The 72089-nt window shown below is 37.7% G+C and overlaps 3 protein-coding genes and 1 non-coding gene across 6 annotated transcripts; 1 reads left to right on the top strand and 3 right to left on the bottom strand.

Moving 5' to 3' along the window:
* Positions 1 to 28900: 28900 nt before the first annotated feature.
* Positions 28901 to 29030, top strand: LOC150040503 (small nucleolar RNA SNORA40). The gene has a single exon (XR_016533963.1). It is a non-coding gene; the product is annotated as a small nucleolar RNA SNORA40 (small nucleolar RNA).
* A 12878-nt stretch (positions 29031 to 41908) lies between these two features.
* Positions 41909 to 48705, bottom strand: LOC150040502 (melanoma-associated antigen B10-like). The gene is made up of 3 exons (XM_090326041.1): positions 48624 to 48705; positions 47953 to 48028; positions 41909 to 43336 (listed from the first exon to the last, which is right to left on the bottom strand). Exon 3 carries the CDS (start codon positions 43304 to 43306, stop codon positions 42236 to 42238), a length of 1071 nt encoding a protein of 356 aa, XP_090182167.1. The 5' UTR covers positions 43307 to 43336; positions 47953 to 48028; positions 48624 to 48705; the 3' UTR covers positions 41909 to 42235.
* Positions 48706 to 56787: 8082 nt separating this feature from the next.
* LOC150040501 (melanoma-associated antigen B10-like) lies at positions 56788 to 59356 on the bottom strand. Of its 2 annotated transcripts, none has more exons than XM_090325709.1 (2): positions 59109 to 59356; positions 56788 to 57978 (listed from the first exon to the last, which is right to left on the bottom strand). In XM_090325709.1, the coding sequence occupies exon 2, from the start codon at positions 57929 to 57931 to the stop codon at positions 56894 to 56896; it is 1038 nt and encodes a 345-aa protein (XP_090181835.1). In that variant the 5' UTR covers positions 57932 to 57978; positions 59109 to 59356; the 3' UTR covers positions 56788 to 56893. The 2 variants fall into 2 exon arrangements, with proteins under 2 accessions (XP_090181835.1, XP_090181834.1); XM_090325708.1 differs by having other exon boundaries at positions 59192 to 59356.
* Positions 59357 to 67758: 8402 nt separating this feature from the next.
* On the bottom strand, positions 67759 to 71469 carry LOC150040500 (melanoma-associated antigen B10-like). Of its 2 annotated transcripts, none has more exons than XM_090326008.1 (3): positions 71370 to 71469; positions 70369 to 70419; positions 67759 to 69220 (listed from the first exon to the last, which is right to left on the bottom strand). In XM_090326008.1, exon 3 carries the CDS (start codon positions 69157 to 69159, stop codon positions 68116 to 68118), a length of 1044 nt encoding a protein of 347 aa, XP_090182134.1. In that variant the 5' UTR covers positions 69160 to 69220; positions 70369 to 70419; positions 71370 to 71469; the 3' UTR covers positions 67759 to 68115. The 2 variants fall into 2 exon arrangements, with proteins under 2 accessions (XP_090182134.1, XP_090182135.1); XM_090326009.1 differs by having other exon boundaries at positions 67759 to 69166.
* Positions 71470 to 72089: the final 620 nt, after the last annotated feature.

Raw genomic sequence — 72089 nt, 5'->3', positions numbered from 1 at the left:
CTCTCTGGTCCTTTGAGATGTAATTTGTTATAGGTTAAGAATATCTTTATGTGAGACTTGGGAGTTATTCTTTGAAATGTAATCATTAGGAAAGTTTGGGACATAGACTGTCAGAATGAGTGAAAGGGAAGGATCCTAGATAAGCACAGTTTAGTAAACACTAATGGCTCTCTGGTAGGACAAACCTACCCTGCCCTAGGGTACATTCCTCTAACCTTAGCTCTCCTCAGCTTTTAAAATCCTCCTGCCTTTTTTTGCCTTTTTTTTCCTTGTTTTATTTTTGGCCAGTCCTGGGGCTTGAACTCAGGGCCTGAGCAAGGTCCTTGGGCTTTTCTTCTCAAGGCTAGAGATCTGCCACTTGAGCTACAGCACCACTTATGGCTTTTTTTATGTATGTAGTACCGAGGAATTGAACCTGAGACTTCGTGCATGCTAGGTAAGCACTCTACCATTAGGCCAAACTCCAAGACCGCTCCTGCCTATTTATAATAGAGTTTAATTTCTCCATCATATTGCAATAACTCTGAGTAAATTCTTCATTTCTTGTTTAAATAGTTCAGTACAATTTTTCCTACAAAACAAACGAACCATTCTTTAATGCCCTTCTTTAATGGAATATGGTCAGTTACTGGAGCCATAATATAATTGAAGAACCATAACATAATTAAAGTTAAAGATATAAAAATGGGGCTGGGAGTTTGGCCTAGCGGTAGAGTGCTTGCCTAGCATGCACGAAGACCCGGGTTCAATTCCTCGGTACCACATGCATAGAAAAAAGCCAATAGTGGTGCTGTGGCTCAAGTGGTAGAGTTCTAGCCTTGAGAAAGTCCAAGGACAGTGCTCAGGCCCTGAGCTCAAGGCCCAGGACTGGCAAAAAAAAGATATAAAAATGTTACAATGTTTTCCATCCAAAGGAAATACTATAATTATAATTTATTCATGGAAAACCCAACATGATGTACACAATCAGAGTTGCAGATTTCACTGGGTGGTGTCTAAATAGCTGTTGACTCTAAAATCTCCAGAATTGTTTGGGGTTCATTCAGTATTATTTAATTAGCATCTCAACTGATCTCCTGAGAATGAAATGGAAACAGATGTCCAAAATCATTGGTATTTCCTGATGACCGGCTCCATTACTCAGTGCATGCTGAATTATATTTACTTTAAATTCTAGAGTCTAGCCTCATTCTCAAGAAAGTTTAATTTTGATTAAATTATTTTAGTTATCTTGTTCCCTTTCTCTTTAATTACTTGATTTTTAAAGTAGTACACATTTGTGATTCAAGCGAGCTTCCTTGTGATATTTCCATATATTTACATAGTATACTTTGAAAAAATTTCATCCCCCTTCACCATAACTCCGTTAGATATTCTTATAGGTTCGAAACTGATCATAATCATTACAAATAAAGTATATGAAGGTAGTGGGTGACTGTACTCCGAGCTATGTGAAAGGCAGACGTAAGAGGATCAATGTTTGAGAATGATCCTATTTATGCAGGAAATGTGAGGCCTTACGTGTAAAAAGTATTGAAGGCATGGCTCACATGGTAAAACAACTGCCTAGCAAATTCAGAGCCTTCAGTTCAAACCCCAGTATTATCTATCTGTCTGTCTAACTATCTATCTATCTACATTACGTATATATATATATATATACATATACATATAGCCACATGTATATATAGTATATACAATTAATATACACAATACATGTATATATTATATACAATTAACATAAAATATGAAAAAGAATGACAAGAACATAAAAAGATGGTAAATACATGAAGAACTCATCATCCTTAGCCATAAAGGAAATGCAAATGAAAACAACACTGAGATACACTTTTACTCCAGTCAGAATAATAATCATAAAGAATAAATGCTGATGAGTATGCAGAGAACAAGGAAGCCTCTCATACTACTGGTAGGAATGGAAACTCATACAACCACTATGGAAATTGGTATGGAGATGCTTCAAAATGAAAAGTAGACCTATCCTATGACTTTGCCTATGACTCTTGGGCACATGTTCAGGAGAGTATACATTAATATACAAGAAATATACTGCATACCATATTAAAAACAATTTCTTACTTTCCTCTCCAGGCTGGCTTCAATTATGGTTCTCAGGTGTCAGCTTCCTTAGTAGCTCAGATTACAGGAGTGAACCATTGGCACCTGGAATGCTTTTGCTATTTTTGAGATAGATTATCCCATTTATGCTCAGACTGGTCCAGACCAAGATCCTTCTATTTTTTTTTGCCATTCCTGGGGCTTGAACTCAGGGCCTGAGCACTGCCCTTGAGTTTTCTCAAGGCTAGCACTCTACCTCTTGAGCTGCAGCACCACTTTCAGCCTTTTCTCTTTATGTGATACTAAGGAATCGAACCTAGGTCTTCGTGCATGCTACCTAAGCACTCTACCACTAGGCCACACTCCCAGTCCCAGGATCCTTCTATTTATGGTTCGTCTGTAGCTACGATAACAGGCACCTCTGTTCAGGTTTTATCGGGCTTGAGCTCAGGGCCTGAGCACTGTCCTTGGACTTTTTCAAGGTTAGAGCTCTTGAGCCTAAGCACCACTTCTGGCTTTTTTCTATGTTTGTGGTACCGAGGAATCAAACTCCGGTCTTCGTGCATGCTAAGTAAGCACTCTATCACTAGGCCAAACTCCCGGCTCGAGGTCCTCCAGGTTTCATTGGTTAAGATGAGGTCTCACTAATTATTGCCTGTGCTAGCCTGCCAATTTAATACTCCCAAAGTCCACTTGTCAAGTAGCTGGGACTACAAGAGTGAGCCGCCATGCTTAGTTTACTATTTAAAACACAATTAAAAGGTATTTGATAATTGCTGGGATTGAATTATTTCATCTTTATTATCACAGTCTAAGTCTATCCTGTACAAACCATAGTAGCATTTGCTACAATAAATAAAAATAATTACAACACAATGTGTGGTTCAGTCATTAGTAAACATATGCTGTTTTTTTAACAAAAGTTTAAAAACTTGTATTAATAACCATCAAGGACCTATTTCAGTTTTTAAAAAAATGAAAAGAAAGGTGACACAGGCATAGTAATACATTGTGTTAGTGTCATATTTCTTTTCATTTTTAGTTCTGGTTTGGTGAGTGGAGCAATTTTTTCAGATAAACGAAAACTATTTTACAGAAAGTGAGTATTTACTAGATCCTCTGAAAAGCATTGGTATTTATTACATTATAGGCCTTCATTATGAATATAACTAAAAGTCATTTGAGACTAAACTACATCAACAAGCTTCCAAAGAGCTTGCAATTGTTTAGTTTTGTTTATAATATTGGGAATACTCATCATATTTCATTTTATTCTCAATACTAAGTCAAAGATGATAGACCCAGACAGAGTTTTTCCTTTATAAAATTAAATGAGAGAAAATGCAAGCTGAAGGAGTATAATTGCTACAAATTACAAGATTTAGTATGCCAGTCAAGACTATAACTTACATATTCCGAGTCCAGACATTCCCCATTCAGAGCTTATATATGAGTACTGCTAGTAGCAGTTTTTGGTCAGTCCAGTGGCTTGAACTCTGGGCCCAGGTGCTGTCCCTGAGTTCTTCAGCTCAAGGCTAGTGCTCTACCACTTGAGCCACAGCCCCACTTTCAGTTTTCTGATGATTAATTGGAGTTAAGGTTCTCAAACACTTTCTCGTGCCCTGGGCTGGCTTTGAACTGCAATAATCACATCTGAGCCTCCTGAGTCGCTAGGATTACAGACGGGATGCAATGGCACCCAGCTTGCTAGTAGCATTTTTTTGTATCCAACACTACATGTATAGACAAGGCCTTTCTCTCCCTCAATAGCTGATACCATACACATCTCTGCTTCACTTGAACTAAGTTAATTTGAGGTTGTAAATATGACTCTGACCTTAAACAGATTTAGAACAGATTTTTATATCTATTCTTATCACACAGGGGTGAGATTTAGGAATGCTATTTAAATACTTGTTAAATTAAATGTGCCAAAATAGTATGAAGTTAGAAACTCTCTAAGTGGATGGTAACTCCAAATAAACTCATAAGGAAACATAGGCCAAATCATATTTCAAAGTCAAAAGTGCAAGAACTCTAAAAGTATGAATGAAAACTCCCAGCCCATATATTTGTATTTTTAAATCATTAGAAACAAAACTGAGCAGGAGAGCTTGGCCTGTTGTTTCCCTACTGCAATTAAGTGTTTTACTGCCTTGATTAAGTGCACTATTATGAGGCACACACAAATTAAGAATGTTAATAAACAAAGTCAAAGTTAATATTTATTTGCATTACAAGAATTTAGAAATCTTAATGTCTAAATAATATGATGAAATAATATAAACTCATTAAAATGTATCTACAATGGAATAGAATCCCCAAATTCCAAGACTGACATTATTAAGACTAATTTATCTATTTGCATGATGATTTTGTGCTAATAAGATGTTTAGAAATTCTTTCTTACCTGGGCATGGTGGCCTTTTCCTGTAATCTCAGCTACTTGAGAAGCAGAGGAAGGAGGAACATCTTCAAAAGTCCAGCCCAAGCAAAACCTGAGACCATATATGAAAAATAAACTAAAATTTAAAGCCCTTGAGGCATAGCAAGATTGAGGCCCATGTTCAACCATCAGTTCTATGAGAGACAGAGACAGAGACACAGACTGAGACAGATAGACAGAGACAGAGGCACAGACTGAGACAGATAGACAGACAGACAGAGAAAGAGACAGAGAAACAGAGATAAACAGAAACAGAGAGAGACAGAGAAAAATTAATTTTAGTCCCAGGGTAACAAAAAAAGAGTCCTGAGAAAGTAAGTTACTTGAATTGCTGCAATTTAATAGAAGAGCTTTTATTAAAACATTAAGGGGACTTTTGATGACTTTTTGCATTAATCAATTTGAAGTTTGTGCTTTACAGGGAATAGAAGTCAAAACAAAATTGCACACTGTAACAGAATAAATGACAGAATTTTTGTGTGATGTGTCTGGAGGAGTATTTGTGGGATAAACAACTGACTTCTATTGCATATTTACTTTTTATCAGAAATTATAGAAACCAATCACGTAAGTTGCTTTACTTAAACTTGTGATGCATAACTGACTTTTGTCTTGAACTTGATATAAAATAAAATGCTATCTCCTGTGTCATCCAGGTACTTCTCCTTCTTGTCTTCAACTCCTCATATGAAGTCTGGCTCTCTAGTCATTATACCCCGTTTTTGTGGCACATATGACCTTGTGTTTGGTGGCCTTTTTTACGTCAGCAGATCTTATCTGAAAGCATAAAAAATGGTTTATAATAACAATTAGTCTCCAATGGCATGTTGCAAGAATTTCAGCCTTACAGAGTCCATATACTCAAAACATACTAGAAGCATATGTAGAAATGTCAGTATAAATATATAAATATATGCCAATTTTGAAAATATTTTTTTAAATCAGCCAGTAGCAGTGTTCATGGCTGTAATACAGTATACTAGAGAGACCAAGATAATTATTCAAGGATAGCCCAGGCAAAAATCTATCAAAATCCCATTAACCTATAAAGTTTGGGAAGCATGTTATACCAGTCATGGCAGGAAGGAAAAACAACAACCATGATTTAGGCCATCCCAGCAAAAACCTGGGACTCTCATTTGAAAAATAAGAAGAAAATACTGTGGTATGGCTCAAATGGTAGTATGTATGCTTAACAAGTATCTATCCCTGACTTCAAATGCCATAAATACAAACACCAACAACAAAAAATCGATGTTTCCATCTCATGTTTCTCATTAGCTCTTAAGCACATTTATTCATCCTCTTACCAATAAACAGTATATATTACCAAGGAAGAGTGACAGAATTTTTCTTTGATAAGCTAATCTACATTAAAGATAAAATTGTCTTTCTAGGTTACAAATACCTCCATTTTAATATTTACAAAATTGACAAGAAGCCTGTCTGATGAATATGAAAGCAAAAAAAGAAAGGAAGAGGAGAATTCAAATGTGAAATTTGAAATTAAACTACATGATCAATGAATGAATGAAATCATGAATGCAATTTAACATTATAAAAAAGAAAATTATGGTAGAATCCACAAAGTATTGTACATATTTAAAGGGAAGCATTTTTTGCCAGTCCCAGGGCTTGAATTCAGGGCCTAGTCACTATCCTGTGGTTTTCTCAAGGCTAGAGCTCAAGCACTTGAGCCACAGCACCATTTCTGGCTTTTTCTATATATGTGGTACCAAGGAATCAAACCTGGATCTTCATGCATGCTAGGCAAACACTCTACTACTAGGCCAAACTCCCAGCCCCCAAAGGCAGCATTTTTTTGTTTTTTGTTTTTGTTGTTGTTTTTTATATATTTTTTATTGTAATTAATAGAAGGGTTACATGATATTTGCCAGATAAATGGTACATTAATTCCCATACATTGATACCCTTTCACATGTCTTGGTCCCCATTTCCCTTCCCCTCTCCCCCACCCCTCATCTTGTTTTCCCCCATTCCCTATCCAATTTCAGATAACCAAATACAAATATATCCGATATATCAGGTAACAAAGTGAGATAGTGTAGCAATATGAGATAACCAAGGGACAGTAGAAGTGATGAGAGATAACATAGTACCTTAATAACAACAATCATTAATTATATGGCTTAAGTTTACATCATATTTTAAATGACAAGTTTAACAAACAATTGTTCAAGGAGGGAATCTCTAATTACATTCTCTGGGACTTAGTATTTAGAACTTAATCAATATTAGGCTAATGGTTTGTATGTCATAGAAACATATCAATTTATGAAATAAAACATTATGATTATAGAGTCATAGGTTTTTTTGTCTATATAGTTATGTTTGTATTTCCATTACCATGTCCATAGCTTTGGGTATGCAGTTATTGAGTCCTTGCTCTTGTACACTTTGGATTTAATAACCGCATATTAAGGATACCATGCGCCAAAGGCAGCATTTTTAAAACATTTTAAAAGCATTTTAAATGTTGGGGCTACTAAAGCAAATAAATTCTACTACAATATAAATAAGTATGTCAACAATGATTTTACAATATAAGAAATTTTAACATAAAAATACACTTTTTAAGAAGTTCAGAAAGTACTAATTAATGCAGCCAGATATTATTTCATTCCTCTGAGGTTTTGTCAAGGAAAAAAATCATAGAATGTGTAAAAGTCTTAGTATTGGGTAATAATAGTCACAGAATATTGGTGAGTATGCATATTGATGGAACCACTTTGATTATTGAAGTGCTTTTTTGTATTAACATAATTTTCTTTTTTTTATTTCAATGTATAGTTACATTCACCAGATAGAGGGTGCATTATTTCTCATACATTGATATCCCTTCTTACGTTTTTGTCCCCATTTCCCTCCCCGTACCCCCTCCCCTAGCTTTTTTTGCCAATCCAGTGCTTGAGCTCAAGGCCTGAGCACTGTCCCTGGATTTTTTTCTCAAGGCTAGAGCTCTACCACTTGAGCCTCAGCATCATTCCGGGTTTTTTCTATGTATGTGGTAGTAGGAAACAAACCTGGGTCTTCATGCATGCTAGGCAAGCACCCTACCACTAGACCAATCTCCCAGCCCCTAAAGTGCTTTTTTTTTACAATTACTTTCGTTCAAAATATTTTGACCGTAGTAAAAGACTTTTACTTGCAGGGTAACTCTTTTTCAAATGGAAAATTGTGCAAATATGTGCAATTGTATTGAGTAATAATTTCTTTAAAAATAAACACAACTGCAAGTATTTAAGTGTCAATAAAATGGAAGAAAAAAAGTAAATGGTGGTGTGTTAATATAATTCAATACTATATAGCTATTTAGGTAGTCATCCTAGTGAAATACATATGAGAGTAATTATAAGATTCATAAAGTACACAATGAACTCCATAGGTATTTGGATATTATTTTAATGTGTGATGTTAAAATAAGTATGTTTCTTTAAAGAAGCTCTATGTGAGGAAGATTATGAAATGTGACTTGGTGCCAGTGGCTCATGCCTATAATCCTAGCTACTCAGAAGGCTGAGATCAAAAGATCATGATTTAAAAACACCAACCCATGTAGAAAAGTCCAGAAGCTCTATCTCCAAACAACTAGTAAAATTCCAGTCCAAAGGCATTTTTCCAATGGTACACTGCTAGCCTTGAGCAAGAAAGCTAAAGGGGAGCACAATGTGCCAAGTTCAAGTCCCAGTAGTGGCACAAGAAAAGGTTATAAAATGTGTTACTATTTGGTGGTTTAGCAATAACTACTTAAGTGGATTCTATTCAGTTTTTATTTAAATCATAGAAAGCTGAGTGATGCACATCCTAAGACTGTGAGATGGTTTAGATGAAGCAGGAATAAACCCATCACCTCCACACAATATTTATAATACTTTATAAAATACTAATGAAAGAAAACAGAAAAGACCCAAATAAATAGAAAAACATGCTGTGTTCATGCATTGAAAATCTGAACACTGCAATGCTAATTCTACTTAAATTGTTCTAAATATATACAGGTTTAATTTAATTAATGTAAAGCAAAACAGGAATTTTGATGGAGGAAAAAGCTTATTCTAAATTTTATTTGGAAAAGTAAAAGGCTTTGAATATCTCAAACAATTTTGCAAAAAAGTAAAGTGGAAGAAACAGTTCTACCAATTTTCCAATATAAATGTTGTAATAATGATTATGGTATTTGATGGAAGGGACAGAATAGGCAATGTTTATAAGCCAAAACTCATAAAATTAAAACCTTTGCTCCATTAAAGCTACATAACAGGGAACTACTACTAAAATATGTGAAGAACATCATTAACCAACAGTAATGTGCAATAGTTCAATGAAAAAATAAACGGAGACATTTCCTTGACAAAGATACATGAAAGGCAAGTAATTACATTAACAACAGCAACAAAAAAGATTGAACCACATTAGGCACTATGAAATGAATTTAAACTATAAGTTATCACTAAACATCAATTAAAATGACCAACATAAAAAAACAATATTGACAATGGCAAACTTTGGTGAGGATATGGAAACGTTGAAGATTGGTATATAAAATAGCCTGACAATTTTGGAAACAGTTTGAGTATGTTGTACAAAACTAAAATTCAGTTATTATACAATCCAGTGATTGCCTTTGGGAATTTATCCCAGAAATAGAGAAATTTATGTTCATATCCAAACTTGTATACCAAAGACTGCTCACTGCAGCTTTATTTGTAATACCCAAAATTGGAAACAACCAGATGTCCCTCAATGAATGAATGATTAAATACACTATGGTAAATTCCTAACATAGGATTATGCTATAAATAGCATTTTATATAAAAATATAAATTATAAAAATAGCAATGAATCTAGTGATTATCAAGGGATAAGGAGACAGGCATGTTAGATACAAAGGGAGACAAAACAAGAATCTTTATGATGATAATAACATTGTTCTGTATCATGACAGCTTTAAAATTCAATATTCTAATTGACAGATAGGTATTACTTAACTTTAACAAGATGTCACTACTGAAGAAACTGGATAAAGAGCACATAGAATCCCTCTGTGTTGTTTTTTATCAATGCATGCAAATATACATGTATTGCAAAAGAAAAAAGTACAAATTCAGTGTAACTAATTATAATTCCAGGCTTTAGTAACAGGCTACCTGGTTCCAAATCCTGACTACAAACTGCTAAAATTGCCATCTTGGTGAAGTTTATATTTCTCTATTTGCTTTAATTTCCTCATCTTTAAAGTAGGAATAATAGAATAAGCTTAGGAATAAAATTAAATCTCATTGCACTGTGGGCTGGAAGTTTGGTTCATTCAGTCATAGAACATTTGTCTACAATGCTTAAGGCCTAGATTTTAGGCATCAGCAACAAAAGAAAAATAAATTAATGCTTATAAAATTAGAACAGTTTTTCGCAGATTTATGTTCATTAAATATCAGCTAATTTGCTATGATTGCATGCATTGTTAATGCTTACAAAAATTCTGTGAAAGCATGGCAGCAACAATTTGAAATCTAATTTAATCGTACATATATTTAAAAATAATATCACCAAAAATATTTAAAGTAGAATATTTAATATTTAAAGAAAAATACAATCTTAACTACTCAGGAGGTTTAAACCTTGAGGATCAAGGTTTCAAGCCAGCAAAGGGCAGAAAAGGCCATGAAACTCCTGTGCAAATAATCATAAAAATGGCTCCTGATTTAGATCACAAAAGTCAATAATGAAATAAATATCCAGGAAGTGGAAAACAGAAGGGCTTTTAAGAAAAGGAAACAGAAGAAATTGTGATGTATATGAAGCTGCTATGTATTAAGATCCAAAATCTGCCAACATTTAGTCGCACATAATGAGTGCCAAGTGGTAGCAAGAAAAAAATTAAACAGAAAAGTAAACATAAATTTTCAGGTTACCTAAGACCTTTGACACTAAGTATGGAAAATATTTTGCTTTTACGTGATTGAAGAATTATTGAAGCTTTTTAAGTATGCACACTGTAGGTAGTTTGAAGTTTATAAAAATCACTTTGAGTGACAGACTTGAAAAGTACCATACTAAAAGAAAATATCATTTTGAGGGTCAGTTAAGGATAGATTCCAGAAATTTTGGGGCAATAATATTGACAGAACTTGGTGAAATAGGAAAGAAGTAAGAAACAAGAAAGACAGAGATGTTGAATTCGTTATAATCATATATTCCAAAAACTTAGCAACTAGACAGAAAACTAACAATTCTTACATAGTTTGTGTGGTTCTGGGTTCTAGAGCAGCCTACCAGGTTAGTCATGATGTTGGTCATGATTTCAGCTAGGGCTATATGTCACATGAATTGGGCAGGGTGCTACTAAGACGACACATACATATAACTGTTTGGACACTACAGTATATTTCTGACTGTAACAGAAGAAATATCTTTGCAAATGAACATCTCTATTGGCATGTTTGAGTATCCTCCTGAAATGGAAGCTGGCTTTTCCTGTAACAATTTATTCAAGAAAGGACTGAGATAAGTCATCACCCTTGTTATGAACTATCCTTTATGACCAATAGTTATTCATAGAATGTATTACTGATTATTTATACTAATATGAAATGACTATTCACAGACAAATTACAGAAGTCAAGACTCATTATAGACTAGGCACAGTGAGCAAAAATGACTTCTACAATTTCAGGGGTGGATTATTGTGAGATCCACATGATAATCAAAACAAGCAGAATTATTGTTACTGGTTGCTATATGTCTGTGTATTTCTGGAAAATGGAATACATTAAATTTTGGAATATTTTTTGCCAATCTGAGCTTGAGCTCAGGGCCTGAGCACTGTCTTTGGACTTTCCCAAGGCTAGAGCTCTACCACTTGAGCTGCAGCACCACTTCTGGCTTTTTATCTATGTACGTGGTACCGAGGAATCGAATCCGGGCCTTTCATGCATGCTAGGAAAGCACTCTACCACTAGGCCAAACTCCCGGCCGTAAATTTTGGAATATTTTTTAGAAATTTCTGGTTGGATACTTTAAGAGGCATAAGCATACATTTAGTTATAGAGAAATAGAGTGTAGGAACTATTAACATTTAATCATAGAAAATTTGTTCTTACAATCTTAAGATTGTGTCGGGTCAATGGAATTTTATGCTGCTGTCAGAAAGAACAACATCGCCCCATTTGTAAGGAAATGGAAAGACTTAGAAAAAATCATTAAGTGAAGTAAGCCAGACTCAAAGGAACATAGGCTCAATGGTTTCCCTCATTTGTCATAATCTGAAGAAACCTTGGGCTCCCCTAGCAGAGATTTACAATAGAACAAAGCTAGGTACGTAAGGCCCTATAGTAAGTTCTTTAGAATATAGAAACAAAAGCCATATAATGAGTGATGGTTGTCCTTAATGTACTATGTTATCTCGCATCTCTTTTGCTGTCCTCTGGTTATCTCATATTGTTACAATATTTCACCTTGTTATCTGATATATTTCATGTATGCTTAATTGGTTATTTGAAATTGGTTAGGGAAGGGGGGATATCAAGATGGGGGGAAGGGGGAGGGAAATGGGGACCATGACATGAGAAAGGGTATCAATGTTTGTGAAGTAATGCACCTTCTATCTGGTGAATATAATGTAACCCTTCTATTAATTACAATAAAAAATATATGGAAAAAAAGCTTATGTCCAGTGCCTTTGGTTCACATTTGTTATCCTAGTTGATCAGGAGGCTGAGATTTGAGGAACAAGGTTTAAAGCTAGCCCATACAGGAAAGTCTGAGACTCTTTGCTACAATTAACCAGTAAAAAAGGTGGAAGTGGAGCTGTGGATCAAGTGGTTCCTAGCCTTAAGCAAAATGTTCAGGAAGCATGCCCAGACCATGAGTTCAAGCCAAAGAACTAGCGCAAAGAAAAAAAAAACCAAAAACACTTAAGATTGATCGAATTCAGAAAAGAGATAAAGTGAAATGATTAGAGGTAAATACAGTAACAATCATATATTTAAAAAAATACAGGAGGGGCCTGGAATTTTGCTTAGTGTTAGAGTGCTTGCCTAGCATGCACCAAGGCCTGGGTTCAATTCCTCAGTACCACATACATAGAAAAAAGCTGAAAGTGGTGCTGTGGCTCTAGTGGTAGAGCTCTAGCCTAGAGAAAAGTCCAAGGACAGTGCTCAGGCCCTGAGTTCAAGCCCCACAACTGGCAAAAACTTTTCAAAATACAGGAAGGACATAATTTAAGAAAAATTGTAGCCAGTGAACTAAACACATCCATTAGATATGGCAATATTAATGCCACTAGTGGTACTGGCAGAGCAAATTCAAATGTGGGAGTATGAGAGTAGAAAACAACAAATAACAGATAGTTTAGGTATAGATAACCCATAAAATTATATGTAATTATATATCAGTTATGTTATTCTAGTCTCAAAAATACACGCTTTAGATTAAGACAGAGAGAATTTAATATATCAAGCTTATTACACAGGTGATGGAACTGCAGAAACTCCAAACAGGAAATAATTAGGTTGCAGAGGTAACTCTGAATGAAAGAAAACAGGGCAGGAGAAGCTACTGAAGCCCAGAAATCAGAATCTCCTGGTAGAAGTAGGAATAAGTAATTGTAGGATCTGGACCCACAAAGAAAAAAGCAAATGTTCTTGAATGTGTCCTATTGGCAGGCAGAGAGAGTGGAAAATAACTTTTTTTTCTGATATTATCTCCACTGATAGATGATCTTTGAAGCCAATGGAACCAGAAGTCTAAAAGCATACTTCTGGGGTCATTATCTATTGTGATATAAAACAAGGAGAGGAATGTATGTGAGAATAGAAAATGACTGATATAATAATATTCTTATCTTGCCAATTTAGTAAAGACCAACCAACTTGGAAACCTCATTCAAGAAACTTTGTAGAATTGTAATACATAATAAAAATTAATTTTAATTAAAATATTTTTAGGTGTAGGCATCTGCTGTATGTAAAATATCTATAAATGGAAGTTTTTATCTTAGCAGGTTTAATGTATAAAGATTTAGCTTGGCTTGAAATAATTGCAAATGATATTTTCTCTTACAATATAGAAAAGTATCAAGAGTATCAGAATATATTCCTTAAATATTTAGAACTCATTTTTTTATTAAAGAATTTATTGGGGGGTGGGAAATGGGGACCAAGACATGTGAAAGGGTATCAATGTATGGGAATTAATGCACCATCTATCTGGCAAATATCATGTAACCCTTCTATTAATTACAATAAAATATATGAAAAAAGAATTTATTAACATTGATTTTTACATCGTATTTTAAATGACAAGTTTAACAAACAAGTGTTCAAGGAGGGAATCTCTATTTACAATCACTGGGACTTAGTATTTAGAACTTAATCAAAATTAGGCTAAGGGTTTGTATGTCATAGAAACATATTAATTTATGAAATAAAACATTATGTCTATAGAGTCATAGGTTTTTGTGTCTGTATAGTTATGTTTATATTTCCATTACCATGTCCATAGCTTTGGGTATGCAGTTATTGAGTCCTTGCTCTTGTACTCTTTGGATTTAATAGCCACATATTAAGGATACCATGCACCTTTTGTTCCTTAGGTCTTGACTTGTCTCACTCAACATGATTCACTCTAGATTCATCCACTTGCCTGTGAATGCCATTATTTTATCTTGTCTGTTGGCTATGTAGAATTCCATTGTGTATATATACCACATTTTCTGTATCCATTCATCTGCAATAGGGCATCTGGATTGTTTCCATTGCCTGGCTATTGTGAATAGTGCAGAGATGAACATAGCTGAGCAGGTGTCCTTATAATATCTTGGGCCATGATGTTCAGGATAGATGCCCAGAAGTGGTATGGCAGGATTATAGGGAAGGTCTATTTTCAGTTCTTTAAGGAACCTCCACACTGCTTTCCAGAGTGGCTGAACTAGTCTACATTCCCAGCAGCAGTATATAGACATAAAAACCTATGACTCTATAGATATAATGTTTTATTTCATAAATTAATATGTATCTATGATATACAAACCCTTAGCCTAATTTTTATTATGTTCTAATATCTAAGTGCCAATGATTGTGTTTTTAATTTTTAAGGTATGAAATAGTACCAAAAAAGAGAGAGATGTATACAGACATGAATCACAGCCATAAGATATCATGTAAAATAACAATTTATCCCTTGAGTTACTGTCATTACAACTACACTACAAACTTAAAATATTATCCATCTTGTAAAGTATACAATAGCAATGAGCATTGTTGAAGGTATCACAATAAACCAACTCCTTCTCAAATCTGAGGTATAATCCTAGGTATATGGGAAGTGTCTGTAGGAAAATGACTGACTTTCCAAGGAAATAAACTCCATCTGAAAAATAAATCAAAGGAAAAAAGGGCTGTGTGTGGATCAAGTGATATTTTGGTTGCCTAGTAAACACTATGTCTTTTTCTTTACTTTTTTTTACTGTGTACATTTTTTTATTGTAATTAGTAAAAGGGTTACATGATATTTGCCAGATAGAAGGTGCATTAATTCACATACATTGATACCCTTTTACATGTCTTGGTTTCCCTCCCCCCACACCCCCCACCCGTCTTGGTTTTCCCCCCTTCCCTATCAAATTTCAAATATCCAAATACAAATAAATTCAATATATCAGATAACAAAGTGAGATACTATACCAATATGAGATAACCAAGGGACAGCAAAGGAGATGAGAGACAACATAGTACATTAAGGACAACAATCATTCATTATATGGCTTTTGTTTCAATATCTTGGAGGTCCTTTCAATTAGCTTCACATTATATGGCCTTATTAAACACTATGTCTTTAATTTAAACCTTAGTACCATCATTAAAAATCAAGAAAATGAAGGCAAATCATTGACTTATTCCACACTTGAACTCTGACCCAAAATTTCACTATCATAATGTAGTAAATAAAATTCTTTATTATGTAAGGCACTAAATACATGTATATATTAGTTTCAGACCTATAAATTCTATATATCTCATTTTAAATATGTGGATATTGTTTAAATATTTCAAAAGCTAAAAAAACATTATAGTGAACTGCTCTGCAACCAAGGTACAGTGAAGATCTTTTTTTCAATATGTAGCTCTGGAAAAGGTGAAATTTTCTATGTAAAAGAATGAATTTGGGGGCTACGAGTTTGGCCTAGTGATAGAGTGCTTGCCTAGCATGCGAGAAGACCCAGGTTCAGTTCCTCTGTACCATATACATAGAAAAAGCCAGAAATGGTGCTATGGCTCAAGTGGCAGACTGCTAGCCTTGAGGAAAAAGCCCAAGAACAGTGCTCAGGCCCTGAGTTCAAGCCCCAAGAGTGGCAAAAAAAAAGAACGAATTTGGGCCCATACATTACTGAATGTTAAGACATCCATTCAAAATATATTAAAATTTTAAGTATAAAACCTGTGAGACTTGTAGAAGAAAACATCAGAGGAAAGGCTGTTGACGTTGGTCTTGACAAAGATATTTTAGACATAATTTCAAAGCAACAAAAACAAAATTAGATAAATGACTTTGCAACAAACTGAAAAGGTTACAAAAAAAGACAACAAGAAAAGCCATGAACAGAAACCATCTATGAACTGTGAAAAACATAAAGAATTTAAATTCTCCATTAGTAAGATGTCAGTGAACAAGTAAGTTTGAATATCTGCCTTAAAAACCAACACATCAACTTTACAATACCCTCAGTTTGTTAATATAGAAAAATATATGCAGAACTGATTAATCATTCATTAAATAAGAAATCAAGACTACCTTCATAAAGATAAATCTAAAACAATCAACTTCTTACACTTCAATTCTAAATTCAAGAATTACCTTTGTGTGTGTAGGGGGGTTCATGGGGCTTGAACTCTGGGCCTGGGCAGTGTCTCTGAGCTATTCAGCTCAAAGCTACCGCCCTATCCCTGGGCCTGGGCACAGTCCCTCAACTCTTCAGCTCAAGGCTACTGCCCTACCCCTTGAGGCACAGCCCCACTTCCCATTTTCTAGTGATAATTGGAGATAAGAGGCTCACTGACATTAGTGCCTGGACTGACTTTGAACCACGATCCTCAGATCTCAGCCTCCTAAGTAGCTAGGAATATAGGCATGAGCCCCTGTGCCTGGCCTCAAAAAAATAATCTTTTATTCATTAAAAAATATTGAAGAAAGGAACTGGTGGCTCACCTGTAATCCTAGTCACTCAGAAGGCAGAAATCTGAGGATCCCATTTCAAAGCCAACCAGACACAAAAATTTACTTACAAAAAGCCCAAAGTTGTGCTGTCATCAATTGATAGAGCATTTGCCTTCAGCAAAAGAAACTCAAGAACAGTGCCCAGTCGCTGAGTTCAGGCTCCAAGACAGACACAAAAATATAAAAAATGTATGTTGGATGGGCACTTAAGTCACTGATTTTATATTTGGAGGATTTGCTTGAAAGAAATGTCCCAATAGTTATGTATCTGTGCATCCACCATTCCATTTTTAAAGCCTACTTTTTATAGAGTTCAGGTATGGATACTCTTTTACCATTTGATACTTACTTGACATTCATGCAGCAAATATTTCAAATAGGACATTATATCTGGAAAGGAAAGATAGCTATAAAAGTGTATGCAATCCTCTTCTGTTCACAGTAACACAATTTGGCCTTTGATCTGACCTGAGACTCTTTATCCTTCTCTACAACACAGTGGGAGGAGGGTTCAGCTTTTGGAATTCAGTAGGCAAAGTGTCATGTGATAGTAATAGGTACTTCCATTTCTCCTAATGCAGAAACTTTAGATACCAAGTGTTTGGTAAAGAGATATTATAATATATCTAATTTGAATTTTATCTCTATTTTTGCTGACAGTTAGCATATTATTTTTTCTTTAAATGCTCTAAAAGTCTCATGTCAGTGAGCAGGAACAGAATATTTTGAAGAAAAAAAATTTAAAAGAGATTCTTTTTGGTAAAGATGCATCCCTAGTGATGAAGGGTTTGTGCTGAGAATGATAAGGGTAGTTTCCCTATTGTTCGCACAGCAGGTTGTCATCCTTTTCTTCTTAATAGGGAAAGGTCTAATCCTCAGCAATGCTGCACGAGCTTTTCAGTTACTTGGCAACAATAGTAAAAAACACACAAGCAATAAAGGGCTCGTCATCAACATCATGACAAATAGTAGTGTCTCAGCTGGTTTTAATGGCCATATGGAAGCATTAAATTCCTTGCTTTCAAGAATTATACCCAGTTCATATGAACAGAATAAGCCATGGCATGTATAGCAGTTTGAAACACTTAACTGCTGTACGTAAATTATGCATAGAAAAAGTGAATACATTTGAGGCACTCACCACAGTAAACAAAGCAACTGGGCGGGCGGGGGGGGGGAAACGTTCCTAGCCTCATAACTTTTGGAAAACATCAAGGTAAAGTAGATGTTATAAGGATGAAGACAAAAATACATAAATGTGACCTGATTGGTAAATAAGTTTTTCACAGGGATATTGGTAAGATTCTCAAACTAGTTAATATGTATATAAGACTTGAGCAAATACACAAATACATTGTAGATAATGAAAACAGGTTTCTTACTGTTAGAGAACACATTTGCAAATAAAGGAAAGGGAAAGACTAAATTAATCCCTGTGGTACTGAATTGGAATCTGAGGTGTCAGTAAAAGCTCATCATATGTCTACACAGGCACATATAAAAATAGATATATGTATACACAGCTAATATAAAATATTTTATAATCTTGTCTTCTGAGATGTCAAAGAAGCAGTTAATTACCATTCCTTAACCAGTGTTCTTGATTTCTCATCTCTGGGGACCAGGGAGAAGTGAATTCATTTCAAGGCAGAGGCAGGAAAATCCAAGAGGAATATGAGAAACTATACAAACAGAAGTTTAAAAAAACCTGAGAGGAAATTGTTGAAAAGCACAGAAGCCAACCAGAGGGAGCTTCACAGGGCAAATCTTAGAGGAATAAGATAGTGATTAGTATTGAATTACGACCCCCAAATAAAATAACTGTTCCTGAGTTTATAGCAATATAATAAATATTTGATTAGATGTACTGTGTCAGCTCCTCTTTGTAATCGAATAGCAATTAGTAAAAAGTAAAGAAGGAAATAGAAATTATCATATAGCAAATACCACAGGGGTGAGCATTGTATATATGCCCTATTGATAGATAGTAAAATCAATGGGCAAGGGGTTGAAGAAAGAAAATACCTGCACAATACCACAGTATCTCCATTAAGATACTTTGCATGCACTTTAAAGGAAATGATCAAAATTTTACAGTAGAGATGCCAGAAAGGTAACTGTGTTAGCTTTATCAAGGTCAATGACGGGGCCGGGAGTTTGGCCTAGTGGTAGAGTGCTTGCCTAGCATGCATGAAGACCCGGGTTCGATTCCTCAGTACCACATACATAGCAAAAAGCCGGAAGTGGTGCTGAGGCTCAAGTGGTAGAGTGCTAGCCTTGAGAAAATCCAAGGACAGTACTCAAGCCCTGAGCCCAAGCCCAGGACTGGCAAAAAAAAATACTATCAAGGTCAATGTCAACAGCAGTAAGATACATTGATATCCCAAATTCTGTGTCATGGAGTACTGAAAGGACACAGAACCATGTTTATGGTTTTCTTTACAAAAAGTAGTAGCTAAGACTAAAGATGTAAAGATACCAAATAGTCACAAATTGATGCACATTCAGAAAATAACTAAACCATAATCTTCATGGCTTTCAATTTTGTGAAAAAAAAGAAAATCTGAGGAACTGTTGCTGATTGTAAGAATTCAAGTGGAAATAAAATGCAACTTAGAACTCAGTATTCTTCTTTTTGCAGGCCATGGGAGTTTAACCCAGGGCCTGGTGGACACTGTCCTTGGGCTTTCTGATGACTATCACTCTACCACTTGAGTCACAGCACCACTTCTGGCTTTTTCTGTGAATGTGGTACTGAGGAATTGAACACATGGCTTCATGCATGCTAGGCAAACACTCTATCACTAGGTTATTCTCCTTGCCCTAGTATTTTTTTTAAATATATTTCATTGTAGAGGTGATGTAAGGGTTAGAATTACATAAATCAAATAATGAGTACATTTCTTTTTTTTTTTTGCCAGTCCTGGGCTTCAGCTCAGGGCCTGAGCACTGTCCTTGGACTTTCTCAAGGTTAGAGCTCTACCACTTGAGCCTCAGCACCACTTCTGGCTTTTTTTTCTATGTATGTGGTACCGAGGAATCGAACCTGGGTCTTCGTGCATGCTAGGCAAGCACTTTAACCACTAGGCCAAACTCCCGGCCTGAGTACATTTCTTTTTTAACAATGTTGCTCCTTCCCCTTCTCTCTCTCCTAGTTTTTCTTTTCCATCTCCATCCACAAGTTGTACAATTCATTTCCTACCTAATGTCTAGTGAGCATCACTTCTGCATTTGTTCACCATTTGTCCCACATTTTATGTGTCCCCCTTAGCCTCCCAAAGACATGTGAACTAACAAACAAAAGTAAAAAACAAAAACAGCAATAAAAACAAATAATACCACACTAAAGCTACTAGAGGTACAACCATGTTCATTGCAGTATTGTTTGTCATAGCCAAGATATGGAATCAACCCAGACTTCCTTCAGTAGATCAAGCAAATATAGCACACACACACACACACACACACACACACACACACACACACACACACAGAAATTCTACTCTTCCATCAGAAAGTAAATGGAAAGACTTGCAAAAAATTATATTAAGCTAAGTCAACCAGAGCCAAATAAACATAAGTTACATGCTTTCTTTCATTTATGAAACCTAGATTGTGCCTACATATCTACAGAGAGGAGACAGGAGTTTGGCTTAGTGGTAGAGTGCTTGCCTAGCATGAACGAAGACTCAGGTTTGATTCCCTGGTACCCACATACATAAAAAAGCCAGAAACGGCGCTGTGGCTTAAGTGGTAGAGCTCTAGCCTTGAGAAAGCCCAAGGGCAGCAGTCAGTTCCTGAGTGGCAAAAAATAAATAAATAAAATAAATCCACGGGTAAACACATTGGATGGTAAAAACAAAAATACACTGGGACTTGATAAATTATACAGGTCTCTTAACAGTCACACAGTGAGCCAAAGGAAAACATTCATAGGAGTGGATCACAAAGCCTCAATAACTATGTGCATATGATCATATAAAATAATGAACAGAATCAATTCTAAGAAATGGAAACAAGGTGGGATTTTATTAGGGTCTTTGGAGAGATGGTATACTTATTAGGATATTTAGTAGAAAGTGGTGATATTATCTAAAGATAATTCAGTTAATGTTATTATGACAGTATATATTGCCTGGTTATGATAATTAAACTACCATATCTAAGATGTTAACATTGGAATAAGATCAATGAGGGCTATATTTAAGCTATATACATTTTTTGTAACTGCTGTATAAATTTAACAGTTTATCTTTAAAATGAGCTACTGTATAGCCAGACACTGGTAGCTCATGACTGTAATCCAAACTACTTAGGAGGCTAAAATCTGAGAATTGTGATTCAAAATCAGCTTAGGCAGAAAGGTCTGTGAGACTCTTATTTCCAATAAACTATTCAGAAAAGGCCAGAAGTGGTGCTGTGTCTCAAGTGGTAGAGCAGTATCTCTGAGCACAGAGTGGCTCAGAGACAGAGCCCAGGTCTTGATTTCAAGCCCCAGAACCAGCAAAAATGCAAAACAAAATAAATAAAAGAAAAGCAAATTAGCAGCTGGGTGCAATGGCTCACGCCTGTAATCCTAGCGACTCAGGAGGCTGAGCTCTGAGGATAATGGTTCAAAGCCACCAGGCACTAAAGTCAGTGAGACTCTTAGCTCCAATTAACCAGTAGAAAACCAGCAGAAAACCAGTAGAAAACCAGCAGAAAAGTGGCCCTGTGGCTCCAGGGGCAGGCAGAGTCCTTGAGCTGAAGAGTTCAGAGGCGGTTCCCAGGCCCAGAGTTCAAGCCCCACAACCGACAAAAATCAAATCAAAACAACAAAAAAATAACTAGTATAGAACAAGTCAGGAGAACTTCCACTTCTAGCTGTTATAAACAATTTCAACAATAAGTAAAATATATGATGCAGTTTTAAACTGTGAAAACTGCATAGACATGACCTCTAAAAAAAAAGAAAACTAACTTTTCAATTCATCCTAGATTTCTTTTTCTGTTGTTTTTTTTTTGTTTGATTTTTTTGCTAGTCCTGGTGCTTGAATTCAGGGCCTGAGCACTGTCCTTGGGCTTTTTCCTCAAGGCTAGTGCTCTACCACTTGAGCTAAAGCACTACTGCCAGCATTTCTATGTATGTGGTACCAGGGAATTGAACCAGGGTCTTCATGCACACTAGGCAAGCACTCTACCACTAGGCCAAACTCCCAGCCCCTCATCCTAGATTTCTTACGGGAGACAATATCTGGTGTGGTACACGAGGATAAATCAAAATAGCAGGCTGGATCTAGAACCAGAATCTGTACAATGTGATTTTAATAAATGGCAATTTACTCCTATGATTCTTTTTTTACTTCAGACAAATCAACCCTGCATGTTGTAATTTTAATCAAAGTATAGCAGCGAACACCAAAATAGCCAAAAGAAAAATGATTTAGCCCATACCAAAGAAAATGCCAGAAGTAAAACCCTATTACAAGATATATTACTTAATTTGGGAATTAGAGAAGTCTCAAACTTGATTTATCTCAAGAATACTAGAACATATATCAAAAGTAAGTTCTTTACCTTCCTCTTTCTTTCCTTCCCTCATATCTCCTCCCAGCTTCCATTTCATCCAAGCTATTGCAATCACACTTATTTAACTCAACATGAAAAAAATCAAGGCCACCCTCAGATTCTGCAAATATTATACTACACAGAATGTAAAATACCCTATAATTGAGAGGACTAAAACTCTCCCAAACAAGAGCAAAGAGTACTAGCACAATTATTTGAGATGGTCCCACCTTAAGGGGTTATTGCTCTTATATCTCAAAGTCTCTAGAGATTATATGTTTAAAACATACTGAATCTCTTCCTTGTGTTCACCTGTAGTGAGATAAAAGTATAGACTACTTTGTTCTCTGCCACAAATAGAGATTCTTTGTGGTATTTCTCATCAGCTCAAGGTAATTGTTTACAGCAGCTTTCTATGTGAGGCTTAGTTTTGCCTCTAAAACACTACCCCAGGGGCTCAGCCCTGCTTACTAGTACTACACCCTCCTCTGACCCATCACCAACATTAACTGCAAATCATTTCACTGAGGGGTCTGATGTTTTCTGAGGTCTCAATCTGCACTGTCATCAGAACCCATTTATAGTTGACTTCTTTCTCCTCTCATCTTGACCTTTCCCCAATCATTTTCAGCCCAATGCTCCTTTTCACCTGTCTTTCATATCTTAGTGGATAATTTTCTGTTTTACACAAGTGCTGCTACCTGATTCACAAACACTGTGGAGAGTGCCCCAGTCTTCGGCTTTCTTCCACCCTGATTCCTACCATGCCATTTTTCAAAAAGCAAATGTTATTGTTATAAGAATAATTTTTAAAAGCCAGTGAACAGAAAGTTAAATTTATTACCATTTATTTTTTGCATGCTCTTAAATAAAGGAAACACATCTAGGTGTGTTTATTTTATTAGGCTGACCAAAGAACAGAATGAATTAACAAGGACAAGAATTTCTCGTTAACTATTTTTCTTTATTTCTCAATTGAAACTATTTTACTGTTTATATTTTTCCCATTTGAAAGGAAATGTTTATTGCAATTTGTTTTTTAATAGTAAGACTAAGTGTTAATCCTCACAAGGAGTATTAAATTTGTAGTCAGTATCATTAATAGATGTAGAGTCTTAGGTAGTTGAAAGGATTTCAACAATTCAATACATATCGTGTTTCCTGCATTCTCCACTTCTTCAAAGACAAGGTGAAGTCAAGTGTTGCAGACTTTACTAGCAGTAGGAGAAGCTGCTTCAGTTAATCCTGGAACTTGTAATAGCTAAAGCACCTGTAAGAAGAGTATCTGATAGTCTTGCTGGGGCTTAGTTTTCATCTTTTAAAGCTTCCTCATACCAAGCTGGAAAGGCTTTAGGAACGGTATGGTGGATCTTGGGCAAACATTGAAACACTCTCATTTGACTTGTTTCAGGATGGGCTGGAGGGCCTCACAGGAAGGGATAGCATGGAGGATCACTACTGGCCACCTGCTGATGTTCTAAATATCATTCCTACACAAAATCTTGACATTTCCATAGGCAAAGTGACTTATTTTTTTTATCACAGATCCCAGTGCATCCTTTTCATTGGCAGTTTCCTTTGATGGAGGTCACACACAAGATGGACATCAACAGACTGTTTCTTGGCATGATCTCACTACTTAGCCTTGCATCACAGAGGAGATGTAATTTTTTGACAAGGCCAAAGTAGTCCCTGGTTGGATCAAATTCCTCACACCAATCCCACAATTTAGCACCATCAGCTTTGAGGCTTTCTTCAGAATTACAGAGAAATATCTTCATCTTGATGAGAAAATGGAGCATGTCTACCTTTCTTCTGGACTCCCTCATGTAATACTTTTTAGCATGCACTTCACCACAAGGTTTCCAACCTTTCTAACAGGCATAATCTTGAATTATGCCTTAGAAGTGCTTGGCATTCCCTCAGCCTTGTGGCTAGCTCCTTTATCAGATTTGTGGCATGAAACACTTGCAGGAGTACTCTTGTCATCCCTCTGAACTGCTAGAATTTACTACAAGATCAAGCAGCAGTTCCTAAAAGGGAGGAGGAAAGAAAGGGGGGTCTCATCTTCCTCTGCCATAGTAACCTGTGTATCCTGGAGACAACGAGCCTCCCTTGTGGCCTTGCTGCATTTCTCAGGAACACACAACTTATTTTTCTGCTTCCAAGGCATGACTGTGTCGATCCTGGTGTGCTCCAGGAGGAGACAGAATGAGATAGTATTTGTACCTTAGAGTCGGAGAAGAGAAGAGGAGAGGGGAGGGGAGGGGAGGGGAGGGGAGGGGAGGGGAGGAGGGAGAGAGAGAGAGAGAGAGAGAGAGAGAGAGAGAGAGAGAGAGAGAGAGAGAGAGAGAGAGAGAGAGAGAGAGAGAGAGAGAGAGGATATCTTGGTTTTTACCTGACCTGTTTCTCAGGGTTCTCCGGGATCACTGCTCTGCCAGGATTCCTGTTAAAATCACTGGAGAAAGAGTGAGAGCAAGTATGTCTTAGGCTGCAATCTGCCAGCTCTCTGTGGTAATAAAAGCAGGGCGTGGTAGGTCTGGGTTCTGAGAGGGAGGAGTAGGCTCTGAGCTCACATACACAATCATCATGGCCAGTGGTGCCCCCTCCCTCTGCAGCTCTGAAGTTAAATGGATCATCACTGAGAAGGAAATGAGGTAGGCTCCCAACCAGACACCCCTTCCCAGATGCAGCAACAGAAGCTAGATGATTTCCAGTCCTCCCAAACGTTTCTGTTTGACTAAGGCTGCATGTTCCTGAACCCCCTTTCCCTGATAGGCCTGCCCTGGGGGATCTCCATGGGTAGATCACAGGGGCAGTAGTCTATGTGTCCACTCTCTGTAGTAAGTGTAGCAAGTCCCCACTTTATTCACTCAGTCCTCTCTTTTATTTTGTCTAAGTCCTGAGATTTAATGTTCTCTCCTCACCTGGGTCCACCAACCTCAGCTAAGTCTTTATTCTTGACAGTCTGCAGCAAAATGAGGTGGGATTGGGCCTAAAATCATGCCTTGAGCCTCTTAGTGCTCCAGCGGTGGGCTAGATCCTTGTTCACACAGGGTGAACAAGAGCACCCTGCTGTCCATGCAGGCTGCTCTTCACTCAGGATGCTTTCCACAGAGGATGCTTCCCATGTGTCATACAGGCCACTCAGGCTACTGTGCATACAGGATGTATTTCATGTGGGGTGCTGTCCATACAGAATGCTGTTCACATAGGATGCTGTTTACCTAGGGTGCTAGTTACATGGGGTATTTTACACATGAGGTGATGTTCACATAAAGGTCTGTTCACATAGGGATGGCTGTTCATGAGAGGGGCTGTTCCCATGAGGTTTTATTCCTTGCAGGTGTAGTGAGCCCTGCAATCCTGTGACCATGACTCTCAGTTATCTCATCTGCCCTTTGAAGACTTGAGCCTGCATACCCAGGCTCTAACTCTCCCAGGTTCCTAGAGATGGCAATATCATGCAGATAGCTCAAGCTGGGATTTTCCAAGAGGTGGGGTTCTATACTGTACTCATTGACTGGAGACTGGAGAGAGTCCCAGCAGTTCTTAGGGCTATGTGTGAATGCAAAATAGGATGTTCTCATTTTGGCTTGTTTATACCTTCCCCGGTAAATACCAATGCCAAGAAAGCTCTGAGTTTTCCCCTATGGCAAGCACTGTAAACAGTGATTCAAAGTCTAGATGCAGACCTGAAAGGTTCAACACTGAACAGATTCTTGGGTTAGGTAATTGCTTATAAGAAAATAAAACCATCCTGGAAAAATCATCAGCAAAACTTAGATTTTAAGAACCTTCTGTTTTAGGTCTATTTTCTAAAACGAAAATTCTCAGGTGCAGAATTTAGTGAAACACAAATCTTTTGACATTATGCATGCTGGTCTATTCTGTGTTATGACTATATTTGCATCCCTAAAAGGTGCCTGTGTATTTCTTTTTCATGAAAGATAACTTATCCTTTATATATGATTTACTCATGTTTCTTGTATTGGACAAATATTATTTTTTGGGTTGGTTGTGGGGCTTAAACTTGGCCTGGACATTGTTCCTAGGCTCTTCAGTTCAAGACTACCAAATTACCACATTGAACACCAGCAGGTATAATGTCAAGGATATGATATACAGAAAAGGAATCCTTATATATGGCTGATGGGATTTTAAATTGTACCACTATGGAAAACATCTTAAGGGTGACTTACATATTTGAGACACAGAATTAAGAACGTGTGTGTGTGTGTGTGTGTGTGTGTGTGTGTGTGTGTGTGTGTGTGTGATGGGCCTGGGCACTGTCGCTGAGCTCTTCAGCTCAAGGCTACCACCCTACCACCCTACCCTGGAATCTCAGCCCCATTTCCCGTTTTCTAGTGGTTAATTGTAGATAAGAGTCTCACATTCTTTAGAGTGCAACTGGCTTTGAACTGGGATCCTCAGACTCAGCCTCTGAGTAGCTAGGATTACAGCCATGAGCCACCACACCCAGCTAGAATTACGAACTTTTTGAGCCACCACATTCAGTTCTAGATATATACTCACAGGAATTTTTACAGAAATAATAACAGCAGCATTATGGCCCAAAAGGTGAAAACCTCCAAAGTATTTATTGATAGATGAATACAAATTTAGTATATATAAAATATAGTATATAAAAACAAGATAGTATTATTTGGCCATAATACTAATTAAGTATTGACACATGTTATAAGGTGGAGGAAACCTGGAAACATTACAGTAAAATACGGGATCCAAAAGGTCATAATTCTTTTTTATATGATATATCTAAAATAGAAAAATCTATGGGGACAGAATTGGGCTAGTAGGTAGCATGAAGTTAAAGAGGGAAGCATTTTTGTTATACTATTTCATTGAGAGAAAATTCACATAACAAACAATTAACTGTTTTAAGTTGGGAAAGATAAAAGAATCAACTAGGCAAGATTTGCAATAGAGCAAAACCTTGATACATAAGGCCATATAGTATGAAGCTAATTGAAAGGACCTCCAGGATATTGAAACAAAAGCCATATAATGAATGATTGTTGTCCTTAATATACTATGTTGTCTCTCATCTCTTTTGCTGTCCCTTGGTTATCTCATATTGTTACAGTATCTCACTTTGTTATCTGATATATTGGATATATTTGTATTTGGTTATTTGAAATTGGATACGGAAGGGGGGAAAACTAAGATGGGGGGGTGGGGGAGGGTAATGGGGACCAAGACATGTGAAAGGGTATCAATGTATGTGAATTAATGCACCTTCTGTAGGGTAAATATCATGTAACCCTTTTATTAATTACAATAAAAATATTTAAAAAGAGTTATATTGTCAGAACTAGATAAGTAACATAGGACTAATATATTCATATTCATTAATATTTTATAAGAAATTTACTTGACATACTCTTCCTTTAAATTATTTTAATATTTGTGGTAGATTCATTTAAATTACAAAATTCAAATCACTCATAAAAATGCAATAAAAAATGCAAGAATGGGAAGGAGAAAAAATAGAAGTAGTAAACTTAAGATAAATAATAAAATGGCAAATCTATCAATAATTACATTAACTCAGAATGGTACAATTACATCAACTAAAAGTAGTTTGGGGTTGGGAATGTGGCTTAGTGGTAGAGTGCTTAATTAGCATGCATGGAGCTCTGAGTTTGATTCCTCAGTACCACATAAACAGAAAAAGCCAGAAATGATGCTGTTGTTCAAGTGGTAGAGAGCTAGCCTTAAGCAAAAGAAACTCAGAGACAGTATTCAGACCCTGAGTACAAGCCCCAGGACAAAAAAAAATAGTAGTTGATAGAATGGTTAAATTATATGTCCTAACCACATTCTCACTATTAAATCTCACATCAAATTTTGCACTACAAATTCAAATTCTGTATTAAACATACAGAATTAGGAAAGAACATCTTAACAAAACCATAAGCAAACAAAGATTGATTCGAGATCTGGACACTGCAAAAAATAAGCACAAAACATCAAAAACAAAAAATTGATTGCATCAGCTTTTCTAGTATCAAAGTGCTGATTTCACAAGGAGGGAATTATGAATGATAAAGATACTTAATGATAATAAAGTGGGATAAATTCATCAAAATATCTAAATATATACATAAGTAAAAGCAAATTTTCAAAATATATAAAATAAAAACTGACAGCACTGAAAAGAGAACCAGACAAATACATGTTTGTAGTTAGGATCTTAGTCACCTATATCCCAATAATCAAAAGAACCAATAACAAGGAAAACACCAAAGACATAAGAATGAAAAGTACGTAAGTACTGGTTTGTCCTCAAATAGCAAAATATCTATTTTTTATGTACATGGGATATCTACCTAGGACATTCATGTGCTGACTCATAAAATATTTCTTAAATATGAAATAACTGAAATAACATAAATTATTTGTTTATCCCAGTGAAACTGGCTAGAGTTCAATACCAAAAGCCAAACAAAATTTTCGAATAAGTGGAAACTAGGAAACATAATACAGATCATGAGTGGATTATAAAAGATTTCTTGTTGAAAAGCTCAAAATACAAATCTATTTAAATGTAAAAGAAATAACAACATTTAGAGCACTTGTGTGTGTGTCTTTGTTTAATTTGTAGCAAAGCTTTACACACAGGTGCAAACAGTAAATCGTCTTTTGCAACCCAGAACTCATTGCTAAATATGAGATTTTGGTACATGTAAGAAGGAATACGAGAAAAAAAATAGAAAAAAGAAATAACAACATTTTAAAATCTTTGAAATGTAACTAAAGGAATCATTGCAAGGAAATGCATAATAGTAAATGTTCACGGTAGAAAACGTAGTTAAATTGATATGCTTACCTTACTTCTCAGGAGCCAAGGAAAGGAAACAATGCACAGTAATACATTAAAAACAAGATAAGAAATCAGTAAAACTTAAAATAGAAAAACAATAAATAAAAATCAATAAACTCAAATTCGCACCCTTTTGAAAGATAATACAAAATTGATGTATGTCTAGCATGATGACATAGAAAAAAGGCAGAGCATAAAAATGAACAATATCAGAAAAGAAAAGAGAAGATAACCAGGCATGTTGGCTCATGCCTGTAATCCTAGCTACTCAGGAGGCTGAGATCTGAGGATCTCAGTTCAAAGCCATCCCGGGCACTAAAGAACGTGAAACTCTTATCTCCAATTAACTATTAGAAAACAGGAAGTGGGTCTGAGGCTCCAGGGGTAGGGTGGTAGCTTTGACCTGAAGAACTGAGGGACAATGCTTAGGCCTAGGAGTAGGGAGGTAGCTTTGAACTAAAGAGCTCAAGAGCCCAGGGACAATGCCTAGGACCAGAGTCCAAGCCCCAGGAGCAGGACCAACAAAAGGAGAAAGGGAGAGAGAGAGAGAGAGAGGGAGAGAGAGTGGGGAGGAGGAGAGAGAGAGAAGATATTGCCACAGACCTAAGAGACAGTAAAAGAATTACAACCACTCTATACCCATAAATTTAACCACCCAGAAATAAATGAACCAGTTCCTTAGAAACCACCAACTACTGAAAGTACTCCCAGTTATAATAGATAGCCTGAAGAATCTTATAACTTTTTTCTAAATGGAGTTTACAAATAAATACTGAGAAAAAATTTTCTTGGCTTAGATGTTCTCAATGGCAAATTCTACTTAGCACTTAAAGAAGAAATGACACCAATTTAATGTACTCTCTTCCAGAAAACAGAAAAAGAGGAGGTATTTCCTAACTTGATAACAAGGCCAACATTACTCTTTTACCAATGAAAGACAACTACAACACAATAAATGACAGCCGCTGGAAAAAAAATCTTCAAACAAAATATTAGCAAACCAACTCTGGCAATATGAAAAAATAGCAAAGCATGAAGAGTGTTATTTATTCCATAAAATTCAATGCCGGTCAAATATTCTAAATTGACCTATATTATCTATCATATTAACAGGAGAAAGAAGAAAAGCTACATAATCAAATTGAATGCTACAGAAAAATAATTTGATAAGCTACAGTGTGTATTTATTACAAAAATGTTACAGCATATTACACATTGAAAGAATCTTTGTCAATATGAAGAATATATGTAAAAACATTATAGCAAATACTAGCTTTTAGGAGAGAATGAACTCTTTCCATTAAGATAGTAAATAATATGAGTAGGTTTACTTTCATCACTCCACTTTGACATAGTAGTAGATGTACTAATTAAAGTATTACACAAAATGGAAACAAATCGATGTGAATCATAAGTAGAAGAGGTTCCAATTTACTGATAGAATGATATCTAAGAAAAATTTAAGAAATATTTAACTAATATGCTATTTTAGCAAGTTTTCAGATTTTAAGCAAGTTGAAAAAGTAATCACAGTTTTGCAAGTGATAGCAATTAGTAATTAAGATTAAAATACACAATTATCATTTGTAACAAAAACTAAATAAAATCCTTAGCTCTAGGCTAAAAAATGTACTGAATCTGTAGACTGGAAACTTTAAAGAGCCAATGTGGGGAAAAGTGTATAAATAGAGAAAAACTTACAGCCATAAATCAAAAGAGTCAACAAGTAAGTATACCAGTTTGGATCAAATTGATTTGAATATTTAACAGCTTTTCTTTTAAAATATCTACTTTACTTTCAAAATGCCTATTTTACTTTCAGGCTAAATAATTTTTATAGAAATACATAGTTCATACTGTATACAAATACACAAATTGGTTCCAATATTTACATAGAAAATCAAATGACTAGAGTAGCTGAAGCTATCTTAGAAAGAAATTGGAGAAGTTATACTACACAAATAAAAGAATAAGTATAAAACATATTAATCAAGTCAATACGGTATTAACATAGGGATAAAAATACACAGAATAATTACACAAAATTTTCTAGAATTAGACACATGATATAACCAACTCACTTTTGACAAGATATTCCAAGCAATTCAATTAGCAAAAGGGTAGTTTTTCTAACAAATGATAGGGGATAATTAAACTTCTAAGGGACAAAAAAGGTCAATCTTGGCCTAAAGTTCTACATAAATCATAAAATAGGGAAGGGGCTAAAGAAATTCTATAGGAGGATGAACTTGTTCTTAGTACATTGCACATATCTATCTTATTATCACAATGAAACTCCTTGTTTTGTTTTGTTTGCTAGTATTTAAGTTTGAATTTTGAATTCAGGGTCTCATTTTTTCTGTATTGACTAGCCAGCATGGCATTATACTCCATGAGCAATCCCCCCCAGTCATGCTTTTCCAGTTATTTTGGAGTTAGAGTCTCCCAGATATTTATGTTTAGGAGGGCATTGAGCCCAATCCTCCAGTTTTCAGCCTCTTGAGTAGCCTGAGCCATTGTCATTATTATTTTGTTCTAATAAAACAGTAAAAGAAAAAAGTAAACCATAAAACATCATACTTTCAGAAAAAGGAGAAAAATTTAATGGTGATCTAGATTAAGTGAAATTTTTATAACTAAAACCAAGATAATGATCTGTAAAAGAAAATATGAGTAAGATTAACTGCATTAAATTTTAAAATATCTGACTGTGAAATACAATGTTAGATCATGATTCAGAATTGTCCAAGCAAAATCTGACAATCTTATCTAAAACAAAACAAAAAAATAGCAAAAGTGGCCAGAGGTATAAATAAGAGGTCCAGAATTTAACCATGGTACTGCAAAATGGAACAATTGATAAAAGAAAAAATGACACAAAAATAATTTGATAGGTCTAAGTATATCTTGTTGCATGAAAAATACTAATCTCTAAAGATTGCTTTGTAATTCTACGCTTAAATAGAATTTTTGAAATAATAATAATTGAGGAGGAAAGATTAGTAGTTTCCAAGGTTAGTCAGATTACAGAAAGGTCATAAACAGGTCATTTCTCGGGAATACTGAAACAATTCATGTCTGATTATAATGATGATTACAGAAATCTACATGTACAACAAAATTTTAAAAGGCTATATATACTAAACACCCATGAAATAAAATAACAAAATTAATAAAAGTAATGATTTTGTTAGTTGCCTAAAAATCCAAATTAGATTATAACTTTAGATTTTAGTTGCCTTAATAATATACCTGTGTCATTTTCTGAATTATCATAATTGTAGTCTCATTATTTAAACTCTGTACTATGCAACATCTTTGAGTCTAACACACTGTCAAAACAAGTAGTGTTAAACTTCCTGATTTGACTCCAACATCATCACCTCCATATTTACAAGAAAAAGCTGAAAAAATAAAAACTTGAATGCTTTTCTATGGAATTTAGCTAACCTATGCCACAAAGCCAACTGCCACCCTGGTAGACACAATAATTTGTCAGCAAAGATGGTATAGTTTTTGATCATATGTGGATGCTAAATTCCATATATATATATATATATGATAGATACATACATACATACATACATACAAACATAATTACAGATAGGCAGATAGAACTGTGGCCATCAACTCCCAGGGTCCCATTCTTCAAGTACTCAGAGTCAAATCCCTCCAATTTGTCACATGTTCTCATACTTCACCCATGATACCAACCTTATATCATTGTTGCAGCAAAGCCAAACATCTACTGACTTGAAGTTCCACACTCGTATTAAAACCTTGCTCTGAGCTGGGAGTTTGGCCTAGTTGTAGAGTGCTTGTCTAGTATTCATGAAGCCCTGGGTTCAATTCCTTGCTACCACACACCCACACAGACAAAACCCTTGCTTTCGTGAGTTGACAGAGTAAGTGTATAAGGAAGGTCATTTCTGTGACTCCTACTTAGGCCCTCCCATGGCTGCCTTCTTAGCTTTCTAAACTTGACTCCTGCACCAGCATTAGACACCTTCTGTAGAATAGACACTAGGAGATTTACACTAAGTTGAAATTAATTTCTCTCTCAGTATTTCCACTTCCCCAGCCAACTGTATGAACACAAAATGAAGGGAAATCTCCACCTTGCAACTATGCCTAGAATTACCGGAGCTAACACAGGAGGTTAGACTCTAAGTAGAACATTCTGTTTTGATGTATGTAAGTTCTCTAGTTCTTCCTCAGGTTCCTAACCCTTAGTTTATCTTGACACAAGGTCTCAGTAGCTCAGGCTGGTTTTGCATTTGTGATCCTCCTGTCTCAATCTCTCAAGTTCTGAGATTACAGGCATATGCCACCATACCCAGCTTCCGCTTTATTTGTGTTAGAGGCTGGGATTTTCTTTGCTACAAGTCTGTGGCTGACACTGGGCCAATGCTCTTACTGCTCAGTAAAAGGTAATAAAATTTCAGACATGGTGGCTCATGTCTGTAATCCTAGCTACTCAGAAGGCTGAGATCTGAGGATCTTGGTTCAAAGCCGGCCCAGGCACAAAAGCCTGTGAGACTCTTATCTCTAACCACTAGAAGAAACTGGAAGTGGCACTGTTGCTCAAAGGGTAGGGTGGTAGGCTTGAGCTGAAGAGCTCAGAAACAATGCTCAGGCCCAGGGATAGGGCAATAGTATTGAGCTGAAGAGCTCACAGGGGCACTGCCCAGGCCCAGAGTTCAAGCCCCACGACTGATAAAAAAGAAAAGGTAATAAAATTTTACAGATACATTGAAAATGTTAGGAATGCCTGGTACAGATTTAAAATTTAAAAACATTAAGTCAGTATTATCATAATAATTTAGAGCTTTGCATCCAACTTATCATGATCAATCCTAGTCAATTTGAAAGTAAACTACTTCACCATCAACAATAATTCACCATCTGTCCTGGAAAAAATATGCTTATATCTGGGTTCAACTCTTTGTGTCAAATAGTATCTGATAAAAATGTAAACCCCAAACAGAAGAAGCAGTATGTGAATAACATCTAGGCCTTGTTTTTAATATATATGGACAAATGCTTACAGTGAAGTATTTAGTCTCAGGGAATTTTCTTTTCAGTGTTTCATTGATTACAACTGCAGTCTATTTCCTATCACCAGTTTGTACACTTTGACCTCTTTCTACTCTCATCACTCACCATCTTCCCTACATACAGTACCAGCCTCAGTGATGTAAGGGCTCTGTGTACAGAAAAATTGCCTTTCCCCAGGAAGTGTGGAAGCAGCTTACATTTCAGTACAATGACAAGGCTATATACAGGTCACCAAAGTAATGAAGGGATAAAATAGTTTTGTTGGTTGTAGGGCTTGAACTCAGGGCCTAGGGTCCTACCACTTTGAGCCACAACATCACTTCCAGTTTTCTAGTAGATAATTGGAGATAAGAATCTTATGGACTTTCCTGCCCAGGCTGGAAGATCTCAGCCTCCTGAGTAGCTAGGATTGTAGGTATGAGCCACTGGATCCTGGCTTGAAGGGAAATAATTTTTTAAACCACCTAACTTCTTGGGAGGCAGAGATTGGGCAATCAACGTTTGTTAGGACCATTTGGGCATAGAAATTATTAAAACTCTTTTTCAACAGGTACCTGGATACGGTGGCAAATGCCTATTATCCTAGCTACCAGTAAGACATAATGACTGTACTTCTCATTCCCAGTGACACAAGGAAGCACATGTAGGAGCACTGTAATGAGGCAGCAAGAAATGAGACCCTACTTTGGAAGTAACCAAAGGTAAAAAGGTCTGGAGACATGGCTCAAATGGTAGAATTCCAGTCCAATAAGAAGTGGAAACACACATGCACATACACTCAGGAGAGCAAGCTATACTCTGCCTGAGCAGAGGATTCTTAGACTGAATGGTTTATCAGATATGTCTGTAGTCATTTGATATGATAGATCTTCCCACTAAAATAATTTCCTAACTTCAAAACTGGTAATTATTCCAAGTTCTTTAAGTTACGTGTGTACATTTCCAGGATTATTCAATCCATATCTCTCTGGCTTCTATTTTTGCTAGTCCAGAGGCTTGAACTCCTGGGCATTGTCTCTGAGCCTTTTGTTTGCTCAAGACTAGTGCTCTACAGTTGATTCACAGCTCCACTTCTGGCTTTTTGCTAATGTAATTGGAGATACGAGTTTTGGAAACTTTATTGCTTGGACTGACTTTGAACTACAATCCTTAGATCTCAGCCTCCTGTCTTGCTAGGATTACAGAGGTGATGCCCAGTTTGTGGTACCCCTACCCCCTTTTTTTTGCTATATGCTGATCTCCAAATAAAAAGCCATACATCCTATCTTTCCTGTACCCTCTCCATTAGGATTGGCTTTCAATCTCTCTTATGGATTCTAAATATTCCTCTTCTTTTGGTCTTCTGGTGTCCCTCACTAACTGAGGTGACTTTCTTAGAGTATTTACTAGTTCTGATTCATTATAACCAGTCTCGTCTCTCAAAGGAAAAGCAAAAGTCTTAGTGATATATCAGAATTTAAAGCATTCTCCAGAGATATCCTGGTATTTCAGACATCACTGCACAAATTCTATTTTGTTTAGCTGAAGCTATATAATATGCACTACTAATTTGGAATTAAGAAGTTTAAAAATGATACTGAATTACATTTTTGTTGCCACCATTTGAAAGCATGGATATGCTTAATTAAATAATAGTGAGAAAATATTTTTGCCCACAATAAAATTGAAGATATTTAAAATGAATCAAAATTCTTGGGAGCTTAGGTTATTTACATATATCAGTATGCAAGTACATAAATTGTTAGTTATAAGCACCACTCTTGCCACTTGCTACTCAATTTTCATCACTTACTTTTTTTTCTATAAGAAAATACTCACATTTGCCCATGAAATCACATTGAGTGAAGTAGATATCGATTTTCCTAGACATACCAAAAAATGGAAAAAGTATGTGTCTATCAGTTGTCGCATGTACACACTGTAGGATTTTTTGGGGGGTGTCATGGGGCTTAAACTCTGGCCTGGGTGCTGTCATTGAGCTCTTCTCCTCAAGGCTACCCCCTACCCTTGAGCCACAGCCCCACTTCCCATTTTCTAGTGATTAATTGGAGATCAGAGTCTCACAGCTTTGTATTGCCTAGGCTGGCTTTGAACCTTGATCCTCAGATCTCAGCCTCCTGAGTAGCTAGATTACAAGCATGAGCCACTGCACCTGGCTCACACTGTAGGATTTTATGGAATACTTTTAAAAAGTGAGTTGTATCTATGTGTTCTGACAAAAGATTCTGTATTCATTTTCATTAAGTGATAAGGGCAAGTATCAGAATCATATGTCCATTCTTACCAAAGCAGGTTAAAATTCAGATTTTTTTCTATTACACCTTTATAAGAAAAATCTCATACTATATTTTAAAATACTATAGCGGGAGGATGATGGATAGTGATGGAGTACAGTTAATCAATTTTTATTGTATACATACCTAGACATGTCAAACTGAAATGTTCTGATGCTAATAAATTGTGGGAAAATATTTATATATAATATTTTAAATTGTTACTTATGATGAGAGAAGAGTTTTGAGAATTAAAGGAAGACAAATGAGATATATCCATATTGCCAGAAGTTTCTGCAGTAATAATATATGCTATGACTTGCGTAACTAAAAAGGTCACAAATGACATCAGAGAAAGAATAGCTGTGTATTACATAAACTGCTAGTAAGTGGAAGCAGTCTGAAATCTGACAGTTTAACCAAAATTTATTTCTGGTTCATAGTGGATAGTGTGTGGATCAGCACTTTCAGACATAGTATGCGATAAATATATCTCCTATAATTTGTGTAGCAAAAGCCATTTTCTGCCAGGCAAAATATCTCCAGCCTGTAATACAGCTGGGATCTCCTTTTCAGGTTAGTTGACAAATGACTGGACACAGCCATGCATGCCTGTTATCTCAGTTATGAGGAAAACACACGGCAGAACTCACCCAGTGGTGAGGGCTTGTCATCTTCAGTGATGGGGGGAAGCATAAATAGGAAGATTGGGAAAAGCAATGCCCAGATTGGCCTGGACATAGGACATCCTACCTTGAAAATAATCAGTGAATAATTGCTCTAGAAGAGTAAATCCAAGTATTATAGCACCTGACATGCAAGCTTGAGGCTCTGAGTTCATTCATCAATATTGAAAAAAGAACTGACAACTTTAAACCCTTTCTATTCATTTTTTCCCAGTGCCTTCCATGATATAGGTGTTTTCAAATACAAAGTATACCACTTTTCTAATGTATCCTTATTTATTTACTTATTTATGGTACTAGGGATGACCTCAGGGCCTTTCATTCTCACTTGGAATTTTCACTCATGGCTACTGTTGTACCACTGAAGGCATATGTCTAGTCTAGCATTCCCCCTTCTATTAAGCTTATTTTATTTTAATTTAAAATATTTTTACATTCATCTGTTTTACTTTTATTTCAAGTAGTTGTGCAAGAGGGTTATAATTTAGCATTTTCATTTATGTGTACAATTGTTAAACATATTTTAAACCTAGAAGCCAGGCTTTTTGGTATATGCCTGCAATGCCAGAATTAGGGGGACTGTGGCCTGGCCTAGACAGTTGAGCATGTTTTTGCTAGTAAATTGGAGACAACTGTGTCTTCAAAGCTGGAGTATCAGTTTTCTTTACTCAATGGTATTGAGTCTGAGATGGGCTCCTTTTTCTTTTCTTTCTTTTTTTTATCTCATTGGGGGTTCTATGAGGGGTCAAACTTAGGGAACTAACTTTCACTCTGAAGAAGCTTTCTGGCTTATAGCTGGCACTATAACTTGAGCCATATATCCAGTATGGGATTTTTCTGGCCAATTGAATTTAAGAGTCTTGGATTTATCTGCCCAGGCTGGAACAGTGATCCTTAGCTATCAGGCTTCTGAGCAACTAGGATTATGGTCATAATCCATGGGAGCCTAACTCATTTTCTCTTTTACTATACCTGAAATTAGTTTTTCGTTTTGTCTCCTTTTTTTTTGAGGGGTGTGCTCCAGGTTCCTTTCTTTAATTTCCTGGAAGGCATTGTTAAACAGTTAGAAAAATGAATTAATAAATCCAAGGTTGGCCTAGGCAATAAGTGATGGGGAAAATGTGGACACTAGATAAATTCTGACCAAAAGTCTAATCTCAGCACCGTCACTGGGAATTAGCTAGATCTGGGAATACTGCAAAGACTAGGAGCTTCTGTAATTCTTTTCTTTAAGTAGTTATGATTATCAATTGTGCCATAAGCTTTTGTTATTCCTTGTGAAATATGAATGTTAGAATGCATTTAATTTATGAAAGGAACCTGATATGGTGCCTGACACATATTGAACTTTGATAAATTTCATTTATTATTGTAGTTTTGCCCTCCAAATCTACTAATCACCAAAATTGGTTTTTGTTATTTTGTATCATATACAAGAAATGTATATGATACACATAACAGCTCTCAAAATCAGTCAAAATATGGCTTAGCAGCCAGAACTACGTTATTACACAAAATTTTCAAAATATATTATTTATTATCTGTTTGGGGAAGTCTTATACTCAAAGTGTGATGCAATTTAAAACTCCTAGATAGTCTGTCATTGTCTTCTTCAATCTCTCCCTTCTATTTGCCCTGTCATCCACACCACCTGTTACTCACAATTATTTTCTACTCCCCTAAGACTTAATTTTAGCTAAGCTTGTAAAATGGCATACAGGTTAAACTATTTAATGGATAGACTATGTTTCTTCCAAACTACCTCAAAGTGATAGCACAGTGGATTCTAAGCACTCCATCTGAGTAGCACCGTTATTTCTCACCATTATTTCTTCTTTTGTGATTATATACACAAAACATCTTCTCATGCACCTGCACTTTGCCAAAACTATGGGATATTTTTCCTGCATGTCTCAGTGCAGATTTATCTCTAGTGTATACATACTTTGAAAGTAACCTGGAAAGGCACTTGAGCTGGAATTGTGGCTCAAATGTCAAGTGGTAGAATGCCAGCCTAGCAAGCAAGATAAGCAAGCATGTGTCCCCAAGTTCATAACCCCATTACCAACGATATGTATATATGCATATGAATACATGTACACATGTGTGTGCAACTATATGTGTACATGTATGTACACAGACACACATTGGAGTATTTTTGTTTCCCATTCCCAAACCTCTTGTCACACAATGCACTTACATTTGTTTGCCTACATTTGAAATTTCCAATTCATACTTCTTGATTTGTCTTTTTAGTTAGGAGTTATCACAATACTATGTAACAATTGTTTTCTGTTCCTCTCCCTCAAAAATTCATATGTTAAAATATAAGTCCGTTTTATTGCACTGTTGGTTCATAACTGTAATTGTAGCTACTTAGGAAGCTAAGATTTGAGAATTGGTGTTCAAAGTCAGTTAGATAGGAAAGTCTGTGAGACTACCTTTTACTAATAACTAAAAAAATCTCTCAGTTGTAATAACTAGAATATTTATATGATATTCTTAGCAAGGGATAACAATAGCCCAATCACTACATGCATGGGATCATATCTAATGACGCATATGAAAATGAACCTCAAGAATTGGACATAAGAGTTTCTCATTATGTCCTGTATGCAGTTTTTTTTCTATTTTGTTTTCTTTCTGTTTTAGTTTTCTATACCCTTTGTCATATATATATATATATATATAGATATCTATATATATATAGATATCTATATATATATATATATATAGAGAGAGAGAGAGAGAGAGAGTTTTTCTGGCTCATGGAAGGGGGAGGGAATCCCAGAAATGGCAAGACAAAGGATGAATTAATGCAACAATGATACTCACTAGACACTGTCAGAAATGAACTTTTCAGTCTGGGGTTGGGGAGGGGGGAATGATAAGCAGGAGAAAATGAGGGAGGGGGTAGCTGTTTATAAACAAATGTACTCATTACTTATGTAACTGTAAGCACCTATTCATCAGATTTACTATATATATATATACACATATATATATATGTATATATACATTCATTTATATATGTACATTAAGCTAGAAATGGAACTGACAATCAAGTGGTAGAGTGCTAGCCTTGTGCAAAAATTCTTAGGAACAGCACACAGGCCCTGAGTTCAAGCCCTAAGACCAACACAAAAACTAAATCCCTCAGTGGTTGCAGCTTACATCTGTAATCCCAGCTACTCAGGAGGCTGAGATATGGAGGACTACAGTTTAAAAGCCACAGTAGGCAGAATAGTCCAAGAGACTCTATCTCCAGAACAAGCGAAAAACAGTGCTGGAAGCAGGGTGCTGATGACAGTTGGCTGTAATCCTAACTATTCAAGAGTTTGAGATCTGAGAGTTGTGATTTGAAGCCAAACCGGGTAGGAAAATGCATGTGACTCATCTCTAACTAACCACCAGAAATCTGGAAGTTGCACTGTGGCACAAAGTGGTAGAGCTCAGGGACAGTGGTAAGGCCCTGACTTCAAGCACCAGGACTGACCAAAAAAAAAAAAAAAGAGGGGCCAGGAGTTTGGCCTAGTGGTTAAAGTGCTTGCCTAGCATGCATGAAGACCCAGGTTCGATTCCTCGGTACCACATACATAAAAAAAAGCTGGAAGTGGTGCTGAGGCTCAAGTGGTAGAGCTCTAGTCCTGAGAAAGTCCAAGGACAGTGCTCAGGCCCTGAGCTCAAGCTCTGGACTGGCAAAAAGAAAAAGAAGAAAAGAAAAAGAAAAATGTAGTACTGGAGGTATGGCTAATGTTTTTGTGTGTGTGGGTTGTGGGGCTTGAACACTGCCTGGGCACTGTCCCTGAGCTTTTCAGCTCAAGGCTACCACCTTACCCTTCAGCCAAGCCCCACTTCCCATTTTCTAGAGGTTAACTGGAGATAAGGGTCTCAGGTCCTTTTGTGGCCAGGCAGGCTTTGAACCTTGATCCTCAGATCTCAGCCTCCTGAATAGCTAAGATTACAGGTGTGAGCCACCATGCCCAGGCAGTATAGCTTAATTTTTAAAGCACTAACCAAGCAAGCAAAGATGAACTAAATTCAAGCCCTGGTACCAGAAAAACACAAAGCACACCACCACTAAAAATCACTGATGTGATAGTTCTTGAAGTTGGGACTTTCGAAAGGTAACCAGGTCAAGAAGGTGGAACTATCAAAAATTAGGTTTACTGCCCATATGAGGGAGGCCCCAGAGAGATCCTTCACCAAAATATCTATGGTATATAAAATCAGTATTAAGCTCTAGCCAGAATCTGCCAGCACTTCTTATTTTTTATATCGTGGCTTCCAGGAATTTGACCTATATTTCTATTAAACATATGGGGAGACCAAAGTGAGAGTACAGTAAGGAGACCATAAAGCAGGATGAGAGCCTTTACTAAGAACCCAATCTGGCAACCTAATCTCTGACTTCCATGGTCCAAATTTCTGAGAAATAAATGCATGCTTAAGCCACTTAGTATATATTGATTTTTTTATAGCAACCCGAACTAAGTCACTCACCATCTTCCTTTCATAATGGCTGCTCCAAGATGTTAAATTTTTATGAGAAGAGATGATTCCTACACTTCTTAGTACTTCAGATGTCAACATTGACAAGCCTTCCAAAATGTAAATGCTCATTTGTTTGAGAAAAATAAGACCTTGAGGAAAGATGGAATATTATTTCTCCCATATTCTTGAACAAATATATCTACACATACATGAATGGTACAAAACAACAGACTAAACCCAGCAATTTATGTTTTTATTTTTTTCCATTTTTTCATGCTACAATGCAACGCTGAGTTCTTTCACATTTACTAAAAAAATACTTAAGTTTACTGCCACGCTATTTTGTTCTAAACCATTAACTATAAAGAGATACTTTCTAATGTGTTTCACAAAAGAATAAAACACTTACATTACATTCCTAGCAGTAAGTGCTCAAGCATATTCTATTTTTGAAATATATTACGTGAAGAACAGAACAAGAAAATACCATCAAACATTTGTTGTTTCCAGACCCACTCTCAACTCCGACTACTTAGAATAAGGATGTTCTAACCACAAAATGATAAATGATTCAAACTTGATGAGGGCAGGAAGAAATAATCTGGGAACGTGCACTGACTGTGGCCTTAATAAGGGCCCTGGAAGCTGCTTTTGTCTCAGCTCTAGCCCATGCTTTTTCTTCCTCATCTTTTAGTGCTTCTTTATACCAGGATGGGAAGGCTCTAGGACTGGTATGAAAGACATTGGCTAAAAACCTCAGTACTTTCATCTTGGAAGTTTCAGCATGGGCTCTTGGGCCCCACCGGAATTCATAACATGGAGGATTACTTTTGTCTACCTGCCGGTACTCCAGATACTTTTCTTTCACAAAACCATCATGGATTAGCGATTGGGGCTCCCCAAAAGCAAAGTGGTCAAGGTCTCTGTGTAACCCCATTGCATTCAGGAATCTCCAAATGTGCTCCTCTGAAGCACGATTGCCTCTCATAAAGATCACACCTAAGATAGTCATTAATAAGCCTGTCTTGGGAACACCATCATTATTGAGGTTTGTATCACAGCTTAGCTCTAATTTATTGACTAGGATATATATGTGTCTGATGGGATCCATTTCTCTCACATCAAGGCCAAATACCAGCTCCAGTTGATCAGAGGCACTTTTCAGGATCTCGAGGAAGTATACCTTGTGTGTCTGGATTACATTTCTCACCATTTCTCCCTTTGAGACAGGCTCCTTCATTCTATATTTATACAGGAGAAAGTGCACCAATACAAGCACTGTATGAAATGGAAATCTTCTAGGTCTAGGAGCATGCTGAGCTCGGGAGACTCTTGGCCTTTCTGCCCTATGGTTGATTCTTCCTCTAGTAGATCCTGTATTTGAAGCAGCTCCAACCACAGTGATGGTAGGCTGAGCTTCAACAGGCTCCTGAGGATTGCTGGTTGCCCCAGAGGCACCCATATTCTCAGAATTATCCCAGAAATAAGAGGAGGAAGAGGATCTAGAATTTCCTCCTTCTATTTCACTGGCCTGAGCCACCATCATAGCCATAGTCATAGTCATAGTCGGTAGCTCAGGCTCTACCTGGGCCCTACGACGTTTCTCACGAGCACGCTTCTTACTCTTCAGACCCCGAGGCATTATGGCTTTAGATGAGCAGATGACTGAGACCTGGAAAAGAGAGGGGGGGGGGGGATTGTTAGTCCATCTATTGAAAACAACTTGTGCAGGATTCCTCAAGGCTACTGCTCTAGAAAATTATAATATAATAGTTCCTAATCTGCCTGTTACCTATGGAAAAACACTAAGGTATGCCTTAGGTTGTTAGTTGTCAAATCTGCCTGGGGCTTCCTGAGGTTAAGAGTAGTATGACTGTTATGAAGCTGGCAGTCTGTATTTGGGTTCACAGTAAGGGTTATCACTTCCTTCATCACTGCTTTTGATGATTGCCCCTCATTTGACAGCACTCATCAAAAACACCAAAGAATGAGTAGAGGGACATGTTATCTGATCAAACCCACCTAGAGACCCAGACTGATGAACCACAGGCTCCATGGGATTCTTTCTATCCTGGGGTAATGTTCGCATCCTCACTTCTAGGACAAACTGAACTACTCCTTGTGACCTTAGACCCACCCTTCTATGTAAGACCCTCAACTGCCTGAAAATAGCAAGGAGATTATTTAGGAAAGCATAATGTATCTGTTCCCAGTTATTCAGGCTTGAAGGATAGGTAGGATTTTCTTTGTCTTCTCAGTCCTTGCACTTGACAGCTAGAAGAGCTTGGGGCTTCCTCTACTAATATGGGGCTCAGAACAAAGATTTCATCTCTTTGCAAGTGTGCCCAACTACAATGCAAAGAAATAATTCTCCTCTCAACCTTGCTAAGGTCTCCCGGATTATCAGCAACAATGGAGTTTTATGAATTTCTTTGCTAGGGGTAAGTGGTTTCCTGAGACCTCAATCATAGCAGAGCTTGAGAATTATGGCTGTACTGACTCAATTTTAAGGCATTTGTTTCAGAGACACCAGTGGTGGAAGTTGAAATTCTTGAACACTGATGTGGGCTGAGAGCTGAGGTACAGAAGTATGAAGTGAATCATACTCAGACCACCCAGAAATGCCCCCAAATATCCCTTGAGGGTTATCACCCCAGTTCTTATGGTCATCTGCACCCTGCAAATAAGGGAAGTGGGGAATAATTGGTTGTAACCAGTATCCAAAGAATCTAGTATCTTACTAATCTGTGACCTCCAAGTATCCTTTTAGGTGTTTTCCCCTAAATATTGCTTGTGATGCATATACATGATTTTTCTTTTCTGCCAGTTGTGGGGCTTGACCTCAGTGCCTGAACACTGTCCTTGGACTTTTCTCAAGGCTACAGCTCTACCACTTGAGCCACAGCACCACTTGTAGCTTTTTTCGATATATGTGGTATTGAGGAATTGAACCCAGGTCTGCATGCATGCTAGACAAGCACTCTACCACTAGGCCAAACTCCCGGCCCCCACATATACATGATTAAAAAAAAACCCAAGAATGAACTTTTAGTGGATATGAAGTGTAGTCTGAGTTATGTAACTTAGACATGTCAATCAAATCTCTAATTAGCCTAATCACACCAGTAGTGTGATGTACTCAAACCTATCTCAGGGGAATGAAACTAACACAATTCACAGAGCGGGAACCTAGGTTCTCCTTTAACAGTATACTTTCATTTTCAATAAACTCTATTGTTTTGTAACACAATCCTGTCTCTCAGATTCTTTCTTTTTGTCAATACTATGATTTGAACTCAAGTCCTCATGCTTTCTGAGGTCACGTTCTTCCACTTGAGTTAGGGCAATTCTTTGTTGATTAATGGGAATCTACTTTATTTTCCTAACTCAATGTTGCTATCCTCCTCTGCCTTCAGAAAAATCTGCAGCCCATTCTCCAGCCAAAAATCTTAATCTAAATATAAAAGCCACTACCCCCCCCCAGGTGACAGGTGTCTGAGTTCCTCCAAGCAGGCTACACTTGGCAGAGCAGAGCACTTTATCAAACTAGTTTCCCAGAGCCAGGACAGCGCAAAATTCTTGGAGCCCTCTAGCTACCTACACTACTCCCACCCATGACCCTACTACATCTGTCCTAATTAACCCTCTCTCCCTTTCCTGACTCTCCTCAGGTCACTCTGCAGTCCCACTGGTCTGAGGTTGGCATCTTTGTTAGGGAACAGTTCCTAACATTCATGAGTCAAGACAAGAAGAGAACCAGAATGAGACCCACAAGTACAAAACCCACCCTTTGATCTGGGCTGGACAGTTTGCCACTTGTAAGTCATTCAAAATCTGTGCTTTTATTCCTGTCAGACCAAAGAAATATCCCTTAGCTCTTTACAAGTCCAGTTCCTACCTCCCATTTCCCCCATCCCATCGCTGGTCCTAAAGCAAAATACTGGCATTGTACTTACACCTACCTACACACATGCTTTCATTCCAGTTACCCCATACCCTCTCTCCTTAGAATTCATATGCCAGTCCTGGGACTTGAACCCAGGCCCTAAAGCAAAATACTGGCATTGTACTTACACCTACCTACACACATGCTTTCATTCCAGTTACCCCATACCCTCTCTCCTTAGAATTTATATGCCAGTCCTGGGACTTGAACCCAGGCCCTAAAGCAAAATACTGGCATTGTACTCTCACCTACCTACACGCATGCTTTTATTCCAGTTACCCTATACCCTCTCTCTCCTTAGAATTTATGTGCCAGTCCTGGGGCTTGAACCCAGGCCTGGGCACTGTCCCTGAGTTTTGATATTCAATGTTCATTCTCCACCCTTGGAGCTAAGCTTCACTTCTGGCTATTTTGGTAGTGAATTGGTGATAAGAATCTCATGGATTTTCCTGCCAAGGCTGGTTTTGAACTGTGATCCTAGGAACTCAGTTTCATGAGTAACTAGGATTTATAGGCATAAACCACCAGTGTCCAGGTGGTCCATGTTATTTTTGGTGGGAGTTTAAACTTGAAATAAAATGTTGGGATGTGGATTTCCCCAGCTATTCTGAGCTGGACAAATTGCAAGGGAAATTCCTCAAGGTCTTTACTTTTTCCTGTTAGAACTTAAGAGAATACTGCCCTTGCAGGTTCAAATCACAGACATCAGATATCAGACTCTGGAGTAACTGGAGTTATAGAGGTGAGGATTTTTATTTTTTGGAGTGTTTGAACTCAGAATTGCCAGTTTGAAGTGTGGACCTTCTCTGCTATTTTGAGACTGACAATTTGCCACACAACTCAAAGTCTCTGCTTTTCCTTCAATTAGAATGAGAGAATGCTTTACAAGAAGGAATAGGAGATACCCTAGGTCTCCTTGGCACAGGTTGAAACATTAATAAGGACCAAGAAACACAACAAATCAGAGAAAGGCTGGATAAGTGGGACTGCATTACACTGCAGAGCTTCTGTATGACAAAGGACATAGCTAGTAAATTAGCTAGGAAGCCTACAGAATGGGAGAAGATCTTCACTAACCATACAACGGACAAAGGCCTCATATCTAAAATATATCAACAGCTCAAAAAATTGAATCACCCCAAAACTAATCTCCAAAGAAACAACCATCCCATTAAAAGATGGGCCAAAGACTTAAAGACAGTCTTCTCTGAAGAAGAAACAAAAATGGCCTATAGACACATGAAGAAATGCTCAACATCTCTGGTCATAAAAGAAATGCAAATCAAAACAACTCTAAGATTCCACCTCACTCCAGTTAGAATGGCCAGGATCAAGAAAACTAATAACAACAGATGCTGGAGGGGATGTGGCCAGAAGGGATCACTACTACACTGTTGGTGACAGTTCCTCAAAAGAGTAAACATAGAGCTCCCCTATGATCCAGCAATTCCACTACTTGGACCTTACCCAATCGTCCAGAAACAAGGACATACTAAATCCACTAGCACAACCATGTTCATTGCAGCACTATTTACAATAACAAGGATATGGAACCAACCCAGGTGCCCCTGAGTTGATGAGTGGATCAACAAGTATTTATACACAATGGAATTCTATGCTGCTGTCAGAAAGAATGACATCACCCAATTTTTTAGGAAATGGAAAGACTTAGAAAAAAATCATATTAAGTGAAGTAAGCCAGACTCAAGGTAACATAGGCCTAAGAGTCTCCCTTATTTGTCAAAATCAGTAGAAACCTTGGACTCTCCTAGCAGAGATTTACAATAGAACAAAATCTAGAGACATAAGGCCAAATAGTATGACCCTAAATGAAAGGACCTCCAGGATAAAGAAACAAAAGCCATATAATGCGTGATTGTTATCCTTAATGTACTATGTTATCTCTTATCTCTTTTGCTATCACTTGGTTATGTCATATTGTTACAATATTTCACCTTGTTATCTGGTATGTTTTATATGTGCTTAATTGATTATTTGAAATTGGGGCGTGGGGGGGAGGTGGGAGAGAAATGGGGATCATGTCATGAGAAAGGGTATCAATGTTTGTGAAGTAATGCACCTTCTATCTGGTGATATAATGTAACCCTTCTATTAATTACAATAAAAAATGAGAAAATGCTGCCTCTTTGTGTCCATTATTCTTACTTCCCCCTCCTTGACCTCTCTCTCCTCATTTATCCTTCCCCCCCTCTAGTTTTCTGCCCTCCCTGCCCTGCCCTTCCACCATTTCTCTCACTCTTTCTGATATTTCTCTACCATCACTCTGAAGTAATTTTTTATTTTTTTGGAACTTGAACAAAAAATTGGGGTTGAGGTCTTACCTGCTCTACTGGAACAGATAACCTCAAAGATTTCGAAATTACTCCTTTTAGACCACAGAAAGGCTCTCTCTGGTGTCTGGAAAGAAAAATCTTAGTTGAAACGGTGGTTTCATACCACCCCATCTGTGCCTTCCCCTCCTCCTCTTTGCCTTCTCTATGACCCTTCCTCCATTTCCCTACAATGAATCTTTTTTGTTTGTTTTCACAGAGGTTTGAACATGACATGGAGAATATGGGCGTGGTTTTCATCCACCATCCTGGAAAGGCAAACTCAGACCTCACTTTTTCTATTTAGTCCCCCACAAAGGCTCCCTCTGGTGGTTGCACTTTACCACTGCCTTCCCATTCCCTACCCCACCTAGTCCACGCCCCTTTCTCCACCTTTTTTTGTTTTTTTTTTGCTAAGTTTAAACTATGCCTCTGCTACTTGAGCAATACCTGTAATCGGCCTTTCTAGCTTTATTTTTCTGATAGTCTTTTCTACTTTTTATACAGAGCCAGCCTCAGCTTCAATGCCTCCCCCACAACTGGAATTACAGGCCTAGGCCACCAGGTCAAAGCAATGAGACACACCTTAAACAACACTACACCAGAAAATGTATTTTCAAAGCTAGTAAAAGGGGTTCAACTCTCTGAACACTCTGCAGTGGGCACTGGGGATCAAATTTTACCTTAATTAAACGCAAAACTCTTCCTCTTCAACCCAGTGTCACAGCGGGAATCACACCACGGATCTAGCTCCGAGGTTGTGACTTCCGCTGCCTCGCGGCAGTAACCGGAAGCCAGTCTACGTCACTTCCACTCACCCCAATGCATTTGTGGGAGAGGAGAGTTTTCCCTGTGAGGGCCCCTACTGTTTTGGCGGTCTGGATTCCTCCTCTCAAGTTCTACATCTTTACTCCAATACAGCGTTCTAATGTGCTCACACAGTGCTGTCACCTCAAAAGAATCTAGAATCTTCTCAGAGCACATTGTTACGTCTGATGATTCTGACATTTGTTCTATTGGAGATGAGAGCTCATCCATTCTTGGGTGGGTGGTCCTAACTCAAGGTCTTTACTTGAATTCTGGGTGAGATATGGAACTCTTCTCTCAGCTGATTTGACACAACCCGTCTCAAACCAATACCTTCTCTTTATGAGTTCCCTAAGAAGATGCCACTTCTCACGAATCTTAGTTGGGCTTTCTTACAATTGACAGACAAAGCTCTGTAAAGCTAGTAGTATTCTGATGTTGCAACTTCTACCTCGGTTTATTTAGCCTTAAATCAAGGGCTTCCCTATATCACCTGTCAGATTCCAGAAGGCAAAGTGAAAGAAATTCTAATCTACACAGCCAATTGAGGGCAGGTGTACAAAGTCAACAGTAGGGGCAGTTCATTGTGCCTTTCTTCTGTTTGGGTGGGTGGTTTCTTCAGAAATAAGAGCCCTCATTCATTACAGAGCAGGATCCAATATTGGAGAATGACTCCCTTACCTTTCTTATTCTTCGGGGAAGGGGGATATTTAGGGGCAATCCATGCTTATGGTTGACCAGGAATGCCATCAGAACATGACTCAGTAGGGATTTCATTCTTCTTCTGTGGGGAGTACATTCAAACCCACCAGACAGCACTTGCCAAATTGTAACAAGCCCGGAAACTCTTACCTCTATTTACTTGATACTGTCTGCTTCAGATAAAACATTGAAGCACTCATTTCCCTGAAATGCCAGAGGCCAAATTCAGTAGACTTCACTACTTCTTGAAGATTTAAAGTTGTCAGATGGATGAGTCTCTACTTCAGTTCTTTTATGCTGGGAGTTTCCCTTAGTCATTCAACCACAGATTAGAGGAGGAGGTGGCAGTGAAATGTTGCTGAGCAGCTCACTTCCAGTGGGAAAAAGTAGGTAATGAAGAAGACTCAGGGGAAAAGTTTGGAGTTTCCTTCCCTGGGCTGGCTTCAAACCACAACCCTCACATTTCAGCCTCCAGAGTACTTAGGATTATAGGTATAAGCCCCAAGCCCACAGCTTGTCCGTATTATTTAAGCCTGATTTTATTTAACCTACAGAGTCTAAGAACTATGGTGAAATGATAAGAAGAGGAATGAATTTCAAAAATAAAACAACAAAAAAAACACAAATGTCTGCCTTGTGGGCCTGCATTCTACCACAGTGCACCTTCACTTCTCACCTGCAGGTCCCCCTTGGACTCCTGAAGACATGGATCCTGGATGAAATCCCTGACATGATCCTGTTTTGTCTGCCTCCACAGGAGACTCTTAGATCAGCAGGGGTGCTAGAGCATCAGACTCAGCCTTGGAATCAGATCTTGCATGGTTACAATCTTGGTGAGAATTTCTTTTTCTACTTCATGTTAAATTGGCAGCTCAGGATGCCTAAGAAAGTGCTGTCACGTTCTTTTGCTATGGACAGTATGGATTACCAAGAAATATAACTTGCTTGCCTCTGGCGGATCCCTTAGCTTTTAAACCACCTCATGAGCCAGCTAAGTTTTCCCATGAGGGATCCTTGTTTCTCATATTACATAAAGGAAAAGGAAAGTACCTTGGGACAAATCCAGAGTTAGGCCACAGGAAAAATTGCATAACCTTTAAAATTTAGATTATGAAACATGAACAAGTTATTCATAATTTGTGGACTAGTGATTTGCTTTGCAAACTTGAGCTAAAATTAAAACTAATCATGTACAGCATCTGTAATCAACCCCAGCATTTGGATGTCTGTGGTAAAAGGATGGCCATTTTGAAGCAAGCATGTGATAATTAATTAAGCCTCTGCTGAGTCTGGATTCTATTTAAATGCTTGTGTGCATTTGTCCAGAAGGGCTCAACCAGAAAGGCTAGGTGACCAAAATAAATGTTAAAAAATTGTTTTACTGGTCTGTAAGACAACTTGTAAGCAAAGTATTAAGATCTGGAATTTGAAATAATGAAATTGCATCTTCCAAAATAGGACTTGAAGATGACATTTTTACATTATGCATAGTATATGTGGTGTTAAAAGGACATTCTGTGGTTAGACTGCCCATGTTCAAATCCCAGTCTTAAAGAGTGGTACACTTTGCTGTGGTAGTCTTACTTTTGCTATAGCTAGACTTTCAAGGCATCCATATTTTGTTTTTCACACCTATAACCAGTAGCTTCATTTAATAAGAGATGGGCACTTGATAAAATAACCATTTTGGCTGCCTGTTAAGTGGCTCACACTTGCAATCCTAGCTACTCAGGCAGCTGAGATCTGAGAGATCAAGGCTCAAAGCCAGGCAAGGCAGAAAAATCCATGAGACTGTTTCGAAAATAGCAAAAACCAGACCTGAAAGTATAACTCAAAGGTAGAATAGCATATGAACAAGGCAGCCTAGCAAGTGCAGGTCCCTAGAAAGAACAACAACAAAAAGAAAGGCAAGCAAGCTAGCCTAGGGAATGGAAAGCCTTAGTTAAACAGCCAGGCTCTGGTGGCTCATGCCAATAGATAATACTATTTACTCAAGAGGGTGAGATCTGAAGACTGCAATTCAAAACCAGCCCAGAGAGAAAATCCATGACACTGTTATCTCTAATTGACCACCAAAAAAAAGCGGTAAGTGAAGATGTGGCTGAAATTGTAAAGCTTTGTGTAAAAAAGACCAGGAACAATACCTGGCCTGAGTTCAGGCCCCAGTTCAAGCACACAAAAAAGCACCCAACCTATTGGCTGACAATAATCTACTGAATGCTGAAATACAGAGTCCTATATTTGCCTCATTGTAAAAATTACCTAACTTATAAAATTCATGGGGCTGGGGGTTTGGCCTAGTGGTAGAGTGCTTGCCTAGCATTCATGAAGACCCAGGTTTGATTCCTCGGTCCCACATACATAGAAAAAAATCTGGAAGTGGTGCTGAGGCTCAAGTGGTAGATCTCTAGCCTTGAGAAAGTCCAAGGACAGTTCTTAGGCCCTGAGCTCAAGCCCAGGACTGGCAAAAAAAAAATCAGTCATGTCTCAACCTCACCTAGTGAATCAGCATAGGTGGGTGGGTGACAGAAAATCAGTATTCTTCCTGTTGGTCTCTGGCAATACATTCATCATTGATAACATTTACAAAATAGTAGCCCAAATTAGTGTTCTCTCTAGGGAACTTGAGGAAATATGGCTAGACACCATGGGCTTACACTTATAATTCTAGCTAATCAAGAGGCTGAGTTCTGAGCATCTCAGTTCTGAGCCACATCAGACAGACAAATCCTGGAAACTCTTATCTCTAATTAACCAGCAAAAAGCTGGGAACTGGAGGTGTGCCTCAAATAGTAGAAGGCTAGTCATGAGTAGAAAAAATAACAAGCAAATGTGCCAAGATTTTAAGCCCCACTTCGAGCAAATACACACACACACACACACACACACACACACACACACACACACACACACACACACACACACACACACACTTTGTCTCAGAACTAAAAGCTAAATAGATACTAAGGTGAAAGCAAAGTGAACTTCCACAGAAGCCCAGTTTGTAACTAAAAGTATGATAGATAAAGTTCATGACGATGGTACATGTCTATAATCTCATCTTTTAGGAGACTGAGACAGAAAATGGGTAAAATTCAAGACAAGACTGCCATGTTCACAAAATAAAATGGCTACTGTGGGTCAGGCACTCTCTGAAGGATTGGAGAGTTCAACAGGGAACAGAGTAGGCCTAGTCTATATCATCATCGCATGATAGCAAAAAAGAAAATTTTCAGATAGCAAAAATGCAAGTTTATTAAATAATGTACCCACTACTGTCTGAATGTGTTTGTTTTCACAAAATTCCTATGTTAAAGACCAATAGTGTGATATCAAGAGGTAAGGTAAAGAGACTGGGGTCTCTTTATTAGGATGAGTACCCTTAAAATGAATTCTGAGGTAGCTTATTTCCCCTTCAGCTATGTGAAAAGATATGGCAGGAACCTTCTATATGGAATCAAGGACCCACCAGACACTGAGTCTGCTGATGTCTCATTCTTGAACTTCTCAGCTTTCAGATGATCAACAATTTTTATTACTTCTGATACTTTGTTAAAAAACATTTTGTAATACCACCTTGGACTGACAATTCCCAAATAAATATGCAATTAATATTTTTTGCCAGTTCTGGGACTTGGCCTCAGGGCTTGAGCACTGTCCTTGGGCTTTCTCCAGGCTAGAGCTCTACCACTTGAGCCACAGCAACACTTGTAGCTTGCAATGAATATTTTTGAATGTTTTTCAGAAGTTAAAATACAGAATATTGCCTAGCAAACACAAGACTCTGAGCTCAAATTTCAGTATTTTCAAAAAGGAAGAAAGGATACAGTATAAAAATCAGATCCGGCCTGGTGATTGGTTTATAGGAGGCTCCTCAAAAATCTCCATATTTGGGCCGGGAGTTTGGCCTAGTGGTGGAATGCTTGCCTAGCATGCAAGAAGACCCAGGTTCAATTCCTCAGTACCACGTACATAGAAAAAAGCCAGACGTGGTGCCGAGGCTCAAGTGGTAGAGTGCTACCCTTGAGCAAGTCCAAGGACAGTGCTCAGTCCCTGAGCTCAAGCCCAGGACTGGCCAAAAAAAAAAACTTCTCCATATTTGAGGTCTTGTAAGGCCTGGTTAGGTAAGATGTAAGAAACATATATTGTCCACTAAAACACCTCATGGCTATATATGGTTACTGATCAGAATCCAGATTGTTATGTTCTGAAAATGTAAAATACATTCTGGATTCAAAGACAATAACAAAGAGTAGAATGTAAACTAACTCAAAATAAAAAATTTACAATGCATTATTATACATTGAAATAGTAATATTTTAGGTTTTTAATAAAAGTAATTTAATTTTTAAAAATTAGCACACATTAGTTGTACAAAAGGAGTTGCACTGTGAAATTTCTGTATGTGTATTCAAAGTGTCCTTATCCAATTCACCCTATCACAGCCTGTAATCTTCTTCCGGCCTTCTTAAAACTTCAACAAAAGTTATTTTCCTACATGGAAATTAATGGCTTTGACCATAATATAAAATAAAATGTAATAATAAAATAAAATACATAAAATCTACCTCAGGCTGTGAGAAGAGTAGGAGTGGGAGCTGGAGAGGTCTTCAGACCAGCAATCTCATATTAGCCTCGTTTCTCTCATGTATTTTTGCTACTTGGAGGTAAGAAAGAGTCTCAAGGTTTTATTTGCCTGGGGTGACTGTGTATGGGGATTTTCAGATCTAAGCCTCCTAAGTAGCTAGTACTATAGATGTGAGCCAAAGTGTTGGGTGATTTTGTTTTATGTGTGAAGTGAATTAAATTTAGTTAGCTTTCTTCCCTATCTCATGTATACCATGTGAATTATGACTGCTGGATACATAAATAGCTTATGGAACACACATTCTCAGATTGAGTCTTTGAAAGTTACCAGTTATTAATATTATATTTTATTACAAGTATTGCCAATCTCCCTTCTTGGACATGTTTAATTTTAAGTTTATATCCATATGACTAAAACATTTAAAAATACATGTAATACTACACAAACACACACACACATACACACACACATACACACACATACATGCACACACACACACACACACACACACACACACACTTGGGAGAATCTGCCCAGCTGGAGGCAAAACTCCTAGAAAATACATCAATGTCTTCTGTGTGTGTGTGTGTGTGTGTGTGTGTGTGTGTGTGTGTGTGTATGTGTGTGTGTGTGTGTGTGTGTGTGTGTATGTGTGAGCACATGGGCATCCACGCACGCACGCTGATCCTTACACTCATTGCCTGGGTATTTTCTCTGGGCTTTTATGCTCAAGAATAATGCTCCACCACTTTGAACCGCAGCTACATTTCTGACTTTTTGGTGGTTAAGTGGCGAAAGAGTCTCATTGATTTTCCTGCTCAGGCTGGCTTTGAACCAAAATCCTCAGACCACTGTACCAGAGTAGTTAACACTACAGGTGTGAGCCGAAGATATACAAAATAACCTAACATGAATATTGTATTAGTAGAAAGAACATCCCCCAAATTGTGCATTGGAATCTTAATCCTGATGTATCATTTTGGGGACATGGAGATGAAGGAGAGATTATGAATCCATGAGGGCTCTGTATTCACTAACCAATTAATGCCATTATTGAAGGAATATTTTGTAAACAAAAGGGCAAGTTCAGACCCATTTCTCTTTCCTCACGTCACCCTCTCATCTTCTGCCATTGAGTGCAGCAGCAAACAGAACACTTACCAAGTATCAGTATCTTGATCTTTACTTCTGAGTCTAGAACTGTGAGAAAATAAATTTTTTCTTTGTAAATTTTATTCAGTCTGCGGTATTCCTTTAGTAGTGTAAAGTGACTGCAACAAGCTCTTTCTCAAGCAGAGCAAAGTGTTCCATTAAATTGGCTTCTGAACATCTCATGTCCAGACAGAATTAACCAGCACTGCACAGAAACTCATTGTAGACAATGGACACATGCATAGAATATCTAGTTTCTGTGCTATGTTTGCTCAACTTCCAAAGAATGAAGGGAGCCCAAGACACTTTCCATTCTTACAACATGTGGAAGATTTCTCTCTGGTTTATTGTCTTATGCAATTACTACAAATATATTTCTCTTATAGGTTTTCATCTTTCAACTTTTGTCTCGGGGACGATGGCCACTACTCATTGTTGTCAGAGCTTTATTTAAGCCATCACTCACATTAATTTAGAATTGATTCTCATTGCTGGGGCCTGACTCAAATGGTAGCGTGCCTGCTGAGCAAGCATGAAGTCCAGAGTTCAAATCTCAGTTCTGCAAAAATAGAAAAGAAGGAAAAAGAAAAATAAAAGGAAGAAAGAGAGGAGGGAAAGAAGGAAGGAGAAATCACACTGAAGGATGTATCAAGGCATTTACACCTGTACCCTCTTCCTGATACCCTTTCCTTTTACGTTCTTATTCTTCATTTGACTGGTCCATTAGGTCTTAGTTTGGCCCACTTCTGCTTATAGACTCTACAGTTCAATGGCAACATGTAGAACATGTTTATTCTGACATTATAATAAACCTTACAATGTTTAAATAATGAGTGTGTAAGACCATCACATTTATTATGAATAATTTTTCATGTATCTTTTTAAAAGTTTATTATCTTTCAACAGCTTTACAAAGGGTTTTGAAATTCAACGGGTCTGTTACAATGTATTTTGATCAGTCCTATAATCAATAACATATACATTTCTAAGACACACTTTTTAACTTACAGAATGACAGAGTAAAAATGAATAGGGATCTTTTCCTTTTATCTCTCTTTGTAGGTCCCAATTATAGAACTGCTGAATTATCTTACATTTCTACAGATATTATTGCTTTACTACCATGATGTTTTGTTCCATATAACTATAATTAGATTTTCCATTTTTCACTTTTATGTTTAGTCTGAGACCAGAATTTGATCTTAATGCCTGATGTTTCCAATCATCAGCTACATACTCTGCCAACTAAACCACAGTTCTTCAATTTCACAAGGTAGGGAAAGTTTGATGTATGTCATTCGTGAGCTTAAATTTTGAAGCTACTTTAACTTTGTAATAAAATAACATCTTTTTAAAATCTGTTTTTCTTTTTGCCAGTCCTGGGGCTTGAACTTAGGGCTGTGCACTGTCCTTGAGCGACCCCAAGGCTAGCACTCTACCCTTGAGCCACAGTACCACTTCTGGCTTTTTCTGAGTATGTGGTACTGAGGAACTGAACCCATGGCTTTGAGCTGGGCAAGCACTCTCCCACTAGGCTACATTCCCAGCCTAAAAATAACACCTTAAACAAATTATTCAAAATACTAGTTTGATCAAGAATGTAAATGTTTTTATTGTATTGTCTCCAGTCCCATGTTGACCTTCTACTGCTTAAAACATGGACTGGATTTTTTCACCTTCAAAGTGAAGAATTTGCCCAAGATATTAGCGGGGGCGAGTGCAGTGTTTGGACTTTGCCTTGCATCCTGTTTTGGTCTTATGAGCAGTGCAATCCTTGGCTGAAACGTTGGATTTGGATCTTTCTTCTTGATCTATCAGCGCCTCCTCATATAAGGATGGAAAGGCAGTAGGAATAGTTTCATGGACTTTGGACAAAAACTCAAGGACTTCCATCTTGGTGGTTTCAGCATGCGCTTTTGGGCCCCATAGGAACTGATAACGTGGAGGATCACTATTAGCTACCTGCTCATATTCCAGATACCTTTCCTTTACAAATTCACGGGTGATAAGCTTCCTAGGCTCACCAAAAAGGAAATGTTTCTTCCCATCATAGAACCCCATCCGATTTAGTACTTGCCAGATTTGCTCCTCTGTAGCACAGTTGCCTTTTGTGAAAATTACACCCAGGAGAGTCATCAGCAAGCCAGACCTGGGCACAACTCTGCCATCAGCCAGCCTTTTGTCAGAGCATGTTTTCAGTTTGTTGACTAGGACATAGATGTGCTTGTTGGGCTCTACTTCCTTAATGTCAAGGCCAAAGACTAACTCTATGTGCTCAAAAACTCTATTTAGAATCTCAGGAATGCAGTTCTTGTGAGCTTGGTTTATATTTCTCAGTATGCTTGCCTTTGTAAAGGGCTCCTTCATTTGATACTTGTGCAGCATGTAATGTACAAGTGTTACTACCATGTCATCCAGGGGATCTTTGGTGTATTTCTTAGTGATTTGGGGAGTGTTTTTTCCCTTCTCCTTCACATAGCCTTTTTTATCTTCATTAGATGTTGTACCTAAACCAACTGTAGCCTTGGTGTTTGTGGATGAGGTACCCTTAGCACCTTGGTTTTTGCTGGATGTTTCAGCAACTGAGCCATGGGGAATTCCCTTGGTGCTAGCAGAGGAGGAAGAGCAATAGTTATGTTCCTTTGATACAGCAGCCTGGACACCCACCAACTTTTCAGTTTTTTCCACAGTCTTATTGTGTTTTTTCCGACCACGGCGTCTATTCTTCTGACTTCGAGGCATGGTGACTCAATTCAGATATATAAGAAAAGAGTGGATGTTCTGGTGATCTGGAAAAGAGAGGATGAGATAGTGTCTGTTCAGTCAACCAATAAATAACACTTTGACTTTTTGGTTGGGTCCTCTGCAAATTTTCTTGTGTTCTCAAGAAATGCAAAAGGCCCATAAGCTATCGTTTCTAGTCTGCCTGTCTCCTAAGTATTATTTGAAATACTGAGGATGTATTTTAGGTTGCTACCTACTAGATATTCTTGAGACTTTCTGGGTTGGGGAGAGCAAGGTTTAATATTTCCAGGCCTTTGTGGAGTCCATTTGTTCTGCTAGACAGATGTTTCTGTTAACATCTTGGTTTTTGGTCATCATCTTGGTTTTTGGCAGGTATAGGGTATCTCGACTTTGATGTTCACTTGTCATTTTAATGTCCTAATCTCCTTCCTAATGTGGGGAAGATGAAGAATTTTTCTGACCATATCTTACTTAGGACATCCAGGAATGGAGCAATGAAAGAGTTTGTTGGACCTTTTCTGTACTGGCCTTATCAGTGGTTACATTCTTCATTCAGAGTTCTCACCTTGGATTTTGGTAGGGCCTTGGTTTCCTAGACTGTGTTAACCGGAGGCTAATTGACTTAGGGAAACCTCATTATCTCTGATATTCCAAAACAAAACTTTAGGGAGATTTATCTTCATAAATCTATTTCATAATCCCTTGGGTTGAGGCAGGATTCTATCTGCCCCTTTTGATCCAGAGTGAGTAGTTACATTAGAACTCAGGATCTTCTGCCAGGAATGGTGTACATTCCTGTCATCCGAACAATCTAGAGGTTGAGGCAGCTGGATCATAAATTCAAGATGTTTTTATGCTATGTAAATCAAGGCCAGCCAGACCTGTCTCAGAAAACTAAAAGACTAAAAAGAAACAAAACTATCAGGATCTATTCCTGTTAAAACTGGGGTAGGCATAATTTTCTTCTGGCCTAAAGCCATGTTCTAATTCCCTCAAGTGTCTGAGTTCCAAGAGAACTGAGTGATCCCTGTATTGGGTCTATCAGGAATCTATGAAACACTCTTTTTTGGTGGGCTGGAGGTCTCCTCAAATATAACTAACAGTCTTTGACAGATGGAGTCTGGAAACCACCCAAACCCTCTGTTACATCCACCTTCTCCCACATGGAAAGTACCTGTTATGATAGTATAGTCAGGGCCCTTATATGAGTTCTTCTCCTTTGGGGTTGATAATTCCCTCCAAGGTCAACATTCTTACCTTTACTTCTGTTCTGGCCTGATATACTGCCATATGGTAGTCTGAAGTCTTAAGTATGGTACCATACTAAGGGTACCTCCTTGAATCTCCACAGAGAGAATTCAGAGGCTATTGAATGTTCTTTCCCTGGGATTTGCTATGACAACTGAAAGGGACAGAAATGTGTGGGGTCTTGACCTATTAAGGCCCCTACCTGCTATCCTGACAACTCACAAAGGGCCTTTGTATTACCTCATAGCACAGACTAAAAATCTCTCTCTTTCCTGAGTTACCCTTGCTACCCATCAATTATTCTGTTTTAAGCTGAAAACAAATGCGCAGTTATATCTAGATACTACAATTATGGACCTTCCAGGCCTAAAAGGAGTCTGGATTCTGAAGGGCCCTTTCTAACTAGTGTGGATTGCTACCTCAGATTTTTATTAGGGCCTTTGCCTGGTCTTCTCCCTGCTGGTCTGTTGCCCTAACATACAGTCACAGATTTAAAAGTGCTACCAGAAAGTACTTGGATCTGGACTGCCTAGTCTCTTCTGAGATACGTGATTCTCCTATAATTTCCTTGGGGATCTTCACTTTTACTTGTTTTAGAATCTGGAACCCATCCATCTTAGAGCCTTGAGACAAAACCTCGTTCAAAGCTGGGCGCAGTGCCTCTTGCCTGTAATCCTAGCTACTCAGGAGGCTGAGATCTGAGGATCACAGTTCAAAGCCAGCCTGGACACTAAATTTCATGAGACTCTTATTTCAAATTAACCACTAGAAAAGCAGAAGTGGTGCTGTGGCTCAAGGGGTAGTAGCCTTGAGCTGAAGAGCTCAGGGACAACAGGCAGACCCAGAGTTCAAGCCCTCTAACTGCCAAAAATAAAATACCCATTTAAATTCCTTCACCTCATAGTGAAAGATAACCAAAAATTTTACTATAGATAGTACAAAAGTCCTCTCTCTCTCCCCCCCGCTCCCTTCCCCCTGCCTCTCCCTCCCTTACCTCCCTCCCTCCCTCCCTCTGTCCCTCCCTCCCTCCCTCCCTCCTCCTTTTCTCCCTTTCAAATAATTCAATCAAATCTTGGATTTAAGGATAATAAATACAGATGTAGTTTCCAAATATATACATAATGCCTCTACATTCACTTGGATTATTTTTAATTTGTAGTCAATTCCATTCCTTCAGTGTTTGGGGACAGCAAAGACTACTAGATATAGCCACAGAAAATTCACATTGCTCTATAAAAAAGTCAGTAATTATAGATGGAATGAATTTGATCAAAATATATTATATGCTTATTGTAAATATCATAGTACAACTTCTTTGTATAGTTAAATTATGCTAATATAAAGAAAAACAAAGCATAACCACTCAGTGATAAACTGTGAGAAGCTAAAAATGGACAAGTTTGAGATTAAAGAGTTGCAGGGGGCCCAGTCTCATGGGAGGCATGTGTATATTTTTGTTATTTTTATCTTTTGTTAGTTTTATCAGAGAAGATGAAAGAAAACTAACCAAGCATTTTCAACAGGAAGAGTGGAAAATTATCTATTTTCAAGTTAAACATTTGAAATTAACTATATGCATTTACTTTCTATTTTTAATAAGGCAAGCCTTCAAGAGAAACTAACTTACCAGAGTTAACACTTCTAGTATTCTGTGGGACAGACTGGGCACCATTGACTCAGTCTGTAATCAACCCTAACTACTCAGAAGACAGATTTGAGGAATGAGTTTCAGAGCCAGAAAACCAAGAGCCTCTATCTCCAATAACCAACAAAAAACTGGAAGTGGAGTTGTGAATTCAAGTATCAGAACACCAGCTGTGAATAAATAAGCCAAGAGATAATATGAGGCCCTGAGTTCAAGCCCTGAAACTGGCAAAAAAGAAGCTGCAGGGGGGAAGGTTAGGGGGATTCAGGAATACAGGTTTCAATCACAAAATGTTTCCCTTTCCTCAAAAATTACTAGTGCATTACTAAAAAATTATTTCCATATATTATGCTTATTATGAATAATAATACTATGGATGAGTATCATTTATCAAAACATGCACACATTTAGACCTTCATTTGCAGTCAGTGAAGTAGGTAACCCATGGGACTCCCATCTCCAATTTCCCTTCCTTGCAGCAATACATTCCTTTCATTACCTATTGATAGTAACTCTCCTTAATCACTATTCTGTGCATGTGCATGGACTCAAGCTCTGTGGTGAGAGGCCTTATGGACATACTGGTTAGCCAAGGTTTAGGAGAGATGTAACTCTCACAGAATTCATTAATAGCATCAGTGGATAATGTAGAAGAACTAGTGATACACTACCTGACAGGAAAAGAGGAGGTATGAGGAATGCCTCAAATCCTTCATCTGATTGCTCACCTAACAACATAAATCATTGTAACAATCATTGAAAGATGGGCAAGCTCATTGCCAAATGCTGTTTCTTCATCTTTTCTCCTTCTGATACCTTTCCTCCCTACGCTGAACTCTAAATGTAGACCCCTGACTTCCATTTGCTCTGGGACCTCTGGAGTTGATTTGCTTGTAATCCATCTCCTGCACTGTAGAAATTATTCTGCCCTCTGGGCTCCTAACGTCCCTCAGTAACTGTAGTTTTTCTTTGTAGGTCCATATCCTGGAATCTATGTATTCTGAACAAGTATTTCCTTCTCAAAGGGAAATATTTTTTGTTGACATCTCATAATGATTAATTCATGGATCTTTAGGTACTCAAGATACACTGTTGATATTTTATTTTGTTAGGTTAGAGATTATGTTCATTTTAGGCTCAATTTATTTAGAAAACAAGGCAATGGACATTAAATTAAAAGTCAGATGATATATTTTCAGGCAAGTATGACCACAAGACCAACCAAGAAAATTTATTTATGAATATTGGTATATGAAAATGAGTCTATAAATTTGTATAGCACTATTTGGAATCAAATAACATAAGCAATAGTCATAAAATTTATAGCCATTACACTTCCCACTCAGCTCATACTTTTTATTAACTTTTCTTTTAATAAAACATGCACATTTCCTCAACAATTTATGTTCTATGACCTTATCAGTTCTATTAACCATACAAATCAGTGGAAAACACTTTGTGTGTCTATCAGGAGGAAATTAGTACAGTTAGTTATGGCATGTACATTATTTTCTGATTTAGGAACTAGTTGAATTGTACCTATATGTGATATTTCAGAAAGATACTAACTTCATTTTAGTTAGTTGCAAGGATTAGAGGCAGAAGAACACATGCAACAGTTATTAGCATATGTTAATATTTTATGCTGTATTTTTCTATAATTATCAATTTTTAAAAATACTACATATAAAAATATTAATGTAAATAGATTTGAAAACAGATTGGATTTTGGAGGAAGTGGAACTGTAATTTATTTATATTTTTAGAAGTTTTGACAGGACTATATGCCCTTTTCTGTTTGTACTTAAAATAGTTAACTAAGAATATAAAAGAGAAATGTACTTATTACCTGACTTATGTAACTGTAATCCCTCTGTACATCACCTTTTTAATAAAATATTATTGATAGAAAGAAATAGTTGAACATTAACCAGATATAGTTGTAAATGCAAAAACTTAATTTGACTGGCTTAATATATCTAAAGCTCATTTGTTATACAAATAAAATTTGATATGAATTGGTATCAGTTCTCTGTCATCAGGTGGTCCAAGTACCCAGGCTACTTCTAACATGTAGATCTACATCTCATTATAAATTTTCTATTTGTTGATGAATAGAACAAAAGGCATGGAAGGCATACTGGCTTTCATGTGCACTGGTGGGAAAGTCATATTCTGCAGTTATTTCAGTGTGAACAGGAGTCACAGTTCTTCTCCTAATTTCCAGTAGACTGACAATTTAATATCAATATGAACCATGAATGGAGAGCAAGATACAGTGTGGATAAGCAATTGCAGAATCTCCAGTTAAATGTCATAGTGTAGTAAATCAATAAAAATATAATTTGTCAGGCTGGGAGCTTGGCCTAGTGGTAGAGTGCTTGCCTAGCGTGCATGAAGACCTGGGTTCGATTCCTCGGTACTAAATACACAGGGAAAAAAAAGCTGGAAATGGTGCTGAGGCTCAAGTGGTAGAGCAATAGCCCTGAGAAAGTCCAAGGACAGTGCTCAGGCCCTGAGCTCTTAAGTTCAAGACTGGCAATATATATATACATATATATATATATTGTTATGACAATAGAACTCTTTGTTTTTGGAAGAGTTTCTGAAAATATCAAAAAATCCTTGATATTCAACAGCAGTATCTAGTCCCCATAAGTGACAAGTGTTTTCAGATCCCATTTCACACATTTTTTTTTCAAAATGATCTGTAAATCTCAACAAGAAGGACTCACACTTCTTTTACCTTTCTTTTTTTCAGGTGTGGGACTGAGATTTGAACTCAGTACCTGCTACTTTCACTCACTGGCTAGCATTCTACCAACACCTCTAACCCCTCATTATTACCTTTCTACGCTATACAATGATATCTATAATCTCAAACACAGAGCAATTATTTTTATTCTTTTGTTGCCTGATCAGAATCATAACTTTCCACTTTCTGCTATTTAATCACCTGATGAACACATCTGAGAACTTGTGTGGGTGCCCTGGGGCACAATGAAAAGCTTGAACATTCTTCTAGAGCAGTTACAGACAAAAGTCAAGAGAATGATGGTGAGTTATTTTTTCTTTTATTATCAGAGCCGACATGACTGTCTAGGAGATAATTCTTACCTATATTGTTGATTGAAAAAATTATTTCACAAAATTTCTTTATCCTTATCTTCCAGCCTCATGAATGTTATATTACATGGGAATTTGAAATTATGGTACTAACCTTAAAAAGAGGTAAGTTTTGCTGGATTGTCTTACAGGCCTTGTCTATTTACATGATGTTCTACATGCAGAGAAATTTCTTCACCTGAAGACAGAACAGAGAGATATTAGGGGAGCCATTTTAAGCCTGGAGTTAGGCTACATGTGCAAATTGACTCAAAGTGCAAATTATACAATGTATTACAAAGTCATTCAACCTGATGGGGATGCTTTTACTTGTGGAGAGTCTGAAGAGGGGCAGGAGTATGACAGAGGTTGTCAGAATTATTAGAATATAATGTAAACATGTGTGGAGATGTAAACAAGGAAATGTCCTTATAATCTATATAAAGTAATAAAATAAAAAGATCCATGTGCATAATGAGAGAAAGTTTTCAGGGGAAAAAGATAACTTCTATTGACTGCCTACAAACTCACTTCCCTCTTCAAATTACTGAAAAGTAGACTTCTATCATAAGTGGATTCAAAGAACAACCTGACTGAAATCTTCCCGACAAGCTGGGTACTGGTGGCTCATACAAGTAATCCTAGCTACTCAGGAGGCTGAGATCTGATGATCACAGTTCAAAGCCAGCCTGGGTACAAAAGTCTTGTGAGACTCTTATCTCCAATTAACCACCAGAAACCCAGATGTGGCTCTGTGGATCAAAGTGGTAGAGTAGCCTTGAGCAAAGGAGTTAAGAGACAATGACCAGACCATGAGTTCAAGTCTCACAACAGAAAGCAATAGAGAGAGAGAGAGAGAGAGAGAGAGAGAGAGAGAGAGAGAGAGAGAGAGAGAGAGAGGGGGGGGGGGGAGGGGGGAGGAGGGAGAGGGGGAGAGTATAGTTCACTGAAATCTTGGAGATGCATTGCCAAATACATAGACATAATATGCCCCTCACCTGGAGAAAAGCTTTTTATCAATCTGAATTTTGGCTAAGATACGACTTCTTGAAGTTTAAAGCTACCAGAGAAACTGGTTGAAGGAATGGAGAGAACCAATGATAATTTCTTACCTGAAAGAAGATAGGAGGGAGGGAGGCAAAGAAAGGAGGGGGAATCTCTCAGACTGAATCCCAGCTTTGAAAATTTGGTTTAGGTTTCTGTAACTGAGAGAGAGAGAAAAAAACAAAACCAACTTATACTTCTCATCTACAAATGTGTGAGATGATAACTCTGTGATATGTGTTGTTTAAAGTCCTTTCATAGGAAGTGCTGCTGTGGCTCAAGTGGTAGAGTGATAGCCCTGAGCGAAGAGCTCAGGGACAGCTCCTAGGCCCAGAGTTCAAGCCCCAAACAGTGATTTCTTAGTATACCTAGGAGGTTTCAAATATTTTCCCTTCAACTATGCACACTCATCAGTGTATAGGTCCAGTGTCAATTTCAGATGGCATAAAATTACATTTACCTTTTCCCCTAACCTCATTTCCTTCCTCAAACCCAACTTAAGTCATCTTTCAAGAACCAGTAGGTTCGATGCCAAATGTAACCCCACTCACAAGCTGTTTTGGCAAAAGCTTTGGTAAAAGCATCCATAGCTGATGAGCAGTAAATGAGGTCCATAGGCAGTCCAAAAATGATTCATAATTATTATTTTTTCATTATAAATGCATTCAGTTCCTTGGCACTACATTTTATCTTTTCATTATCTAGTGTTATCATGAGAAAAGAGAGAATACAACTAGTGGTGTAGCTCAGTAAAAGAGTATTAGCTGTGAGTAAAAAAGCCACAAGAACCCAAGTTCAAGCCCCGGTAATGACACACAAAATAAAAGAGACAGACTATTTGCCATGTGGGCTATAAACCGCTTTAGACCAGCACTCCATGTCTGACACTTAGGAGCTATATGAAATCTGGGAAGTTGCAAAATTTTAAAGCTCAAAGTTTTTCTAAATAAAGTTTGACAAATCCCATCTCATGACGTCTTAAATGTACATAAAGTATAAAAGCTTCAAGCTGAGTACTGGTGGCTTATGCCTCTAATTCTACCTACTCAAGAGGCTGAGATCTAAAGATCCCAGTTTAATGCCAGTCTGGGCAGGAAAATCCATGAGACTCAACTCCAAGTAGCCACCAGAAAGGCTAGAAGTGAGGCTACGACTCAAATGGTAGAGGGCTAGATTTGAGTATCAAAGCTAATGCACAGTGCCAAGACCCTGAGTACTGGCATGAGTGAACACACACACACACACACACACACACACACACACACACACACACACACACACACACAGAGTCCCTGGCACAGTGACTGAGTTTTATTACATGCTTAATAATTGGCAGTTAATAGTATTATAACTTTGACTCAGATTCTACAAACATATGCCTATTTTAGGGTAGGATTTGAAACCAGATCCTCACCTATGCTAGATTGACACAATACCATAGAGCCATATTTCCAGGATGGTCATTTTTTTTCCATCAAGAAGTATCAGAAAATCTGCAGCATTTGGACAGCACAAAATCCATCCAAATGGAGGTATAGCAAATAAAACAAAACTACTTACTAAGATTTATCCTGAGTGTGGAGTTAGGTGAAACTTTTGGTTCCAAAAATTTCTATAAAGGACTAACTCTTCTTATGCTTTTGTGCTGTTCTTCCATCCAAGACACCCCTTGGTAATTTATTTCATTCCCATTTAAAACTTAACAATCAAGTGAGAGTTTGCTAAATTATATTTGACTACCTATGAAAATGTAATGGATTGACTTCTCCAAGGCAGAGAAATTACTTCCATCAGAGTGGTTTCTGAGCACACTGATAACACTCTTATTTCTCAGAACTTCTCTGGATATAAAACAGGTTCCTTCTGTAGTGTTCAACTGTACCTGAGAGAAGAACATGGTGAAAGGAAAGCAATGTCTCATTCCTTAGGAAGACAAGAGATTCTCTTTTTATCTAACCCTAAAGAAATGGATAAAAGTAGTTTCTATTCCAAGACCTTTTTTTAACTTGTAGATACATTAGCTTGAGGAGTCAGCCCTGTTTCATCATTCTCCCAACCACATCTAACTACAACTCATCTTAATTTAAAAATTAACTCACCAAGTAACTGGATTGTTCCTAATATCTCAAACCCACTTTCCTCGGCACATTTGTACCTGGCTGTTTTCATGGAGTCCACAACCCCCTTTTTAAGTTGAATATAAGGCTTTGTACTTAATCTAACACTTGAGTCACTCTGTCAGCTTTTTTGCATTTATTATTTGCAAGACAGATTTATTTGCAAGATGGATTTATGCATGGGCTGGTCTGGACTGTAGTCCTACTTGTTTTTCCTTCTATTGCTTGGGTGATGGGATTGTGACAGGGTACTATCTTTGTTATCCCCTCCCCCCACAGCCTGGGATGAAAGGCATGTTTCACAGTGCCCAGTCATTGGTTGAGAAGGATTATTGTAAACTCGTATGCCTTTGGTTTTCCTTGATATCTCTTAAATTAAGATTACTTCATCAGCTGATGCTGCCTTCATTTACTTATTTCTTCACACTTTAGAATATGTCATACTACACTTTTTTAAGTGACAGCTTTAAAATTGGTGGGAATGAGTGTATCTTATTTATCCTTACATTTCATAATATAAACACAGTGCCTTCCAAAAAGCAAATGCCCGGGAAAATTTGTTAAACAAATGAGACAATGTGCAAGAATAAACGTTTATTATATAATTTCTTAACACTATATAACATATCTGATATACATGTTAAATTTCATAGAACAGGCTAAAAGTGATACAAAATTTGATTTTTTTCTCTTTATATATTAACTTTTTCGACATCCTTTCACAATTTCATGGAAATATCTAATCTGCTTATATACTCTCTTCAATATCATTAAATAATGTGGGAAATTTCTAAATTCAACAGATAGTAAAACTTTCACTCTTATATCTAATAAACATCAATGAACGTTATGTATCTTACAAACTTGGATTCTAAAGACACATACACCTATTAAAACGAACAACAAACAAATATTCAAGTTACTACACAGAGGAAGAACTATACACCATGTTAATCTACCTTCCCCTAAAGAGAACTATAGGTATCCTCTTCAAAAGGATTGGGAAACACCTTTACTAGGTTTTACTTGGGATAAGAGCTGCTGGGCATGGCCTTGGAACGTGCAGTAGCCATGGCAGCAGTACGGGCCCTAGCTGCAACTCTGGCTTGGGCTCTTTCTTCCTCATCTTTCTTTGCCTCCTCATACAACTCTGGGAAAGAATTAGGACTAGTATTGTGGATCTTGGACAAAAACTCCAGGACTTTCATTTTAGTGGTTTCAGCATGGGCTCTTGGGCCCCACATAAACTGATAGCGTGGTGGATTACTATCAGGTATCCTTTCATATTTCAGGTACCTGTCTTTCACTAAATCTTTGGTAATGACCTTCTTAGGATCCCCAAAAATGAAGTGATTCCTATTTTCTTGTATCCCCATCATATTTAGCACTTCCCATACTTGCTCCTCTGTGGCACAGTTGCCCTTTGTAAATATAACACTTAGGACAGTCATCAGCAGGCCAGTCTTAGGCACACCTCTACTATCACTGCATTTTGCATCAGGGCCCATTTCCAGTTTATTGACTAGAACATAGATATTCTTGATCGGATCCAGTTCTTTCACATCAAGTCCAAAGATCAGTTCCACATGCTCAGAAGCTTTCTTCAGGATCTCAGGGAAGTGATTCTTACATGACTGGACAATATTTTTCAGCATATCTGCCTTTGTAATGGGCTCTTTCATTTGATATTTGTATAGAAGATAATGCACAAGCATAGCAATCTTCTGATCTATCAGGTCTTCTACATGTGGCTCAGTGGCAGCCTGTGAAGTACCTGGCTTTTCCTCAATCTGGTTGCTGGCATCTTCATTAGATCTTGGATTTGCAACAACTGAAATAGCAGCAGCCATGAGAGATTCAGCTCCTCCCAGCTCTAACTGACTGCTGCTTGCTTCATCAGCAGATGAACTGTGGGGGACACCTTGAGTATCAGCACTTGAGGAAGAAGGATGATCTTCTTGTTCTACGGTAGCTTGAGCAGTATTCACATTCTCTGGTTCTCCTCCTCCTCGGACCTGGCGGCGTCTCTCACGAGCACGGAGCTTGCTCTTCTGACCCCGAGGCATGATGATACTGGTCAGAGACAGGAGACAGGAGTGTAGGAGAGAGGACAGATGATTTAGTAACCTTGAAGAAAAAAGGTGAGATGATGTGATTCCATCAATGTTATCTTATGCTGTTTCTCTAGGTTTGCTTGATGATACTGCACAAGAAATCCTTCTCTGAAGAGCCTTTCCCCTGAGAGGCGTTTGCAAACAACTATAGTGTGTCTTTAGCTTCAGGTCTCCAGTCCCATTTGTCTTCCTGGGGCTGACACAATCCAGATACTGTAGAGCCTGCTCTGTTATGGGGGGTAGGGTTTTTTTTTAATCACTACACATTCAGGACTATCCTCTTGCCTTGAGGCAAAATATGTAATTTCTCTGGTTACGTGCATTGATAATGACTCCCACATTCCAAGATTCTCATCTCCCTAGCTTCCTGGGAGAGGAACTAAGGTGGGAAATCACTTGTTTATATCTGCCTGGGAATGATCTATGGTGATAGCAATGGAATATCTATGAAGCTATCTATCCTTGGGTAATTACAGTTATCAGTCTTCACAAGAGTTTTTGTGTTTTTTTTTTTTTCGTGCTAGACTGGGACTTGAACTCTGGGACAAGTTGCTGTTACTGGGCTTTTAGCTTCTATGCTCAAAGCTAGCACTCTATCACTTTTGGCTTTTTTGTAGCCTATTGGAAGTAAGAGTTTCATGGTCTATCCTGACTGGGCTGTCTTTGAACCTTGATCCTCAGATCTCGATAGCTAGGATTACAGGTGTGAGCTACCAGCACCCAGCTTTGCTTCATATAGGACCAGATTTCCTATAAGAAGAATTTTCCATTTACCTGAACCCTAGTGCTTCAAATTAGAATTAAAACAACCAAGAATGCTGAATAAGAAATTACAGTGACCTCAGACTAATATATCCCCCCCCAGAAACTACCATCTTGAAAGACAGTATTTGCTTGGCTCTTCAAAACCCTATCTTATTCTAAGGCTTTCATTCAGCTCATATCCTAAAGTATGCAAGGTATCTGTGGGGGATTGGGTACATTTCAGAAGACCAGATTGTCCTATATCTTCTAATGACTATTCATAGAGGCAGAGGCAGAGCCTGTCCTCTCAGTCTTTCCTTGAACTTCCAGCCTGAGTTGCTTCCCTGAATTGACCTGCCATTGTCCTGTCACACTACAGCACTCACTTGTCATCACTAAGAATAAAATGAGGAATACCTTAATATGTTAGTCCTCTTGCTATCTGGTATCTGTGGGGTTCTCCTTGTGCTGGAAGAAAAAGTGATCAGAAGATTACTTTCTCTATCTGCTGACTTGCACTGAAAACCTTGGACTAAGGTTCCCCCCCCAGCTTGTTTTAAGGCAGGTGCTGTACCAGTTAGGTCATGTACCCAGCCTTTTTACTTATTTTTCAAGTTACTTTGGTTATTTTCTCCAATTTTCCAGAGTGGGGTATTCCTCCCATATAGCTGGTATAACCAGCTAGATTGTTATCTCATTAGTTGAGATACAATCTTCTTGTTCTTTTTGTCTGGCCTGGTGCCAACTGCACTCTTTCTAATCTCTGCCTCCTGAGTAGTTAGCATTACAGATATGAGCCACCAATATGCTCAGATCAATACCTTATGCACATTTTTCCCACTATAAAGTTAATGATGGGTGGCGGGGCACTTGTGCCTCACAGCAGTGCCAGTGGCTTCCTGGCTGTGGCATCTATAAATGCTCCACTGTTTTGGGAGACAGTTCTACACAAAGTTCATGTAGGGGTAAAACAGCCCCTGAACATTTTTGTCTATTGACCTAAGGTAAAAACTTTGAATTTTTAACTCTCAATTGCTTACAGTTATTAGAGGAGCAAATGGGCTGTTTTAGCATCCACTTCTTGGAGAAACATCTAGAATCATCGGGGGTGTGAGGGTGCCCCGCTGTTTCGAGAGTGTGTGGGGGAGGGGTATTTTCACGGCACTCAGAAAAGAACCTTCTTTATCTCTACAAGACACCAGGACCCCTCTCCCTTTAAGACTGATGTCAAAACCCTGAATAAAGCCTCATTTCACAATTTTAAGTTCCTCGAATTCAAATTCAAAAGGCAATAAATAACGCAATTCTAGACCGGAGTATTCTAAACAAAATGGCGGCAGCGGTCTGAGGTAAAAGTTGGCCGAAACACGTCTTTGAAAGATTAAGCTTTCCCCCGAAGCAAAAATCACTCTGTTTACCTCCCAAGAGGATACGAAGTCTTTTCTCAGGAGACCAGAAGCTCAGGAGCCCAAGAACGCAGAAGCCCAGAAACGCAGCAGCCGACAGCCAAACCGCTTTCTCGTGGGAGTGAGGAATATGGGTGGCGGAAATTAGTGACAACACATCCGGTTCATCGCTTGATGGATATTAGAACTGCCAATAGGGTGGCGCAATTCTGTGCCAGCTTTTTTTTTTCCAGCGCTCTTTTCAGTTCTGGAGTGGGCGGGACTAGAAAGCCCTTATTCTAAGAACGACTCATGTTTCAGTGGCTCCCGCGTGATGAATGAAAGGGTCTGTGAGGAAAACAAAACCCAAAACACTCTTAATTTCAGGACAATTTTGCAATTTGAATTGTTTTACACGTTTTTACTCATTCCTCCCCCCCTATTAGCGAGTTCATTTTTTAAGTGTGAGGTAAGAGGGATACGTTGCGGTATGCGCCACAGGATGCATTTCGAGCGCTTAATAAATGTAGGGTTCTGAGACTTCCATCAGGCAAGTCTAAACTTTTGAGTATTTTTCGTTTTAAATATCTATATTTGCAGAGAATATGCATGCAGATGTGCATAAATTTTGTCTTTCGTCAACGTTCCTTATCCTCTGTGTTAAAATCGACAAATTTTGTGCTTTGTTTGTGCTAATACATGCTTTTGTGTGTGTGTGTGGCAGTCCTGGGGCTTGAACTCAGGGCCTTGGCG

Source organism: Megascapheus bottae, chromosome X, assembly GCF_031878675.1.
Source record: "Megascapheus bottae isolate mThoBot1 chromosome X, mThoBot2.hap1, whole genome shotgun sequence".
NCBI classification, from domain to species: Eukaryota; Metazoa; Chordata; class Mammalia; order Rodentia; family Geomyidae; genus Megascapheus; species Megascapheus bottae.
This window is presented reverse-complemented; position numbering and strand designations above follow the sequence as displayed.

Coding starts and splice junctions, on each gene's coding strand:
- LOC150040502 (XM_090326041.1), bottom strand. CDS start 43,306: ATGCCTCGGGGTCTGAAGAGTAAGAAGCGTGCTCGTGAGAAACGTCGT.
- LOC150040501 (XM_090325709.1), bottom strand. CDS start 57,931: ATGCCTCGAAGTCAGAAGAATAGACGCCGTGGTCGGAAAAAACACAAT.
- LOC150040500 (XM_090326008.1), bottom strand. CDS start 69,159: ATGCCTCGGGGTCAGAAGAGCAAGCTCCGTGCTCGTGAGAGACGCCGC.